Source organism: Cynocephalus volans, chromosome X (assembly GCF_027409185.1).
Source record: "Cynocephalus volans isolate mCynVol1 chromosome X, mCynVol1.pri, whole genome shotgun sequence".
Classification (NCBI taxonomy): Eukaryota; Metazoa; Chordata; class Mammalia; order Dermoptera; family Cynocephalidae; genus Cynocephalus; species Cynocephalus volans.
This window is the reverse complement of record NC_084478.1, coordinates 150399202-150471290: the sequence shown is the minus strand read 5'-3', so window position 1 is coordinate 150471290 and position 72089 is coordinate 150399202. Positions and strand designations below refer to the sequence as shown.

The 72089-nt window shown below is 42.5% G+C and overlaps 2 protein-coding genes and 1 pseudogene across 4 annotated transcripts; 2 read left to right on the top strand and 1 right to left on the bottom strand.

The window, feature by feature from the left end:
- The first annotated feature begins 16149 nt into the window (after positions 1-16149).
- LOC134367148 (emerin-like) lies at positions 16150-18469 on the top strand. Of its 3 annotated transcripts, XM_063083788.1 has the most exons (6): positions 16150-16309; positions 16467-16571; positions 16743-16823; positions 17041-17174; positions 17658-17707; positions 17789-18469. In XM_063083788.1, exons 1-6 carry the CDS (start codon positions 16231-16233, stop codon positions 18084-18086), a joined length of 747 nt encoding a protein of 248 aa, XP_062939858.1. In that variant the 5' UTR covers positions 16150-16230; the 3' UTR covers positions 18087-18469. The 3 variants fall into 3 exon arrangements, with proteins under 3 accessions (XP_062939858.1, XP_062939861.1, XP_062939859.1); XM_063083791.1 differs by lacking the exon at positions 16467-16571 and having other exon boundaries at positions 16763-16823; XM_063083789.1 differs by lacking the exon at positions 16467-16571.
- Positions 18470-31325: 12856 nt separating this feature from the next.
- On the bottom strand, positions 31326-31673 carry LOC134367390 (diphosphoinositol polyphosphate phosphohydrolase NUDT4B-like). The gene has a single exon (XM_063084131.1). It carries the CDS (start codon positions 31671-31673, stop codon positions 31326-31328), a length of 348 nt encoding a protein of 115 aa, XP_062940201.1.
- Positions 31674-34341: 2668 nt separating this feature from the next.
- On the top strand, positions 34342-34876 carry LOC134366745 (UPF0524 protein C3orf70-like; annotated as a pseudogene).
- The last annotated feature ends 37213 nt before the right edge of the window (positions 34877-72089 follow it).

Genomic DNA, 72089 nt, shown 5'->3' with positions numbered 1-72089 from the left:
ATCTTGTTGCTACTCATCCCACTCTTCAACATAGGTATACGGAAAACTTCCCTGAACTCCTATCACGTGAAGCCCTGTGGAGAAGACCTTTGCATGCTGTGCGTAGTGTAAGGGAGCTTCACTGACAACACTCAAATGGGGATTTGAGACTCAAGTGACTGAAAAGTCTATGGCACAATTCTCGTGATGTCTGTAACTTTGCTTTCAAATAATTCAGCATAGACTGAGTGTTAGTACATTATAATGAATCTAAGTGCAGCTGGCATTCTGATTAGAGACGTACCTGGAATGGCTGTCCTGGCGTTTCTGTGATTACCTTATCCCAATCCACTCACAGTCACTCTACTACTCAGCAGTGTGAATGTCAAAAATGGTTGTTCTACTGGAGAGCTTAGTGACTTGCTAGATCTCATGAAGAAAGTTAGAAATGGGTAATTTTGTAATATGTTGATTGGTAAAATTATTTTGTAGACATCCCCCACACTTATATGTACAAGGATATAAGAATCAGCATAGTTCTGCTGCATTTATCCTTAGGAATGTCACCTTAGGCTAAGATGATTCTTGTCTAATGTTCTTGTATGTCTGCCTCGAGTGTTTAGAGCATCTGGGAAAAGGAAAGTAAAAGGAAGGAAGGAAAGAAAGATAGAGAGAAGAAAGAACTTCTTTTGAGCTCAGTATAGGTTGTATAAATTGCTTTTGTGCTTGCTTGCTTAATAAATGGTTAGATAGTAAATACCTGTATGTGTGGCAGAATGTTGTCTGAGGGCTCCTTTCTTATACCCAGGTACCCAGGCTGTGGGGGGAGTGTTAATCTTCATTCAAGTCAAACTTCTTTGGCAGCTGTTGTCATCTTTCCAAAAGAACTCAAGTGTTGTGTATACGAAAATAACTTAGGCCCATTTGTAATATCTCACCATCCTGTGATACAAAATACAAGCAATACTAACATGTAAAATAGGTGTAAGGAAGTTCAACTACTTTAAAGTTTATACCATGATATCGATTAGGTGATTTTGAAAATGTTAAACATATGATTTTTTTTTTCTCAATTTTTGGCAGCCCTGATTTGCTAAATCCTTATCCAAGGTTTAGTTTACCAATTATTATGAACCCAATGTTTATGTTAACCCCAAATTCATATGTTGAAATCTAATCCCCAATGTGATGGTATTGGCTGTGGGTCACAATGACCTAATTAGGTTGTAAGGGTAGAGCCCGGGATGAGACCCCTTTTAAAAAGAGGCCAGAGAGCTAGCTTGCTCTCTTTCTACCACATAAGGATATCAAAAAGAAGTCAGCAGTCTGCAGCCTAGAAGAGGGTCTTCCCCAAATCTTGATTCTGCTAGCAATCAGATTGGAACATCCATTCTCCAGAACCATTGAGAAATAAATTTATGTTGTATAGAAGCCACCCTGTCTACAGTAGTTTGTTACAGCAGCTGAACTGTCTAAGATACATATTGTACAGCCTAGCAAAGCCTGTGATTATGCTGCTGTCACTTTAGGCTTCTGGGGAAGAAAAAGCCACTTAGGTATTTTGCGCCTGGTTACTTGTGTTATCTCTATCCATGCAACATGCATCTGATGATAAGAGAGTGGTTCAAGGATAGGGAGAGAAAGCAACTGAAAGTCCAAGGAAGGTAAGAACAAAGAGCCCTGAAGAGACTTATGAAAAACTGACAAGAGTTGTGGGTGAACTGCTGAAAGGCATCGCTGCCCGGTGCCCTAAAGACAGCTGACAATTGACATGATATTTTTCCTGTTCCTTTTACACAGTGGGAAAACCATGGCTTTGCTTTATTTATGAGGCAACTGAATACTTGTACTTTAAAATGAGTTTTCAGACCTGTTTGTTATTTGATTAAAGAAAAGCAATCTTGATTGAAACTGGCCTTTCTGGGAAATTAGGCTATTCTCTCTCTCTCCTGATTTCATGCAGGTCAGATAGATAACTCAGTTTTGGTTTGTTGACATAGAACCTCAGCATGAGTTACTCCATTTTTATTTTTAATCTCGTCTGTTGGGGCCTAGTGAAAGAGCCTAGTCCAAAACAATGGGCTCCTATAATCTTTATTTTAGACATAGAACGGTAATGGTTTTAATTGTTGTACCTCCTCTCCCTGTGTGACAGATACGAAGAAAAGAATTACATGAATACTCAAGCACTATGTATGCATTGAGGTCTGGATGGATTGCACTTCAGTAATTTCTCTATTAGGAGGAGCAAAACTGAATGTGGCCTCCACTTCCAAACTTAGCCTCTCTCTTTTATTGTAAAGACGAGGAAGTTTTACAAGAAAATTCAGTTGATTTAAGCATACGAAGACACAAGGATATTTGCAGAATTATGGCTAACATGTGGCAGACTAGTAATATCATTGAAGTAAGCAAGGTGACATTCCATAATGCAATTTGAAAAAGATTAAGGTGATCCAAAAACCAAAACTTGATCTTAGCAAACATTCTCTCACCACAGCAGCTTCCCAGTATCCTTACATATCAATTAGTAACTTGTCTGGCCTTGAGCCAGCAACCTTGCTGTGTTTCGATTCTTTCTCTTACAAGAGAATCTAGATTGGGGAAAGTTTCCTGTTTTTTGCAAGGTTAACATTTTTATATGTACTTTTAAGAAGTTAGACTATACCTGAAACTGCAGGGTTTTGGAAAACCAGGCCCTGTGAAATAAATGTGCTTTATGTATACTCCACATTTAATTCATTCACAAGTAAAAAAAGTCTGAAGGGCTGAGAAAATGGGGGTCTTGAAAACCGATGAAGACATTGCTTTTCAAGAAAAGGTAACCTGAAGTAACCTGATATTAATCAGTTAGTTATTTCTCTATTGTCCTGTTTCCCTGTTCTTGCTTTGCAAGGAAAGTAACCTGGAAATAATCAATCCACTTTCTGTTCTTTGTTTCTGCTTTCTTCAGCCCTTCTCTATCTCAAAAACTAACTTCCTCTCTTGGATCATTGGAAAACTTATTCTATGTAACGAACTGAAATGTTGTCCAATTCTGGAATCACAAATAAAAAAATTATGATCTTTAAACTAAATTATTGTAAGTTTGTCTCTTGACACATGATATCCATGAATTTGCAGAAATAAAGAAATATATCGCAAATTTTTTATTAGTTATGAATATTCATGACATACAAAGGTGATTATCATTGCTTGTGCCCAAGATGTGAATGCCAGATTCATACTGGCAGCATGCCCATTACCACAAATTGCAATTGTACCTTATGTCCCCTACCCAGTTATCCCAAACCTCCCTCCCCATCCACTTTTTGCCCACTCCACTTTGTATACCTAGGTATGCTCTCTCTCTCTGCAAGTCCAACACACCACTGTGGTCTTTCTATGTTTCCTTCTTTCTCTCTTAGCTCCCACTTAGTATATTAAAAAGAAAAGACATCTAATTAAACTTTAATTGTAATTTTAATTTGATCTCTGAGCCCTCCCCCAGCCTGAACAGAAGGCAGGAATGTGACCATGACCAGGGGCCCAGGCAGAAATCACAGTAAGCCCTCCCCCTGCACAAGTGAAGACAATAGTGCCCTACAAATAGAACACTTCATGCAGGTGGTCGACCACAGCCACCAGCACAGCTTCTGCCACCATAAGGATAGCTCACTGCCGTAGTAGCAGCTATGACTGCAGTGCAGTTGGCCTGCCACATGTTAAACTGTAATGACCACAAGGAGAGTCAATGGAGGAGCCTGGAAAGGAAATAGTAACAGAGAACTTCCCAGGTGTAGGGTGGGATCCAGACCTTCAGATCCAGGAAACTCAAAGGTCCCGAAACAGATTCAACCCAAAAGATCCCCCCCAGGACATATTATAGTTAAAGTCCCAAAGCTCAAAGACAAAGAGAATTCTACAAGCAGCAAGAGAAAAGCGTCAGGTCACTTATAGGGGAACACCCATCAAACTAACAGCAGACTTCTCAACCAAAACCCTATAGGCCAGAAGAAAGTGGAATGAATATAAGGATACATCATACCAAAACTTGTGGGATACTGCAAAAGTTGTACTAAGAGGCAAATTTATTGCAGTTAATGCTTATATCAAAAAATGGACAGACTTCAAATAAACGAACTAACACTGTGCCTCAAAGAACTTGAAAAACAACAACAATCCAAAGCTAAAGGCAGTGGATGGAAAGAAATAATTAAGATCAGAGCAGAACTAATAAAATAGAGACCCCAAAACAATAGAAAAGATCAACAAAACTAAACGTTGGTTTTTTGAGAAGATAAACAAAATAGACTCACCATTATCTAAATTAACAAAAAAAGGAGAGAGAAGACCCAAATAACAAAAATTAGAAATGAAAAGTGAGACACTACAACTGATACAACAGAAATATAAAGATTCATTAGAGACTATTATAAACAACAGTATGGCAACAAATTTGAAAATCTGGTAAATCTGGATAAGTTTCTAGACACACAGAAATTACCAAGACTGAACCAAGAAGAGATAGAAAACCTGAACAGACCAATAACAAGCAAGGAAATTGAAGTGGTAATTAGCAATCTTCCAACCAAAAAATGTCTGGGTCAAGATGGCTTTACAGCTGAATTTTATCAAACTTTTAAAGAGGAGTTAATACCAATTCTCATGAAACTATTCCAAACAATTGAAACAAAGGCTACTCTCCCAAACTCATTCTATGAGGCCAACATAACTCTGATACCAAAACCAGATAAAAACAGAACAAAAAAAGAAAATTACAGGCCAATATCCTTGATGAACGTAGATGCTAAAATCCTCAACAAAATATTAGCAATTAGAATACAACAACATATTAAAAAGTTATACACTATGATCAAGTGGTATTCATCCCAGGGATGCAAGGATGGTTCAACATATGAAAGTCAATAAATGTGATATATCACGTCAACAAACTTAAGGACAAAGACCATATGATTATCTCAATAAATGCCAAAAATGCATTTGACAAAATTCAACATTCCTTCATGATAAAGACTCTCAACAAATTAGGTATAGAAGGAAAATATCTTAACACAATAAAAGCCATTTATGACAAGCCCGCCGCCAGTATTATTCTGAATGTGGAAAAATTGAAGGCCTTCTCCTTAAGGACAGGAACAAGATAAGGATGTCCACTCTCACCACTTCTATTCAACACAGTACTGGAGGTACTAGCTAGAGTAATCAGGCAAGAGAAAAAAGTAAAGGGAATCCAGATTGAAAAAATATGAAGTCAAACTTTCCCTATTTACAGATGACATGATACTATATATAGAAAAACATAAAGACTCTATCAAAAAACTCTTAAAGTTGGTTTAATAACTTCAGTAACGTTGCAAGATACAAAGTAAATGCCCAGAAATCAGTAGCATTTATATACTCAAATAATGAATTAATAGAGAAATAAAGTAAGACCATTTACAATTGTCACCAAAAAAATATGATATCTAGGGATCAATGTAACCAAAGAGGTGAAAGACCTTGACAATGAGAATTACAAAGCACTTCTGAAAGTGATTAAAGAAGACACAAAAAGATGGAAAGATATTCCATGCTCTTGGACTGGAAGAATTAACATTGTGAAAATGTCTATACTACCCAAAGTGATCTACAGATTCAATGCAATCCCTATCAAAATACCAATGAAATTCTTCACAGAAATGGAAAAACACAATCTTAACTTTCATATTGAAAAACAAAAGACCCCAAATAGCAAAAGGAATCCTGAGCAAACAAACAAACAAACAAACAGCAACAAAAAAACAAAGCTGGAGTCATAATTCTGCCTGACTTCAAATTATACTACAAAGCTGTTGTAACTGAAACAGTATGGTACTGGAATAAAAATAGACATTCAGACCAGTTGAGTAGAATAGAGAACCCAGAAATCACTCCTCAGGCTTATAGCCATCTGATATTAGACATAGGCAACAAAAATCTACATTTGGGAAAAGACTGCCTCTTTAACAAGTGGTGCTGGGTAAGCTGGATATCCACATTCAGAAGAATGAAAATACAAATGAATCTCTCACCATACACTAAAATCAACTCAAAATGGATTAAAGACCTAGGTTTAAGACCTGAAACTGTAAATTTACTAAGGGAAAATATAGGTGAAACACTTCAGCAGGTAGGTCTGGGCACAGGCTTTATGAACACAAGCCTGAAAGCACAAGCAACAAAAGAAAAATAAACAAATGGGACTATATCAAACTAAAAAGTTTCTACACAGCAAAAGAAACAATCAACAGAATAAAAAGAAAACCTGCAGAATGGGAGAAAAGCTCTCTTCTCTCTCTCTGCTCCACCATTTCATAGTGATACCCTGTGTGACTGTTGCCACCACCAAGATCCTTACCAGATGTGCTCCTGGACTTTGGACTTCCTAGCCTCCGACACTAGGGTGATGAGTCTGGCGTGATGGATAATCTTCTAGAAGCCCTGCAGTCAGGTGCAGCATTCCGAGACCGCAGAAAGTGGATTCCAAGGAATCCAGGGAACACGGCGCCAGGGCTGCTGTGGATGCAGACAGGATCCCGGAGGCTGGGGCCGCGCTGAAGGTGGCAAGCGGCCCTATTCAGGATTCAAGGTTTCAGGCCGGCATAAAAGAAGATTCCTGGGACCGCGCGAGCCCCGCCATGGGACAGACTGAACAGCCCGAGGCAGCAGCGGCCGAGAATGGGGAAGACGACAAACCAGAGGCAGAGAGTGAGCGCCCGACCTGGCACAGCCCTGTGAGTGACCCCTGGCCCAGCCCTGTTCGGGGGGCTGATGCCCACCCGGCTCCCGCCTGCATCACCAGTTCATTCACTGCCCCGGGGCTGCCTCCACTTTCCCAGGTGCTGGCAGCTCCGCCTGGCTCGGCCCCTCACTGAGCCTTCCCACTTGCTTGCCCCAGTGCAGGGCTTTCCGGAGCATGCAGGCCGGCCTCCCCTCCCACTCCCTCTGCATTTCGCTGGCAGGGCTGGTGGTGTGGGGCATCCCTGGCCAGTGTCGTGTGGGCAAGGAAGTACGGGTGGGCTGACTGTCACTCCACCACACCCTAGACTCCAGCCCCCGGTAGACTTCCTGTTACTGGGAGGCAGATACCATCTCTGCGGCCACCAGTTCAGAAAAACGCCTAACCAATTTCTGGTTGGGAATAGTGGGGTAGGAGAGTTCCCAGGTCCGCTTGAACCTGCCGGAGAGCTGGCTGCAAGTGGGCGCTAGATTCGGTCCATGCCGGGGGGATACAAAGGTGAACAAGTCCCGAGAAAGAACTACACTGTGCTACAAAGGCACCCAGAGCGACCAGTCGTCTGTGCCTATCAGAAACCTGGTAGACTTCCTGGGTGAGGCAGTGCCAAGCAGGGTCTTGAAGGCCCAGCTGATAAACGAGGGTTGCAGAAGACACATCCCAGCACAGCACAGTGCGCACAGAGTCGGGAGACGTGCGACCAGGGAGGTGGAGACTCAACAGAAACCAAACACCCTGTGGGGTCACCACTGCACAATCCAACAGCCTGGGCCAGAGCACACGGAAGAGGGAGAAGTCCTGCACAGGAAGTGAAAGCTCAACAGAGATCACACACCCTGTGGTACGTGATCCACCAGCCCAGCAGAGTCCAAGCTGACCAGAAAGGTGGCTCCCTGGAGAGGCCCAAGACCCGAGGCAACCACACACACAAGGCACTAGAGGCCAACTGAGCAGTCATGGAGGAAGCCATACGAAATTGGCAACCATAGCAACATCTTAGTTAGTCATTAGTCTCAAACCAGTGGACTTTGACACCCCCTGCCACAATGAATAAACATCAAAAAAAAGATACCAGACATACAAAAAATCAAGAAAGTACACCACCAAAAGTTAATAAATCTCAAACTCTAGATCCTATAGAACAAAAAGCCCTTGAAATGACTGACAAGGAATTTCGAGTGATAATTCTAAGGAAACTGAATGAGATACAAGAAAACTCAGCTAGACATCATGATGAAACGAGGAAAAGTATACAGGATCTGAAAGAGGAAATGTACAAGGAAATCAATGTCCTGAAAGAAAATGTAGCAGAATTGGCTGAACTGAAGAAGTTATTCAATGAAATAAAAAACACAACGGAGAGTTTAACCAGCAGGCTTGTCGAAGTTGAAGAGAGAAACTCTGAACTTGAAGATGGGCTGTTTGAAATAACACAAGCAGACAAAAGGAAAGAAAAAAGAATCAAGGACATTGAAGAAAATCTGAGAGAGATATCAGACAACCTTAAGCGCTCAAATATCCGAGTCATGGGTATTCCAGAAGGGGAGGAAATTGGAGATTCCATTGAAAACATATTCAACAAAATAGTGGCAGAAAACTTCCCAGGTATAGGAAAAATCACAGATCTTCAGATCCAGGAAGCTCAACGATCTCCAAACGTATTCAACCCAAAAAGGCCTTCTCCAAGACATGTTATAGTCAAATTGGCAAAACTCAGAGACAAAGAGAGAATCTTAAAAGCTGCAAGAGAGAAGCATCAAATCACCTATAAGGGAGCCCCAATCAGGTTAACATCAGACTTTTCATCACAAACCCTAAAAGCTAGAAAGGAATGGGATGTTATATTCAAAATACTAAAAAACAAAGATTGCCAGCCAAGAATACTCTACCCTGCAAGGCTATCCTTCCGAAATGAAGGGCAAATAGTATATTTCTCAGACAAACAAAAACTGCGGGAGTTCACTACCACAAGACCACCCTTACAAGAAATCCTCAAGGGAGTACTGGGTTTGGTTCCTGAAAAATAACTACCACTGCCATAAAAACTCAAGAAAAATCAATACCCACTAGGATAATAAAAATGGCATTCATGAAGAGAAAACAAGCAAACAAAAACACTATCTACAACCTAAAGAACCAACAAACACAGAAACCAAACAGTAAATCAGAAAGCAAGGAACAAAAGACACCTAAGACAACCAAACAACCAATAAAATGCTAGGAATATATCAACACCTTTCAATAACAACTCTTAATGTAAAAGGCTTAAATTCCCCAATCAAAAGACACAGACTGGCTGATTAGATTAAAAAGGAGGACACAGTTATATGCTGCCTACAAGAGACCCACCTCACCCATAATGATTCACACAGACTAAGAGTGAAAGGATGGAAAAAGATTTACCATGCAAACAGAAAAGAAAAACGAGCTGGAGTAGCTATTCTTATATCTGACAAAATAGACTTTAAACTAAAAACCATAAGAAGAGACAATGAGGGACACTACTTAATGATAAAAGGACTGATCCATCAAGAAGACATAACAATCATAAATATGTACACACCCAATGTTGGAGCAGCCAGATTCATAAAACAAACTCTATTAGACCTAAAGAAGGAAATAGACACTAATACCATAATAGCAGGGGACCTGAACACCCCACTGTCAATATTAGACAGATCATCTAGGCAAAGAATCAGTAGAGAAACACAAGATCTAAACAAGACTCTAGACCAATTGGAATTGGCAGATATCTACAGAACATTCCATCCAACAACCTCAGAATATTCATTCTTCTCATCAGCACATGGATCATTCTCCAGGATAGATCACATATTAGGTCACAAATCAAGTCTCAATAAATTCAAAAAAATTGGAATTATCCCATGTATCTTCTCAGACCACAATGGATTAAAACTAGAAATTAATAACAAATGAAACTCTGGAAACTATACAAACACATGGAAACTAAACAGCATTCTACTTAATGACATATGAGTCCAAGAAGAAATCAAGCAGGAAATCAAAAAATTTATTGAAACTAATGAAAACAATGATACATCATACCAAAACCAGTGGGATACTGCAAAAGCCGTACTGAGGGGGAAATTTATTGCATTAAATGCTCAGTTCAGAAGAATAGAAAGATGGCAAGTGAACAACCTAACACTTCACCTTAAAGAACTAGAAAAACAAGAACAATCCAAACCTAAAGTTAGCAGACAGAAAGAAATCATTAAGATCCGAGCAGAACTGAATGAATTTGAAAACCAAAAAACAATTCAAAAGATCAATGAATCAAAAAGTTGGTTTTTTGAAAAGATAAATAAAATTGACAAACCATTAGCATGGCTAACAAAAAAAAAGAAGAGAGAAGACTCAAATAACAAAAATTAGAAATGAAAAAGGCGATATTACAACTGATTCATCTTAAATACAAGGAATCATTCGAGACTACTGTAAACAACTATACGCCAACATATTTGAAAATCTGGAGGAAATGGATAAATTTCTGGACACACACAAGCTCCCAAAACTGAACCATGAAGACGTAGAAAATTTGAACAGACCAATAACAATAAAGGAGATTGAAGCTGTTATCAGAAGGCTCCCAACAAAGAAAAGCCCAGGACCAGATGGATTCACAGCAGAATTTTACCAAACATTCAAAGAGGAATTGACACTGATTCTTTACAAACTATTCCAAAAGATTGAAACGGACGCAAATCTCCCAAACTCATTCTATGAAGCAAACATCATCCTGATACCAAAACCAGGTAAAGATATAACCAAAAAAGAAAACTACAGGCCGATATCCTTGATGAATATAGATTCAAAAATCCTCACTAAAATACTAGCAAACAAAATACAGCAACACATACGTAAAATTATCGTCGCGATCAAGTGGGATTCATCCCACGGATGCAAGGTTGGTTCAACATACGCAAATCAACAAATGTGATACACCATATTAATAAACTCAAACACAAGGACCATATGATCATCTCTATAGATGCTGAAAAAGCATTTGATAAAGTTCAGCACTCATTCATGACAAAGACCCTCTATACGTTAGGTATAGAGGGAAAGTATCTCAACATAATTAAAGCCATATATGCCAAACCCACTGCCAATATCATCCTGAATGGGGAAAAGCTGAAAGCTTTTCCTTTAAGAACAGGAACTAGACAAGGATGCCCACTCTCACCACTCCTATTCAACATAGTGTTGGAAGTACTAGCCAGAGCAATCAGAGAAGAAGGAAATAAAGGGCATCCAGATTGGAAAAGATGAAGTCAAACTGTACCTGTTTGCAGATGACATGATCCTATATATCGAGCAGCCTAGAACCCCTACAAAAAAACTGTTGGAATTGATAAATTATTTCAGCACAGTAGCAGGATACAAAATCAACACACAAAAATCAGTAGCATTTCTTTTGTCCAATAGTGAACATGCAGAACGAGAAATCAAGAAAGCCTGCCCATTTACAATAGCCACCAAAAAAATAAAATACTTAGGAATTGAGTTAACCAAGGAGGTGAAAAATCTCTATAATGAGAACTACAAACCATTGCTGAGAGAAATTAGAGAGGATACAAGAAGATGGAAAGATATCCCATGCTCTTGGATTGGAAGAATCAACATAGTGAAAATGTCCATACTACCCAAAGTAATATACAAATTCAATGCAATCCCCATCAAAATTCCAAAGACATTTTTCTCAGAAATGGAAAAAACTATCCAGACATTTATATGGAACAATAAAAGACCACACATAGCCAAAGCAATGCTGAGCAAAAAAAATAAAGCTGGAGGCATAACACTACCTGACTTTAAGCTATACTACAAAGCAATAATAACGAAAACAGTATGGTACTGGCATAAAAACAGACACACTGACCAAAGGAATAGAATAGAGAATCCAGAAATCAACCCACACACTTACTGCCATCTGATCTTTGACAAAGGCACCAAGCCTATTCACTGGGGAAGGGACTGCGTCTTCAGCAAATGGTGCTGGGATAACTGGAAATCCATATGCAGGAGAATGAAACTAGATCCATACCTCTCACCGTATACTAAAATCAACTCAGAATGGATTAAGGATTTAAATATACACCCTGAAACAATAAAACTTCTTAATGAATTCATAGGAGAAACACTTCAGGAAATAGGACTGGACACAGACTTCATGAATACCACCCCAAAAGCACGGGCCACCAAAGGAAAAATAAACAAATGGGATTATATCAAACTAAAAAGCTTCTGCACAGCAAAAGAAACAATTAACAGAGTTAAAAGACAACCAACAGAGTGGGAGAAAATATTTGCAAAATATACATCTGACAAAGGATTAATATCCAGAATATATAAGGAACTCAAACAACTTTTCAAGAAAAAAACAAGCAACCCAATTAAAAAATGGGCAAAAGAGGTAAGTAGGCATTTCTCTAAGGAAGATATACAAATGGCCAACAGACATATGAAAAAATGCTCAACATCACTCAGCATCCAGGAAATGCAAATCAAAACCACATTGAGATACCACCTAACCCCAGTTAGGATGGCTAAAATCGACATTCTATATATTACACTTCTTCATCTGTCAGTAGGTACTTAGGTTGTTTTCATGTCTTGGCTATTGTGGATAATGCTGCAATGAACATGGGAGTTCAGATATCTCTTAGGGATAGTAATTTTATTTCCTTTGGATATATACCAACAAATAAGATTGCTGGATCACATGGTAGCATATTTAGTCACCTAATTTTCGGGGGTGGCGAGAATACACAATGGTGCCAAGAACACACAACAGGGAAAGGATAGACTCTTCAATAAATAGTGTTGGCAAAACTGGATATCCACCCTCAAGAGAATGAAATTGGACCCTTATCTTACACCATACACAACAACCAATTCAAAACAAATTAAAGACTTAAAGATAAGACCTGAAACGAAAAGAAAACATAGATGGAAACTTCCTTGATATTGTTCTGGGCAATGATTTTTTGGATCTGGCACCAAAAGTGAAACTGACACTCAAATAGAAAGAGAGTAGATTTTATAACTTAGCTTAAGCTTAGATGTTAAATTAGGCAGGAGTTAAGAGGTTTTTGTTGTTGCTGACTTTGCTTGCCACGTAGCCTGAAATTAATGATTAAATAAAAGACATTGACCTAGGAGTCTCCAGATGCTCTTCCTCCTTTTTGTCCCCTAAAGATAACGTGACTTATGTACAGGTTACAAGCTGTTTGTCTTAAGATGTCTTGCAGAACCTAGAAGCAGATCCCAGCAGCCTCAGCTGGCTCAAACTGGATGAAGCCAAAGACCCCTACACTGGCCCTGTGTAACTGTCCAATGACTGACCTATTGACATCAGAAGGCCTAAAACTCCACCTGCTCATCATGCTAATGCTGCCATTTTTTGAACATGCATCCCATGAAAAAGCATGATGAGCCTACTGTGCATGCCCAAGAGACTTTCCAGATTCCTCTTTCTTTGTTCTTTGCCTCCATTAATCACCTTTCTATTTTTTTACTTCTCCTCTACCAATCATATTTCCCCATGGCTGTGACTTTCCTGCAAACTTTGCCTTAAATATACCTCACTCCACGCCATCAGGAAGATGGATTTGACATATATAAATATCTTACCTTCTCACTTGGTCAGCCTTGTGAATAAAGCATTTCTCTACTACAAAGGCCCATACTTCAGTGATTGGCTTTCTCTGCATGTGGGCAACAAATTCCATTTGGTTTGTTAACAAAAAAGCACAGGCAACAAAAGTAAAAAATTAATAAATGGGACTACATCAAACCAAAAAACTTTCTGCAAAGAAAACAATCAACAAAGTGCAAAGGCAGTCTACAGAATGCGAGAAAATATTTATAAACCACATATCCAATAAGGGATCAATATCCAAAATATATAAGGAACTCATACAACTCAATAGAAAAAATAAACCACTCAATTTAAAAATGGGCAAAAGAGCTCAATAGACATTTCTCAAAAGAAGACATACAAATCGCCAACAGTTTTGTGAAAAGATGTTCAAAATCACTAATCATCACAGTAATGCAAATCAAAACCACAATGAGATATGATCTCATACCTGTTAAATCATCAAAGAGACAGAAAATAACACATGCTGGCAATCTCCTACATTGTTGGTGGGAATGTAAATTGGTACAACCATTAGAGGTTCCCCATAGAACTAAAAAGAGAATTCCCTTATGATTCACAATCCAACTTCTGCGTATATATCCAAAGGGATTTATTTTTATCTGGCAGTTAATGATTCTGCATCTCTGATAATGTGATGACTGTCCCTTGGACCCCTATCTTCACCTGACGGTTCATGCTGGTAATGAGTGAGTCTGGTGGGATTCCCCTTTACCATCAGCCAATGTGCAAGGGGTCGACTTAGGGGAATCCCCAACCTATGTGGGTCTGAGTGCTCACCACTATAGGATTGCCAATCACACCTGCCAGACAGAACTCAAAGGAAAGACTTTATATTTTGGAAGATGTTGACCAGGAGACAGAGGGTGAAGTCCCCAGTCAACTGTATAAATTAAATATTCCTAAAACTCCCGGAAATTTAAAAACTAACCAAAATGCTTTAAAAATTCAACTTCACGTAACTTAGGTAAATGTTTGGCAAAAAAACAAAAAAAAGAAAAAAAAATAGTTTAATATTGTTGGTTTAATAAAAGCAGTCATGACCCTGAGTTATCAGCATTAAGCATAATACAACTATACATATTTATTTTACCTGGTATGTGGGTATGTTCCTCCAAAACTTAGAATGGACTTACTAGAAAAATGAGCTAACGTAATATTTATTAAACATTTAAGATAATAAAAAATATACATATAAATTTGAGTTTAATCACATTGATTCATTATTCTGACAACCTTTATTTCAAAAATACTTATATTTTTCAACCCACAATGTAGGGAAGGAAAAATAATTTGTTTTATAAGATGTCTGGATAAAAATAATTTCCAATTTCATGGGGTTAACTTAAAACCTTAGACTAGGGTAAATTAAGTAGGAGATATTCATTAAATAGCTAGATCATTTATAAGTGAGATAAAACACTGAAACAATAAACAATAAATGTAAGTTTATATACTTTTTCTTATTATTTATATATGGTACAGAAAAGCTAAAAATATTACAGTTCGTTAATAAATATGTTCTTTCTTGACACACTGTGAAATTTTATTGTAAGGAAGTATATACCTGTAAACAATTGTGGGATATATATTCCCAATACTTGCCAGTCTGCCACAAAATGCTGGCTCATGACGGATGGTTTATAATGATCCACTTTCTTGTTTTCTCTGTAAAATAATAGTGACTAATATTTTAAAATTATAATCAGTACTCGTAAGTGAAATAAATACAGGTAGAGTATACTTTATCCGAAATGCTTGTGAGCAAAAGTGTAGCAGATTTTGGAATTTTTCAGATTTTGGACTATTTGCAGAATACATACTGGTTGAGCATCCGCCATCTGGAAATCTGAAATCTGAAGTGCTCCAATGAGTATTTCCTTTAAGCAGCAGGTTGGTGCTCAAAAAGTTTCAGATTTTGGAGCATTTTGGATTTCAGATTTTAGAATTGGGTGATGCTTAACCTGTAGACACAATAATGGCAAAGGGAAACAACTTTGCATGCACTGCATGCAAGATAAGTTTTTCTTAAGGAAAAAGAAAGTAATTTTATCCTCAGGTAAAATGAGTGGTTGTTCCTAAATGAGATGAATGGACACAGCAAGTTGCAAAACATTAATTAGAAAGGAATTTTATTACTCATGGTCAAGGCTGGGTAAAATGTGATGGGTTTGTTTATAAGATTATTTAAAAAAAACTGCTTGAGTATTAAAATTTGGTTTTCTCTCTGTTAAAATGACAAAATCGTCATGGATTACTGTTCTGCTCTTCATAATAGGTGGTAAAAGATGTTCCTTTGCCTTCTGAGTAGCAAGGAGGGGGCGGAGCCCAAGAGACTCAGGACCCCGAACTGCCCCAAGCGCGCCCATCCCGCCCCTTCCCCTGTCCTGGCCAGTGTCTGCCGGCTCGGCTCGAGCAGGTCCTGTCCCTCTCTTTGGTCCAGCCTAAACGCCCCAGCAGGTGACGTCGCCGCACGCCATGCCCGCCCCTCTCCCACGGCCACACTGGTCTGCGCCGCTTTGGCTCGTGCAGACCACGCCCCTCACCGCCCGGCACCCTCTCCCGCCCTTGGGGACTTTGGGCTCTCTAGCCCCGCCTCCCGACGCGCATCACAGCCCCGCCCACTCCCACGACTGTAACGCACGCGTGACGCCGGCGTGACGCCAGCGCGGTTGCTCCCCAGGCGCTCGCGCTGCTCCCGCCCTGCTGCTAGGCGGCCGTTGATAAGCTTGTGTAGACAGGCCCGGGCCGCCTGTAGGCCTTCGCCTCCCGCAGGCCTTCGCCTCCCGCCTCCCGGGCTGCACCCGTCATGGACGACAATGGGGTTGTGTCGGACCCCGAGCTGGCCGCCCTTCTGTGCTATTTCATCCAGCACGGGATCGTCTTGGGTACGCGGCGGCCGGCGGCGGTCGGGTCACCTCCCGGGACCTGCTCCCCGCGTTTCGTCCCACTCCTTCCTCCGCACCCGTTCCCCGTGTCCCCAGTGCGCTCTCCCCCAGGTTTCCTTCCCATACCCCTGACCGCCCTGCGCCCGTGTCTGGCCAGGCTCCACTGACAATCTCTTGGAAGAGGAAATCTTCAAGTACATGACCCAGAGGCGTAGGAGGCTTTTGCCCTCTAACTCGTCTGCCTCCTCCTATGGGTTCTCCAGTGAGACCCAGCCCCAGAGGCCCGCCTGGCCACCCATGGGATGGGAAAGGGGCATGGGCGACGGGGAGGATGGGTCGGGAGTGTGTGGCAAGGGCGTTGGCTGATTGGGGCGCTGGGGAGAAGGGAGGAAAGCCTGAGGGGCACGTGGACTGTTCCTCCTACCCCATTCAGACTTGGATTCGACTCTCAAGGGCTTGTCGGAAATGGACAATCTGCCCGAGAAAGAGGACACCTTACTTGTCCAGAGCATCGGTAAGGCAGGGATGGGGTGGGCACCCTTATACCTTCATCCCACTCCGTCGGGGACCACAGTCTCAGGGAGAACCTGATTCCCCAATCCCCACCACCTCTCAGCAGCCCTGGAAGGGAGAAACTTTGTCATAGGCCCATAATGGGATTCAGATTAGGTCCATTGGGCCAAGCAGGGGACAGTGATGCTTCCCCTGCTAACGATGCCCCGCTTCCTAAGGTTGTAATGAGGAATACTATGAGGAGAGTTACCTGAACGCCAGGACTTCCAGGGAGGCTGATTCTGTGGGTACGTCCAAGGGATTCCACCAGCAGGGGACTTCGCTCTCAGTTGCTGACACCTTCCACCACCAGGTGAGCTAGCTGTCAGGCATCCTGTACTTTGATCCGACCTGAGTGGACCATAGCTGGGTTTGGGCAAATACAGTGCAGGAGGCGGGGCACTGAGTGCACCCTTCATTCTCCGGGGAGAGTTAGGCTCAGCAGACAACTGTTTGGTCAGGGCCCTACTTTGGGGAGTCGTGAGAACTATTTGACGAGAGTGCATGGGACGGCACATGGCCTGGACCCTGGTTTGAGATCTAGGCTCGTGCTCTTTCTGAAAATCCTTAGGGTAGAAAGGAGGGTGCTGGTGTACAGGCAGTCAGGACAGTCACTGAGCAAGTGGGAAGGCCCCGCAAACAAAAGGCCGGGAACCCAGGAGGTTCTGGAAGGGGCAGGTCCCTGGCCTTTAAGCAATGGTCTGAATGGGCTGGCCAAGGAAGTTTGGACTGAGGGATATGATAGGGCCATGGTGATCCCACCAATCGGTTCCCTCACCCTGACTTCCTTCTGCAGATTCGAGATGACAGTCTTTTGTCTTCTTCTGAAGAGGACAGCAAGGATAGGTGAGTAATGGAGAGGCACAGGGATGGGGCTGGTTCAGGGCCCAGGCTCTCCTGGCCCACTTGCTCCCCTGTTTTCCTCAGGGAACACCCCGTGTATGGCTTGGACAGTTCCTACCAGAGCGTCGCACACTACCGCCACGTTTCCAGCATCTCCAAGAGCTCCCAGGACCTGTCCTATTATCCTACATCCTCATCCTCCTCCTCTTTATCTTCATCTTCATGTTCCTGTCCTTCATGTCTCACCCAATACACCATCCAGCCAGGAAAGCAGGCCCTTAGGGTCCCGCTCTGGGGCCAGCTGCTGCTTTTCCTGCTGTTAGTTGCCTTGCTGCTCTTTGTTTACTACTACTGGAAGTTTAGAGAGGGCAAAGCATTCTGAATAGAGCCCTGAGGGTTTTTGGCTTCAGAGCCAGCTCTTCTCAGAAGTCCTGGCTGACTACTTCAGCAGTGTTTGATATGGGAGGGGGTGGGGGTTTTCTTTGTGTTCTAGCTTCTGGGGGCTGGGCCTAGCCCAAGGCAGTGTTTGTTCTCCCTGCCTTGTCCTGCCAGGGAGGCAGCAGACTCAGGCCCTCCAGTGTATGGTGTTCCTGTGCTTGCCTTCCTCTGGAGCCTCCTGGCCCTGGTTGCCTGTGACCCTTAAGTCCTGGGATGGAAAGACCTGACTCCCAAGGAGAATGGGGTTGTTGTCATGCATGCCTCTTGTTCATTGACACCTTGTTGGCCAAATGCCACCCTGACTTTGTTTTCGTGGACACACAATAAAAAGACCATTTATTTGTAATGTATTGGCTCTTCGTGTTGGGGGAGGGGTTGGGCTCCAATGGCATGGGGCTTCTGGTCTTGGATCTCAAGGATCACTATCTGGCTTTGCATTTCTGTTTTGGTCTTGGGTTAGGGAACAAATGCTACCCATAGATATGTTTGTGTTTTGTTTTGGGGTTTTATTCCTTAACTCATTCCCCAAAGCATTTACAATGTGCATAGTTTACATGCAAACACTATGCCATTTATATAAGGGACTTGAGCATCAGTGGATTTTGGTATGGGGGTGGGGTGTGGTGGGGTGGGCATGGGAGTTGTCCTGGAATCCTGGAACCAATCCCCCAATATACTGAGGGATGCCTACTTATAAAAATAACTATAGTACAATAAAGTGTGTGGAGAGATTTCAGTTGGAAGTGCAGCATACCGGTATCTGTGGTGTTTTAACCGGGAAAAGCCAAAGGCAACCTCAGCATCCACGGGCACATAGCTGGTGGAGCATTCCTGAGCTCCTGGAATTGCTGCTTATTTAATGACACGGGAAAAATCTTAAGACTCTGAAGTTCTCCAAACGGTCCATGACTCCATTGACTACACACACACACACACACACACACACACACACACACACACACACACACACACACACACACACACACACACACACACACGCATGCTTCTGCTCCCCCATACACACACCATGCCCTTCTTTCCCTGTTTATCCAGTTAGATGTACCATCCAGCCCTATAAACACTCCTTTGCCTCTCTCTCCCTCCAGTGCCCTTGTGTGTTTACATCCTCATGACTCCCTGAACCCCGTAGGACCAGCCTGCTTCCCAGCTGTGCTTGAAGTGCTGAATGTTGTTGGGGCCATCTCTCCCTAGCGCTGGCTGGGTGAAATTTGATGGTTAGTTCCCTGGTATTATACTCCTCCCTCTCTCCAAAAGTACTCTTTCACCCCTTCTTCTCTCCTCAAACTTCCAACATCCCTGCTGATGACTTTGCTCCATTGTTCACTGAGAAAAGAGGTGCAACTGGCTGAGAATCACGTCATCCTCCCACCATCAAACCTACTCACTGTGTTTGTGTCCCTATTCTCTGCTCTGGCCTGGTGGCAGTGGATGAACTGTCTCTGCCCCTACAAGGCCAACTCGTGTGCTTGTCCCATCTTCCATCCCTTATCTCACATCTTTAGAAGTCCCTTTTTTCCTCACATCCCCTTCTAGTGACAACCTTGGTTCCTGTACCCCTTTACTATGTGTATGTATTTCAAAACATAATGTTGTGCACCTTAACTTTATACCATGAATAAACTCATAAACTCACTGCTAAAGTCATCTACACAGCCTTTCCCTGCTCTGCCTAATCCATCCTCTCCACAGGGACCATTTGAACGCCTGGGAATGTGGAGGGGATGAAGATGCATTAGGGCCAGAAAAGGCACATGGGGTCACATGGGACACATGATGACATCCTTAGGCTCACAGAGTCCTGGCCTTCAGAGTAGGGAGGAAGCGGAAATATTTTTCATTATAAAGATGGGGAAACTGACACCCAAAAAGGAAATGGACTTGCCCTATATCCCACACTGATGGGGCTGCATAGCCAGGAATGAAACACGTTCACTTCCCTATTTCTCAACGATGCCTTCAATTATTACAGTGAATTATTTTGTGATCTCTATGTTTTGGTCCCAAAAGTAATAACATGAGATATTATATGCAAAAAGTTCAAGCTGTCTGGATTTACATGGAGTAAAATATAAAAGCGTGCCCTCTTGCAGGCCCACACAGGGCATTTCTCTTCCCAGTGCTACCCACTGTCAATGATGTCAGTGTCAAGCCACACTGCACCAAACCACCTCTCAAGAGTTTGCTGCACTTTCAGAAACTCTCATTTGCCCTGGGGGTGAACTTGCCTTGGTCTACTCAGCAGCAAACATCAGGGAACATAAGATCCACTTGGGGAATTTACGAAAAACCACCAAATTACATACTTTAAGAGCCAGGGTTTTATGTGATGTGAGATTTATCTTGGACAAAGGTCACAACAGGATTTGGGGGATGTCACGGAGGACCAAGGTATTGAATCAGAGGTGGAAGAGTCCACATTTTACTCCACATACATCTCAACAACTTGGACTCTTTTACATGTAATTTATCATGTTATTACTTGTGGGATAAAAACATGTATCTTGCCCCGAGAGCATTTCCCCCCCCCTTCCAGCAATGGAGGACAAAGCACAGGCACAGAAGCCTTAGTGACACCGCGGCTCCTTGGCCTCCCCACAGCACCAACTCCACACACAGAACTTTTGTCATGAACAGCCTGGGCCGCCCCTCTCAGGCAGAGGGTTCGCTCCATCAGACCCGCCACGCCTTCACTGCTCCTGGAAGGGGTCATTGGGGCACTTTTGTCTTGAGTCACCTAAGTAGGTCCCAGCAAGACTCCTCAGTTTAGATGTGCCCCTCCCTCCAGGCCCTATGATCTCTCCCACCTCCTAAATTGCACCTCATTCCTATGGTGGTCTAAGCTCGGAGCCTGGGACTAATTCCTCACACCTCCTTCTCTTCCTCAGTTCCTACATCTACTCTGTCACCAAGGTCTGTCCATTCATCTTCAACTGATCCTTCAAGTCCTCCTACTTCTCTTCATCTCTGTGGTCACACCCCAAGTCCAAGCTGCCACCATCTCTAGCCTAAACAACAGGCTGCACTGGCCACCCACCTGATCCTCCTATGGCCTCTTATTGCCTCTGTCCTTTCTCTCAAAAGCAGCCGAAGAGATCCTTTAAAAAGTAAGTCTTATCCGATCACTTCCATCTCTGAATACAGGCCAGGCAGTGGCTTCCCATCACCCTTGGACATAAACCCCGACTCCTTCCCGTGGCCTCCAAGCCCTGCCACACTGAGCCCAGTGCCCATGTGACCTCCCCTGTGCCAATCTTCCGACTCACTCGGCTCAAGCCACGCTCTTCCCCATTCTTGGGACACACCAAGTTCTAGTGTGTCTTCCCTCTGTTGAGAATATTCCTCTTCAGGCGGCCGATGCCTTCCCATCTCGCAGGTCTCCATTTTGATGCCACTGCCTCAGCGGATGTGGTAGGAAGGAGTATTTGGTCTCCCTCTCCTGCTGGCCCTTGTCACGGTTCACTGTAGGAAGAATATACTTCCACACCCCACTGCCTTTGGGCTTTGGCCCGTGACTTGCCAACGTGATAGATATGAGTGGGCGTGAGGTGCACCATGTCCAGTGAGAGGCTTTGATGTGCTTCCGTGGTTTGACCTTCCACTTCTGCCCCTGCCCTGGCCCATTGGGAGTCACGGCCTCACTCACGTAACCACTGCTGCTTCTATTGGGCACCCAGAATGAGGAGACACGTGGAGCAGACCTGAAGCCATCTCCACCATCGCACACACAGCCACAAATGACCCGAAGGCCATGAGTGAGAAATGTTGATGTGAACCACTGAGGCCCGGGGCTGTTTGTTTGGCAGCACTATTAATGACACCTGCCCTTAGCATTGATTTAGGAATTTTACTAATGTATATGTATAATGAATTATTTGTGGTTTATGTATTTTACATCTATTTCTAAAGGTAAATTGTCTAGAGTGCTTTGCTTTCTACGTATAATTTTCAGTGGTATGTGGAAGTTTCAATGCACATGCATCTAAAAACTTGAATCGATAATTCTCATTCATTTCCGTTTATAATGTGCATTTTTATATTTAACAATACAGTCTTCATTTTATTTAATAGCTATGAAATTTTTTGTGAATATATTTAGAGCAACTTAATGAATTGTCTTCTTTTGTCGAGTTAGGGAAATTGCTTTCACGAACCATTCAAAATAAAATCGTCCCACTGGGAGAAGAGCCAGGGTCCTGGGGCCTGGGGTCTGCCTGCTCTTTCTCGCCCTCCCATCAACTTCTACCCACTTATTCCTCGGGGCTGTCCGACTGCCTTTGGGCCCCAACCAGCCATTGCCCCATGTCATGTTGCCCAGCTCCATGCATCCCAGGGGCCACCATGGCCCATCATGGCCCCTGCCCCGCACATCCCCGAATGTTAACCTGGCTCCTGTGGCCCCTCATCCCCACCTCCATCCCAGCCCTGTCTGGCCCAGCCGTCAATTGCCCACAGCAGAGGAGAGACTCAGCTGCAACATCCAGAGAACTTTATTGACCAGAAATATCTGCTGAACCACTGAGGAGAAGGGGACATCACAGAGAGAAAATCCTAACGGGCACAAGAGGTCATGTGTCCCAGGGTGGAGACGTGCCTCATGGCTTTGCACAGACACGAAGGAGGTGGGGGTGGGGAATGGGAGCGCCTGATTGACACGGGAGTCACCTCAGGGCCAACACAGATAAGGGTGGGCTTCACAGAAGATGGAACAGCCTGACCCATGACTGGGAATGGGGGACCCCTCTTGGGAGTCCCCAGCAGCTCCATCCTTGAAATGGCCTCTTTCCCCCTAATGTCTCCCAGTCTAGTGCAGGTGGCAGCCATCTTCAGGTCCCTCATCCAGGCCTTGGCCGGACACTCAGACCTTCCCCCTTCTCCGAGACAAGACTGGAGTCTTTGGGGTCCTTGCCTGACTGTGTATGGAGAGGCATTCTACTGGGAGTGGGGTGCTCAATTTGCCCCCTTCCCCGTGCCCTTGGTAGCCTGATGGGCTCTTGACATTGCTTTCTTTGCCCTGAGGGCAGCATGTGTGTCATAACTCCCCAGAGATATCCATCTGTCTGGCCCATGTCAGTCTTCCATAGTTCCTTTGCCTTTCCTTTGCTGCCTGGTCAGAGATCAGTACCACCTGGGCCAGAAACAGAGCTCCAGTCCCTGTGGGTCTCACCACCCAGCACCCAGCATCCGGCCCCTCACGGGAGTCCAGGACCATGTGGACAGCCTCTCCAAAAGCCAGATGGCAAGCAGGCTCCCATGGGGTCGCGCCTCTGGGTGGTGTTGCCAGGCCCCCTTCTCTTTCCTTGCCTGGCATCCTCTCTGGAGACTTGCTTTACCCACTCAAGCGTTACTGGACCAGGAGGAGACAGTGGGGACGTTTTTAGTACCTGATTGTGATTGCCTTTGAACTTGACTGGTTTTAAAGGTGGGAGCAGACGCACGGGAAACATGAATTCTAATTGGATGAGGCCTACCCACGTCATGGAGGGCTGTTTGGTTACTCAGAGTTCACTAATTTGAATGTTAATCTCATCCAAAAACATCCTCCAAGTTGACACACAAAGTTAATCATCACACCTACCAAGCACTAAAGTGAGTAGTTTTGAAATATTTCCTCGGGTAGTGTAATATGTGAATACATTTTTCTCTGTGTCTTCATAAAAATGTTTACTGTAAAGGAAGACGCTTTCTGCCTTCATCACATCATTTTGTTATCCTTGGATATTTTGAGGGAAAAGTATAGATTTTCTGAGTTATGAGCATTAATCAATGGACTGGAGAGTTCTTTGTTTTGAATAGAATGAGGCCCGTTTGGAATCCAGACAGAGCAATAAGAGCCTCATTGTTCTCTTTATTTAAAACCCTCAGGAAGATCTCACCTGACATTTTAGGCTCATGGTCTGCAATGATTCACATAAATCCTATTTAGCTCTTTATTAGCCTTTTTTTTTTTTTTTAATTCCCCGATTGGGATGCTGATTTCAAGAACAGCTGCGGACCTATTTGAGTCAGCCATCTGCACTGTCAGACAATTCCCAGGATGGGTTTTTGCTGAGATTAGCCCAACACATCCAGAACGACTGGACCTGGACCTGCTTCGTCCTTGCTGTGGGGCTGGTGTCCCTGACAGTGTTTTTTAGCCACAGCCTTTCCCACACAGGCTTGTGGCTTTGTTTCTCTGCAAGGGTCATACGTGTGCTGGTGAGGCCTTTTCTCCCTTATATTTTCAAGTGATAATTTTTAGAACCTCATCATATGCATAGAAATCTTATTTGGCCTTGAAAATCTGCATTATCATATTACCAAATCTCAATGATGTGTCAGCATGCTAAAACCATCAAGGTGTCTTCTGTAATCATAAATTTCCACACGCACAATGTGCCTGTCATAATGTTGAATGTCTTAGGGTTGTTTTATATTCTGCTCCAATTTTGTCTGAAACTTCACATGCAAATCAGGATTTCTTTTTTCGATGGTTGATTCTCCTTTTATGTTCCACGTGCTTTATAGGAATGGATGTTTCCTCTCCTTTGTTCTACTCAAAGGCAGTTTTATTCCAGGCTCTAGGGAAAACAGCTGTACCATCCTTGGCCAGCCATGATGCTCTGCCCTCTTTTATAAAATTACTGAATGTGACTCTGATCTACCTGCTGAAGTTTTTCACTCTGTAATTAAGATTAATGTATGTTCATCTATTAGGAAGACTGGATTCAGAATTTGATTCCCCAGCCTGTGCTTTCGGGGAAAGCACTTTTTGGTCAATGGATTTGTATGTCATTCCTTTGGGGAAAAATATTCAAGGGTATTTAGTAAGCTCTGTTTTTCTTAGTTTTGACGTTATTAGTATAGGAATATTTAAGTACCAAAGGCAATGTTCTTTTAGAAAATAGATGTTAGAGTGCCTTCTTCTAAAATTCTGCTCCATTAATGTTAAACTTAATTGTTGAAATTTATTTATCAATTTGGCCAAATTGAGACATCTAAAGGATTATTAGCATTTAAACACATAAAATTTATTATCTATTAGTATAGGTTCCAAACATGTATATTACTTAATTTGTTAATGCTTAGGTTTTCTCAGTAGATAACCAGAAAGTGACTACTTACAAGAAATACCACCACTTGACCTTGGTCATTGAATCTGTTTCAGTCCAGTCAGGGGAGAGAAACCACACAGTAGATTAAATGAGAAGGAAGTTTAATATAAAGTATTATTAAATTCAAAGAAATAAGTGACTACAAGTTATAAGGAAATTCTGTGTGGTTCTCTAGGGCCCTGGGAGAATACCCAGGGAAGGATGAACTTGGAAGGAGATCCCCTCCCCTAGTCTGAGGTTCAGACTTTGTTGGAGAACGTATAGTTCAGCCCACAGGATAGCAGAGAAATTTGCTGGTTTTCCCAGGCTATACTGGTCTGCACTTGCTTGGCAAGCAGGAAGCAGCTCTCTGGAGTATAGGCAGGACACACAGGCAATTGGCAACCAATGGTGTGGTTGTGTAGAGGGAGCAGAGGCTTGGTTTGGGCAGGAGACTTTTGGAATGCTAGTATCCATGTGGAGAGGGCCATGAGAAGGTTATCACTAGGGCAGGCCAAGAGTGCAAGCTTAGCAAGGAACTGCATGTTGTGGGTGCATGGCTTACACAGCAGCCGTCAGGAGGTGAGCCCCTTTCTCCTGCAGTGTCCTTCCAGCATCCTCAACTGAGAAAGTGTCATATCATGCTCACTATAAAGAAATATGCTTAATGTAATTCTGTCCATTATAGCAGAGCAAACATGGAAGGGAAAGTTTGGAGGTGAGAGGCAATTAAATGACAGCTAACACGGTCGTAGTCTCATAGTACTGTGAACCGTCTTCCTCCTTATTATTTATTATCAGTTGAGGAGTGACTCCCTCCATAGATTTTACAACCCAATTATTGCTGTGAAGAGGTGATCCAAGAACAAAACTCCAAATTGAGTTTTGGTGCCATCATCTGAACCTTCTCTTCTCCATTCAGGAGTACATACATGGATAGTGAAGTGAAGATGCTATTTAGCTGGAAATGCCAAATTTGTTACTTCTTACCCCTATTCATTGGATTTCCCCAGTGGCACTGATTCTGGAACTGGCTAGCCTAACTAGACATGAAAGGCAATTATTAAATCTGATTAAAGGGCTGGCCGGTTAGCTCAGTTTGTTAGAGCCCAGCCTTAGAGCCCCAGGGTCACAGGTTCAGATTCCCGTACCCGCCAGCTGCCAAAAACCAAATAAAACTGATAAAAGAAAAACATACATATATTGTATTGGGAACTATAATTCATGTATTTAAATGTTAATAATTTGAATTTAAATTACTTCTCATTGATATTTAGAATGTGTTTCATTGTTATTGTGGCTGATTATTATAAAATAAGTACCAGAATGCTATATTGGTTTGTATAATTTTGAAAATAAAGTTGTTCTTGAATAACGAACAGACATGATCCTGAAAAAATAACTTTTAAAAAGGTTCCATTTAAAAAAAATTCAGTAAGCATTTACTGAGTCCCTACTGAGCCCCTGCACTAAGCATAGATACTTCAGATTCTCCAAGATCTTATTTTTCTTAAATCAGGTTGACTAGTTAGCACCCCTGGGAATTTCTGAACATTTCATTGCCAGGTCAATAAATACATGTGACAGATGTCTTATGCTGTTTCCCTTAGTTTTAGTGTGTCAGCAATATCTGTCCATTGAATTAATGGCTGCTAATAACTTGTTTGGTATCTGTAGAACTATACATCTGTGTGCCGGTAGAATGGCAGAAAACTACGGCGGAGCCATCATGTTCCAGGATCTCTACTTTTGCTGCCCCCATAGGGACTTCCTTGTTCTCAGAATGTACTTTTTCAAAATGCAGTTTTAGAAGTCTTTTGTCCAGTCTGTTGCTCACGCACTGGTGATTTTTGTGGAGAAAGGCAATAGGTTGAGATGGTCTCATAAAATGCCCATGAAGTCAAAGCTTGTTATAAAAATATCAAAGATAGTGATAAAGACTTTCATTTTTATCATTGTTATTAACAGCGGTCTTTACAATAAAAAGGAGGTGGTACTCATGGAGCTTTCCTCACCTTGTATTGACGGTAGCGTCTACAGTCAGCCATTTTTCTATTTATTCCTCTTCCCGCCATCACACTTCTCTCGGTTTTCCTGCACTGCACGTTGCAAACACTTACTACATATTGGTTGAGTCTCTCTGCTCCGTCTGCAGCCATCCTTTTTTCTGAACATATGGTTTTCTGGCTTCATCCCATTCCCAGTGACCCATCTTTGGGAGATGGCTCTCTCTTTTGTAACCAATTATTGTATTCAATTAGCTCTGCAAAATAGCTCCAGGTGGATAAATAGGACTTCCCAGCTTAAGTGGAAAGAGGCAGACATACTTGCAATAGGAAACCCTTATTTGGCCCCCTGAAAGGAACTGGAAGTCTAAGAGTTCTCATTCTCTGTTTTTGTTTTTCCAGAATGGCCCATTTTACCCAAACTTAACTATCAGGATGTTTCTGAACCCTTAGAAGGGGCCTCCATCAACTGGGATTGCCTGTGTCTACAGGTTCAAGGTGTTCGGTTGTGCCAGTTCATTCCGCAGAGTGGCTCTTATTGTATCTGACCTCCCATGGGAAGGGAAGAAAGTAGGTGATGAGGCTCGTCACAGGAGAGCCCTCTGTCCCAGTCAGGCTGGTCACCTCACCATCCCTCAAACAGCCACACTTCTTCTACCTCTGTGCTTTTGCACAAGGCACACCACTTTACATTCTTTTGTTCAGGTCATAGTTCTTCTTCAGTTTCCTTTCCGTGTTTTCTGTGGGACCTTTTCTAACCCTTCCAGTCCTCACTTTCCTTGCAACTCTTACACTATGTATATAGTCTCTACCTGCAACTTAATACTTACCTTTCCCTTGTGGTGCTTATGGATGTTTGTATGATCCAGACTACATTGTAGGTGGGATGCATTTTACACTACTCTTTCCCCCCAGTTGTTCACTGGCAGTCATTTGTTAAAATACACAGGAGTTTGTTGCATGTATCTATCCCTTAAACCAGAACATTTAGCTTAAGGTCGGACTAAACACGGTTAAAAAAAAAAAAAGTATACATCTTTCATTATCTCTCTTTTCAGATTGGCTGCTGTGAATTCATAAGTGTGGCCAAGAGCTTTTTAACATTTGATTGACGGCACTTATTGAAATACTGTTTTTAAAGCAGGTCTTACTGTACTAGCTGCCCATACTTCAAGGTATTAACATGTGGCCGGGAAGAGTGTGGATTAAAATCTATTGGTAAAGGGCTTCTGTCTATGCCCATAGAGTGAGAGAAGCAGGTAGGAATGGGAGTAGAAAAGCAGATCGAATCGTGTCCCTTCTCTCCTTAAAATGGAGTGATGGCTTTCTACTGTATAAGATCCCCAGTCCTCAACATGCGTGGTCTGGCCCCCACAACCCTCATCTCATCCCCTTCTCCTCCTAGCTCGGCACACTCCAGCCACTGTAGCTCTTCTGCCCTTCTTTGCCTGATTAACTCCCACTGAGTCCTGAGGTGATACGTACTTTATATTGTCTCTTTCTCAGAGATGTCTTCCCTGACCCCCCAGTCCAAATCAAACATCCCCAATATATAATTTCTCATCACTGACATTGCTTTTTCTTCCTATTGCTTTTTGCCTTTCACTTTTTTCCCCATTTATTTTCATTTTTATTTGATGTTTATATATATATATATAAAGGTCAAGATTCTTACACCAGTTATTTCAAATGAGACCATACAAAGCAATTCAGTCTGTACAATAATCCTTTCTTCCCTTTGGTTCTGCTGCCTTATACAAGAGTGTGACTGCCAGAAAATTGGATGACATGTGGCCAGTTAGAAATGTCATCTGTTTACCAAAACAACAGAAAAACCCCAAACAACAACACGCAGGACAGTTTCTACTTTTGTAAGTCAATGTATAATAAGTATTTTGTTTTTTATTTAGGAGGCATATGGAACTGAAAACTTTAGTTGCCCGATTTTATTAAACTAACCCACAAAAAAGCACAAATAACAGTCCCGACACTCCGCAGACTTTGGAGGGTTGAGATTGTAGACACTGTTATCTTTAGTAGATTCAAAGACTTAGCCTGAAAACGTTGGCTTTTTCTCTTAATAGAAATAAATCTTCTTAGGGGTTTTCCTCTAGTTTTGCTAGAGTGGCTTCCAGAAGAATAGGGAAGAACACTTCATGTGAAATTTAAAGTGTTAAAACTGTAAAGTATTCTCTTGCATTATATGAACATTTGCTAGTTGCATAGACTAAAGACAGTTGGTTTGCTAAATGGCACTGAAAAACATCCTGACCCAAGTGGCACTACTTAGTCCAAATGTTTCTGACCGAAGAAAACTATACAATATTAATAGGCTAACTGTATGAGATGGTTGACATTAATACTGTACATATTTTACATGTCAAATACATAGTCCAAGAGTTCATAAAACAACGTCATGCATTATTACCTCTAAGAATGTCATGTACAAGATATACCTCCCCAAGTACTTGTGACAGCATTTCAGGTAGAAGCAGTCTTATATGCAAAAACAATCCAGTTTCTCTGCTATGCTAAGTATATAATTTAAAGAAACTTCAGAGATTACTGAGAAAAAAAAATCTTAGTCAACTGAAGGCTAAAGTGTCAATTTGTGGGATTTAAAATGTTTCCTTTTTAAAAAATACCGGAATACATAACCTTTGTACAAAGAAAAATATAAAATTTCTGGACGATCATGATTGATCACACTACTACACAATTGAGAATGAAATGTCATTGGTTAAAAGTTTTTCTACTTTACTCATTCCTTTGACAGCATTAATTTGTGAACTAACGTTTACATTTAGTTCAGCTGCATTTATGGCACAAGATCTCATTTTCAAAATGGCACCAATTTTCCTAAAGTGTAACAGCATTCTATTTTTAGCAGCAATTCTATTTTTAAAGGTTAACAATTTGTAGAACAAATATTTTAACTATACTTATTTTCTACTTTATACCCACCAGTTACAATATTCACAAAAGGCTAAAGTCTACTTTAAAAATGACCTTCCACTCTCCCCTTCCCCACATTTTAGTCAAAGGTTTTTCCTTCCACCTCATTTCTGACCTGGTTGGGGACGTACAGGAGTTTCAGACAAGGTGCCTATGTGTTTTAGGTGGGATTCTTGATTTTAAGTGAGTATAAAGACAAGTACAAGATGAAATATTTCTTAGTTCAGGTATGTCCTACTACCCCAAAAGTTAGTTAGTTACATGACAAATAGTACCTACGGACAACCTAGAAAGGAAGAGACATTCTACACTAGGCTAAAAATCTTAAGTCTGAACAGCAAGAAGGCCGTTTTACACAACGGTGATGCAGTCATCACTGACTGGCATTTAAGGTTAGACTCTAATTTTGTGGTTACTGATAAACACAAAAGTTTACCTGAAGAGGTGTCATTAAATTTAAAAAAAGAACTGAAAGTGTTTTAAGAGCAATTTACACTGAGGAAAATATGCTTCCATGATATTCTGCGTAAAGAGAGATTATCAGTAAAGGGAATTGACAACTGAGCCTGCTGAATAAAATTCCATGAATATAGTTTTCATGATAAGATGTATTTCCCCCTAAAAATCATCAACTCTATAGAGGTACACTTCATGTTAAACTATTATTCTCTAGGGAAAATATCCATATCAAACAGTTAGTGACATAATACGAGTTGAGAAAAACAATTTAGGGGGAAAATTTACCCACAGGTAATCTGATCTGACAAAACAAACCAGACTGATGTCAAATGGAGAAAAAACTGAGAAAACGTTGCAAAAAAACTGATAACCACAAATATATGGTTGGGGGTGGGGAACAGTTAAGCCATCTAAAACATCATTCCACATGGCTTTGGCTTATTAAAATATTTTACACTTTTCTTTAAAAAAAAAAAAAAAGATTTGAAAGCATCTGAAAAACATGCAAATTGTTTGAAAACCCTGCATGGAAAATTCAGACAGTTTGCAAGCCTCATTCAGATGTTTACCAAGGAAAGTACGCCTCTCCCCATGAGACTGCATATGGTGGGAAAGGTCTTTATAATTCTCTCTGTGTTATACTAGATGGCAACCCAGAGGTCCGTGCAGCAGTTACAAACAAGGTGTATTATCTGGAAGGGACGGGACTGTGGTATTTGCTTTGGTTGGGGAACCACCCAGCTTCGGTTTTTCCAGATATTCTGCACGCACAGGTTTATGACACTGGAGAACTTGGATTGCATCTTCTACTTTGAACCACTCTCTCTCCCTGCCTTCATTAACAGGATCTTCCCAATCTTCTCCTAGCTCAGTGACTGTAAGAACATGAACATATGTTCTGTGCTTTCGGTCTTGGTTCTGCTGCACGGTGCCCAGGAGTCTGCCTAATCTTCCTTTCACTCCAGCCTCCTCACCAACTTCGCCCAGGGCAGCGCCGCCAGGCCCCTCCTCGGGCTGCATTCCTCCTCCTGGGACAACCCACTGGTCGGGGCACCGACTGCTGCTCACCAGCAGCGCCTCGTCCTCCTGCTCGCTCCGGAAGCACAGGCGCGCCGCCCGCTTCTTGAAGCCCTCGCGGTCATAGGTCCGCGTCTGCTTGGGCTTGAGCTTGAGCTTGGGCTTGAGCTTCATCACAGAGGCCGGCGCTTGCTGCCGCTGCCGCCAGGAGAAGAGCGAGGCTCTGGAGCTGCGGCTCGCGCCACCGGGAGGCAGTTTCGAGAACCGGCGCCGCCGACTCGGCAGCCTTGGAATGGTTTGTAGTTGTGCATCTATTTGTGTGATGATTTGTTTAAAGTCCGTCTCCCCTTGTAGAGTGTAAGCTCCACAAGGGCGGGAACGTGGTCTGTTTTGCTTGCTCTTTTAACCCCACGTCCCTAGCTCCGTGCTTGGCACGTAATGGAGGCTCAATAAATACTAGTTTGAGAAACGGAATGAAAGCAGATGTGACAGCCGACTTTAGGGTTTGCAAGGTCGCGGGTGAAGTTAGGGGGGCAGAGGACTGTGGTCACAGAGACCTTTATGGGAGGAGCTGAATCAGGAAGCCGGTGCATTCAGGGCGTGTCAGAGAGTCAGAAATAGTAGGTCCCTGGCTCTGCAGGGCTGGACAAATGGTGACTCTAAAGAGGCTCTAGAGCGTAATAGCCTGGAATACACTGTAATAGCTTCTTAACTCCCATTTCTTCTCTTTCCAGTCCATCAGCACACATTTACCAAACCAAGTTCTCTAAAGTCCGTCCTTTATTGTTATTTCTTGCCTCCTCAGTGATCTTCAGCAGTTCGCCATTGTCATCAAATCCTGAACGCCTTGGTCCTATATTCGAAGCCCCAGCCAGTCTCAGTCTCCTTCATATACTTTATCTTCTTTTGCTCTCTTGGTCAACTCTCTGAGCCCCAAATGCAGAACTGACACATTCTGGCTCTGAAACTGGTCTAGAGTAGTTCTGCTTGCTGCCATACAGGACCGTTATCTTTTAATAGCCATGTAAAATCCTCCAGTGAGTGAGGCCTGGAATCCTATTCCAATGCCTGATTAATATCCTTGTATGTATTCCTGTTCTCTCACTCAACTCTCGCTTTATTTTGTTTTAGTTTGTTTTTTTATCTTCTTTTTATCTGATTTAGTAGTATAAACATAGTAGATGTTAGATAAATATTTGTTAAATGAGTAAATCATGCATGTGGTGGACTGTCTCACTAGGAATTTGCTGTGCATTAATATATTCACAGCAATAAAGAAGTAATATAATTTTAAAATGAGGAAACTAGTATTTTGAATAGATTTCTCGTTGGCAACTTCAATAAACTGCAAAGTGTGTGAACTTTAGTGTTCTCATAGGTCAAAGTACAAAAACATTGGTATATTGACTGCCAGTGGGGCCCAAAATATTGGTTACAATAAATACGATGTCCTTTTGCTTTGAGTTTGTGATATGCTACTCAACTCACTGAATAATGCACATTGAAGAAATTGCTAAATAAAAATATTTAACATTACTTTAAAAGTACTGAATGCTCTTAGGAATGAAATAAACAGAATTGTGATACACTTCATAAAATAAAAGAACTGAACTGCTCGTACAGTTTACCTCAGACTACTCTTTTCTATTTTCAGTAGATTTACCTTTTAAATTAAATTATATTTTGCTTAGGCTAATATTACAATTACTTTGCATTCCCGGAGCACATGTGTCAAGGGGGACATGCATTTAACAGCAAAAACTATCTGCAAAAGCAAAAGGCTCTTTTTCCTCCCGAAAGGATCTTTTATAAGAATAAAAATGCACAACTGATCAAAAGTAATAGTTTAAGGGCTGGCCAGTTATCTCATTTGGTTAGAGCATGATGTTGATAACACCAAAGTCAAAGGTTCGAATGTCAAAAAAAAAAAAAAAAGTTTAACAGGGTGCAAACAGTAGCTCAACAGAGCATATAAATTTATTTAGTTTATTTTCTACGCTTGTTTGAGCTTTCTGTTTTTGTTTTTTCTTCACTTTGTGCTTTACAACCAAAAGAAAGAAACTCCTTCAAGGAGATATATCCTCTAAGTAATTACTGTGTGCTATAAATTGGAATATTAGCTGAAGTTAATGGCAGAGAATGACAGTGTAAACTAACAGAGCATTATCTAAACCTTATGAATGATATAATGGGTGTTCTCCTGAAGAAAGACACAAGATGTCTCAAGGCCTGGGTTCTAGAACTGACTACTATCTTATGAGCTTGAGAATATAATAACTCAATATTACTAGCATATATATTGTTATAAATGGTACTGATTCTTTATGTCCCTTGTCCATTCTCTTCTCATCCCACTCTCCCACCCCCCTCCCCACTCTAATTACCCTAGATTTCTTCTCTCCTTCTGAAAGAGTAATGGTTACTCTGCTGGTTTGTTGCCTAGATGATCAGACTAAAGCTGAGAGGTGTGTTCAGGTCCCCCAATATTATCGTAGAGCCGATGCTTCTTCTGTCACTCTGGAATGGGCTTTGTGGAGAGGGGCATCCTCTTCTTTTTGGTCACTGCTGGTGACTCTCCTTCTGTCAATGCACTCCAGTGCCTGGCGGACCATCTGCATGGTGGTTGTGGTGTCTAGCTGCTTCCACGGCAGCTGTGGATATTGTGGGGCCTATGACCCCTGTGGAAGAGATTCCGAGCACTGAGATTCCTGCCAGGGCTCAGGAAACCACAAACACCCTTCAGATCTCAGTCTCACTCACTGAATGCTTTTTGAAATCTGCATCTGTCTTCCAGCCTCCCCTTCCCCCTGACTCACCAAGGTACTGTATGATTTCAGACTCTTTATTGACAACTATCAGGTTAAGTGTATTAATGGGAAGATGTGTTAGGTGCAGAAGCGACCGACATCATATTCCCACAAAATGAGTCCCGAGGAGGTCTCTGCACATGATGTCTTAGTTTCAAAAGGGAGCAACACACCAAAAATAGATCACTGCTGTTCTCGCTCAAGTTCTGAGGACTCTGGGATCAATGCGATTGGGGCTCACTATCTGGAATTGTGTGATGAGGACACAGAAGTAGGAGCAGAACTGAGTTCAGAAGAAGATTACAGTCCAGAGAGCAGGTGGGAACCGACGAGTGCACCCTTCTCTCCCCTTCTCAGTCTGATCTAGAAGCGACTGCAGCGATAGAAACCACCCTGTGAGAGTCCAGGCGGGAAGCTGCGGCCTCTGAGCCACGTTGAGCTTTTGTACTTTTGTCTGATGGATCCTTTTTCTCAAGGCTGTTGATATTCTCTACCCTTGTCTGACAGCAATAGCAGTTCAGTGGTCTGCAGATTAGCTTCACTCTTCAATTAGTCTTATAACTAAGACATTCTTTTTATTATAAATGGTTTTCTTTTGTATTTTGACTTACTTTCTATGCTGCATCTGGTGTCCTGAATTGTGACCCAGCCTTAATTTCACTGATGATCACAGAATTTCATGAATCAGATTGAGGAACTACCCAGAATGAAGGAGACAGTATTTTCTAAACAGCCAGTACTTCACAAAAAGACTCTTGGCATTCCCTCTGGCACGCTCACAGGCACCCCTATCCTGCTAGTCCCACGTGGGAAGCGCTCACTTGAGGGGGACAGAGTGTGCACTGGTGGATGCCATTCCTTCCCTTTCCCCTTCTCCCTACCGTGTGTACTGGGTCTGGCCCAGAGCTGCCTCTGTTTACTTCTGGGAGGTCACTGGAGGCCAGCTCAGCCCCTGGTTATGCCTAGTGTCTGCACAACCCTCCAATGACTGAGGCTTACTAGACCTTCACATAGGAGCAATTTCATGCTTAATTCCGCTTTAGGTGACACCTACACTCTGGAGGGTGCTGTGGAGATACAGAATGAATAAGACCTGATCCCCACCATGAAGGGGACCACAGTCCAATAGAGAATATGACACGTACAGCTAATGGCACCCAGATGCTCTGGGAACCCAGGTGAAGGACAGATGTACTTGGCTTGGACTAGCTGGGGAAGGTGTTGCAGATCTGAGCTGGCCTCTTGGGTGGGTTCCCCAACATTTCCTTGCTTTTCTTAATTGCTCTTCAAATCTGGGGAAAACTTTTAGGAAGCTATATAGGTATTCTATTTAGGAGGCTGCCACAGCTGACATCTTAAGAAAAAAATTGATTAATAGTCCTAGTTAGCATGGAAATGCTAAAGGCAGAAGTCCTTTAGGGATTAGGAATGAATCTAATAGGTTTGATTAATTCTGCTTCATTTGGTTGTATGAAGCATTAGAATGGGTTAGGTGAGAAATGGATTAGAACTCAGTATGATGCATGGATTTATTATGCAAATGCAGAATCAGTTGAGAGAGTTCACTGCTAAGTCAGGAGAAGTATTTTGTGTAATATTCATTCACTTTACTACACTAATATTCACGGTCTGTTGTATATGTTCTCTTCTCTCACATGCACAAAATAGTGAATAATTCTTATTTAGCTCTCTTCAGAATTCTCTTAATCTCCACTTACACCAGCTATTCTTGTGTGAGCTGGTTATCTGCCATTTCTCCAAATCTTCTGTGAGGCACATGGTTAAGAGTCCAGGAGATTTTAAATATGGCCTAATGAAATGAACACTATCGAAGTTGGAGATAGAGAAATACTTCTCATACCCTGACTATCCATGAGTGGGCTCTTGTGCTGTGTCAGCAGTATGTCTCATGTCTTCTATGTCACATTAGTTAGTATTTTAAGACATGAGAAGAAGCCTGCTGTGTTCTTCCCTGAAGCTTCCAGATGGATGTTGGGACACAGTGGGCATCTCTGAACAAGTCACTAAGAGGTCAGTGTAAGATTAGTGGGCCCAACTAGAATTTACTGGGGTCCCTTCAGACTACTGAGAGTCTAAAAGGGGTCAGTTCTAACCGTGAAGGATTTGTTCTCCCCCCATAATCAACATATCCAAGGATCACAGGGAGGCCATGAATTCCTAGAGCTGCCCTGTGTCCCCTGAATCAAGTAGGAAGTCACCCATGTTATGCCTCAACCCAGCCACTCAGAGTAGGACTAATGGGGTCATAGAAAGGTCAAGGGGCAAGGATGAAGGGAGGGAGTTGATTGGAAATCACTGTTCACGGGGAAGTGAAGGTGGGTTATGGAGGAGTTGAAGGATGATGGGCCAACTCATTCTTCTAGAGAGAGAAGAGGCCAGGTTCGGTAAGCCATGAGGTTCTCATCTTTGCTGGGGGCTGGGATGTGGCCCCAAGACCATTAGGACCAAATCCTGACCTTTGAGATGGGTATAGTGCAGAGTTCTGAGGGAACAGATGTCAGGAACTGAGGGTGGGGGTGGGGGTATTGGCTTCTCTCAGTTATGTACAAGTGCCTAAGTGTGCAGCTGAGGGCCCCTCAGTGCCGCAGGCCAGTCAGGCCAGGCCCAACTCAGACCCAACCAGCAGCCTAACAGCAGATCCCGCCAGGCTCTGGAGCCTGCTACCCCCTGGCTGGGGTTCGAGGCAGGTGGCAGGGCCTTGCACTTAGAGCTAAGCTCAGGAAAAGACTTTGGGGTGGTAGTATGTGTGAACCATCTCCTATCTTGCCTATCCCACTGCCCTCTGAAGCTGTAGAAATTCGTTTGTTCGGGCAGGCAGGCATGCATTTAAAAGTTACTTATTATACCTGCCTCCTGACCCTGCAAGATCATTCTTAAGTTCATACCAAGCAGAAATACATACATTATGTTCACCAAAAGACAAGAACAAGAATGGGAATAGGCCAGTACTGAAAGCAACCCAAGTGCCCATTAATACTTGAATGGATAAAATATGGTGTATTCATATAATGAAATACTACTCAACTATGAAAATAAATAATATGGACAAATCTCAGAAACCTAACGTACAATGAAAGTAGCTATTTCTAGAACAGAACATGGTATATAATTCCATTTATATGAAGCTCAAAACAGGCAAAATTACCTCTGCTGTTAGAAGTCAGGATAGTGGTTAACTTGGGGGGTGGTGGTGTGATGAATGGAGAATTCAGGGGATACCTGGGGTGCTGGTCATTTCTATTTGCTTGACATGGGTGCTGGCCATACAGGTGTGTGCACGTTGCAAGTGAATCCAGCTGTCGTACACATATGGTTTGGGGACATATCTGTTCCATGAAAACTTTACTTGAAAAAGATAGTGACTTGGATAGTGACACATATTCTGTTTCAAGCAGTGCCTGGCATATACTTGGCACTCAGTAAATCACTATTGACTGTGCCAGGGAGGACACAGGAGTGAACCACACACAGTGCTGCCCTCAGGAGGGATGCAGACAGACAGGGCAACAGGCTTCTCTGCTTGTGTGGCAAGTGCTCCCGGGAGCATGTAGATGGGGTGAGTCAAAGTGCCATTTTCCTCAGGGAGTTGGGAGAAGCTTCACAGAGGATCCCGGAAGCACCAAGATGGCCAAGGAGGCCCCTGGGGGGAGGGGGCTGCTAGGATGGATCCTCAGAATACCTGGGGCCGCCCACTGGGGCTCAGCCGTGCTCACACACCTCTGGGGCCTGGAGTCCGGAAGACACCATCCCAGGAGCCCTTTCCATCTCTGGGCATGGCGCAGATGTCTGATTCTGCACGTGCATCTTTGGAAAGCCATTTTCAGCAGGCAGAGAGTGGAAACACACTGCATCTGAAAGCATTTCGAAAACGGAATTAGTTATTCACCGAGGCATTCATCATTGATGAGTCTGCCTTCCTCTTCCAGACCCCTTCTCTTCCCCTCACCAGGGTAGGCTGTGGTTGGTAATACCTGACTTTTGTCAAGCATGTGCACACATCATTGGTCCCTTTGCTGTGGGTGGAACAGATCGCTTTTGTCATCTTCCCAGAGGGGCCACCAGCCTTCCTCGGCTCACGCAGGGACCTGTGGTGGGCTGTGACTGGAACCCAGGCTCCTGACGTCCCAGCCGTCCGCTCTGCCTCTCCTGGAGAGCTAGGTGAGTCTCCGTCCTCTGATGGCAGGAGGGAGGGGCAGGTGCAGGGGCTCCGGGGGCCTCCCGGGCTCTGCCTTCTCCACACATGGGCTGGGCCGTGAAGGTCAAGCTTGCCCCGCCCTTTCCCACAAAAATCCCCCGAGGAGTCCTCTAGGATAAAGCAGGACAACAACGAATCAGAGTAAAGTTAGTGCAGCAACTTCTGAGGTCCCTAAAGTCAGGATTGACTCTTGGAACACGAGGGGCCTGGCACCTGCAGACGACTCCCCACGCTGGGCTCAGCTCGGGCTGTTTCCCTGTCCACATCCTCACGTGGGAGGACAGACTCCCTTCCTCCATGAAGCCTTTCCCGCTGATCATGACGTCCCTGTCCTGAACCAGCACGCCAGCCCCCCATGCTTCCTTCCTCCTTGCCTTCCCCACGCCCAACCAGACAGTGAGCAGGACACTCTTCCCTGGGCACAGGGCTCTTGCCTGGGAACGCAGCTGTCCCAGGTGGCTGCAGAGCTCCCTCCTGGACGCTGGATGCTTCCTGTCCTCCCACTCCCTGGAGCGCCTCCCCCACTAAGTCACAGCCCAGTGTCAAGGCTGGTGCCTGGATCTGGGTGGGGGAAGCTGGCACCCACTGAGTTCTGTGGTTCCGTGGATTCTAGAATTTACTGACTCCAACATTTTATTTATTTACTTATTTTTAAAGAAAATGTAATTATTAATTATTATTATTAATTATTAATATCATTTTTTACATTCTAGGATGTTGCTGCAGAGCAGTTGGGAGGAGGAGGAGAGGAAAAAGGGGAAGGAAATGGCATGGAAGAGGGAGGAAGGAGGAGGGGTGGGGTTGGGGTCTGTTGCACCTCCCTCATTCCCACAGGGGACACCAGGGGACTTCCAGTGGCTTGGTCACTGCAGGGCTGGGTGCAGATGTCAGGGGGTTGTGGCAAAAGCCCTCACCCCCACCGTCCCAGCTTGGGAACGCGGGGCCCTTCTTGTGGTGGCCTGGTTGTCGCTGGGCTGGTAGCACGACTGACTCGAACATTTTAAACTGCCGCACTCAATTTCTGCAGGGATCTGCTCTGATTTCTGCGGAATGGAAGAAACGGAGGTTTTTGCTTTCTTCTCTATTCCTTTGATGGGAAATGAAATGAAAAATTATATCTGAAACAAGGTGGATGAGTCCAAATTAAAAAGAAAAAGGAAAAGTTTCTCACGGGTTAGGGTCCCTCCCACCCACTCACCTGGCAAACCCTACAAGTCACAATGTTTTCCCACTCTTGTGTGATGTCTGTGCAGTTTTTAACCTCTCTCCGCTCCATGAGAGGAGAGACCGTGTCTGACTTGCTCACTGTTTATTCCCATGGCAGCGGCAGTGTCTGGCATATTCTTGGCACTCGAGAAACAACGACTGACTGACAGACAAGCAACGGATACGCGCCAGGACTCAACATTCATTATCTCTGAGGACTCAACATTCATTATCTCTGATTCCCACTGTAACCTGCAGTGGAGAGCACTGTCCACCCTGACACACACTTTTTTTCTTTCTTGAACAGAGGAGGAGACTGACACCGGTCATTTGCTCAAGGATCGTCTCCCCTCCCACTGAGGATGTGACTACACCTTGTATAACCACAGATATTAGTTTTTTTCAGGATCCCACACCCCTTCAGGGGCTGGGAAGGCAGCTGCTTGAGAAAAATATGTGTAAGACACACACGGGCCCGGGGAAAAGCAATCTGGGGACCAAGATGGGTGTCGTCCCAACCTGGCCAGAACCCACCCTGGAAGGTGACTTCGTCTGCCAGAAACAGCCTCTTCCCCACCTGCTGGCCCTTCTCTGATTTCCCCCAGATGTATTACAGGTTGGTCTCCTCAAAATGTGCTCTGGCAGGCTCCCCTCACAGGTGCTCCATGCCTTGGCCCAAGGAAAGCTGATCTTCTCACTTCGGTAGCCGTAGATGTGCCCTGCTTGGCCTTACTGCCGGAGTGAGCTGAGACAACATGGGCAGCTGCTCCTTGTGGATGTAGGGAGGCTGGCAGGTAGCTTTTTAATACCCTCAACACAGCCATTCTGTGGGAATAGATGCCTTTCCAATGAAGCTTTTACTCTTCATTCCCAGGTGAACTTGGGAGTCAGGTACTCCAAGCTCCAAATACAACTCATTAGCTGGGAGTTCAATAGAACTAATTCCTTCTGAGTAAAATGGGGAAAACAGCAGCTCCCTCCCCCACTGAGGATACTGCGGGAGAATGAAGTACCTGCAGATGGTGGTGCTGAGGGCTGGTGGCTGCTATTATCCCCCATTTTATGTTATACAAAGGGTTTTTAGGCCATGCCAGGTTTTGCCCTCATTTACCCATAGGTAGGCAGAGTGGGGAATGTTAGGGAACCTGGAGAACTGATGACAGCAGGGGTTCTCAACCTGGTTGTGCTCCAGAACCCTTACCCCAGGCCTTGCATGGAAATCCATCCACTGAAACAGGATGGGTCCTGGATGGAGCACATGCCTGGGCCAACTGCGGTGAGCAAACTACCTCACCACTGTACCTCCTAGAAGCCCTTGGACAGAGAGCCCCATAAGCCAGAAGCTCTGACAGAACTCTGAGTCCTAGAGGAAACCCACAATCTCGTACCCTCCTCCCCAGAAGGAAGCCAGGCTGGGAGGAGCTTTCTGAGGCCCCTTCCCCACCTCCCCTTACCCTCACTGGCTCAGTTCTTGATTACCATTAGGATAATTAGACCACAGCACGGAGAAAAGGATACTTGGATCTACCTCATGCTGGGCCTTTAATAAATTCCACTCTAGTTAAACATGAGCACATACCTAAGAAACACGTGTCTTAGTCCATTTTGTGCTGCTATAACAAAATACATGAATTTGGGTAATTTATAAAGAACAAATTTAATTTCTCTCTGTTCTGGAGGCTGAGAGGTCTGAGGTCAAGGCAGCAGCAGGTAAGGGTTGCTGTCTGCTTCCAAGGACACCTTGTTGCTGTTCCCTCACGTGGAAGGCGAGGGGCAAGTGCAGCCTCTTTTATAAGGGCTTTACTCTCATTCGTGAGGGAAGAGTCCTCACGGCCTACCCACCTCTTCTTACAGGCTCCATCTTTAAATGCCATCACACTGGCCATGTTTCAACACCTGGAGGGTAGACGTCCATAATATAACAACCTTAAAACGTGGGCTAGTTTATTTATACCTCTGGAGGAAAGTGGTGCTCCTGTTGAAGAGGATATCACCAGAGTTTTATACATATGCATAAACCTCCCTCTGGATAATGAAATGTAAAAAGAAAATGGAAAACAGAGGCTACGACAAATAATGCCTGGTAACAGTGGGCCTGTATGATAAAAGGTCCGTGCCCAGACTCTAAACGTGCCCAAAGGAAATGACCCAACTTACATAGAGGGAAGCTCAGCACATCCCCACATGAGCAAGTGCACAACCGAAAGCAGTAAAGGGACCACTGAGCCATCTTTTTATAATAATTAAACTTTAAAAATAAAAACAAGTGTTGGCAAAGCTATGGGGGAGTTTTCTGCTAAATGTGTATCCCTCTATGGTAAGCACCTAAGGAGACAGGGGCTGTGTGTCTGTCACGTTTGTGTCCATGGCAGCCAGCACAATGTCTGGCCCAGGGCGATGACTGAGTATGACGGGGGCAGGTAGGGGAGTGTAGAGGGCAGGGGGGAATTCAGCTGAAGCTGGGAGCTTAACCATTCTCAGGTGTGACGTGGACAGTGTCCATTCAAATACTAAGTGTTTACCAGCTCAAAGGAGAAACAAAGCTGTGATGGACACTGCTGTTTCCTGGCCAACCTGAATGCCCCCCACGCCCACATCAGTGCCCAAATTCCTGCTTAGGGGATCATCTCCTCCTCTTCCCAGGGGATGGTCATGGGAGAAGGAGAAAGTTCAGACCAGGTACCTGCCCTCCCCAAATGGTAGCTGAAGGGTCTCTGGAAACTCCCTTCCCCAGATCCTCCTTCTTATCACTGTCACAGCCAATCGATGGGCATGTGGCCTGGAAACACAGATGGAACTCAGCACTGGGGCTGGAGTGAGGCACTTGGAGCTGCCTGTTCCAACGTCCTGAGCTCCCCATACCCTCGGTAAGCTCCCAAGGAGATACGCAGAACCAGTTGCAGTTGCTGAATCTAAAGATATTTCCAGAGAAATCTTTTCCCTCAAGGAACTGCTTTGAGGTGGGACCTGATGTCACTACAAGGTAAAACATATGCTGAGTGCCCCAAGAGGGGACAGGGTCAGGCTTCCAGATGGAAGGGACTGGGGCTCGGCTCAGGCCTGCCCCATCCCTGGTGCTCAGTGCTGCCCAGCTCTCAAGAGTTGGTTTCTCACAAGAGGACTCTTCACATCCAATCTAGATATATTCTTAGGAAGGCATGACATGAACATACAGAAGCTGCAGTTTATTCAGTTGTGCAGTGACTTGAATGACAGACAAGTAAAGGAACTTTTGAGGACTGATAAAACACGGAAGGGGCTGAGAAGGACTGCTGGATGTTTATTGGTCCTGATTTGTGCAGGGGCTCTGATACTCAGCAAACTGACGTGGTTCTTTTAATTTTTTTTTAATTGATGAGTAAAGATTGTATATATTTATGGTGTGTATCATGATATTTGGGTATGTGTATATGCTGTGGAATAGGTAAATCAAGCTATGTAACATATGCATTGCCTGATATACTTATTTTCTTTGTGGTGAGAACACTTAAAATCTACTCTCAGCAATTTTCAAATATACAATACATTGTTTCTAACTGTGATCACCACGATGCACAATAGATCTCTTGGACTTATTCCTAACTAGAATTTTGTGTCCTTTACCAACATCTTCCCAATACCCTCCTCCCCCAGCTTCTGGGAACCCCCATTTTCATCTGTTTCTGTAAATTCAACTTTTTTATACTCCACATATGAGGGTATTTCAAAAAGTTCGTGGAAAAATAGAATTTTAAAAAAAAGACTCTTTCCGTGAACTTTTTGAAAACCCCTCACATAAGTAAGATCATGGAGCATTTTTCCTTCTGTGACTGGTTTATTTCACTTAATGTCCTCCAGGTTCATCAATATTGTCCCAAATGACAGGGTTTTCTTTCTTAAGGCTAAATAGTATTTCACTGTGTATATGTACCACTTTTTCTTTATCCATTTCCACTGATGGACACTTAGCTTGACTGTGAATAATGCTGCAATGAACATGGGAGTGGAGATATCTCTTGACATACTGAGTTTATTTCCTTTGGATATATACCTAGTAGTGGTATGGCTGGGTCCATGGTCGTTCTATTTTTAATTTTTTGAAGAACTTCCATACCGTTTTCCATAATGCCTGTACCAATTTACATTCCTGCCAATAGTACAATGGTTCCCTTTTCTCCACATCCTCGCCAACACTTACCTCTCGTCTTTTTGATAAGAGCCATTATAACAGGTCTGAGGGGATATATAACTACAGTTTTAATTTGCATTTACCTTATGATTAGTGATACTGAACATATTTTTCATATACCTGTTGGCCATTTATATGTCTTTTTTGAGAAATGTCAATTCAGGTCCTTTGCCCAATTTTAAATCGAGTTATTTGTTTCCTTGCTTTTAAGTTGTTTGAGTTTCTTATGTATGTTGGATATTAGCCCCTTATCAGATGTATTGTTTGCTAATATATGCTCTCATTCTCTAAGTTGTCTCTTCACTCTGTTATTTCCTTTTCCATACAGAAGCTTTTTAGTTTGATGTAACCCCTTTTGTCTATTTTTGCTTTTGTGGCCTATGCTTTGGGGGTCATTCAAAAAATCTTTGCCCAGACTAATATCACAAATTTTTCCATTATGTTTTCTTCCAATAGTTTCACAGTTTTGGGTCTTAAGTATTTAATCCATTTTGAATAACTTTTAGTATATGGTGTGAGATGAGGGTCTAATTTCGTTCTTCTGCATGAGGATATTCAGTTTTCCCAGCACCATTTATTGAAAGACTGCCCTTTCCCTATTGTGTGTTCTTGGCATCACTGCTGAAAATCAATTGACTGCAAATGTGTCAATTGCATGGATATATTTCTGGGATCTCTACTCTGGTCCATTGGTCTATGTCTATATTTATGGCAGCACCATGCTGTTTTGATTAGTACAGCTTTGTAATGAATTTTCAAATCAGGTAGTGTGATGCCTTGAGCTTTGTTCTTTTTACTCAAGATGGCTTTGGCTATTGTAGTGGATTGAATTATGTGCCCACAAAGCTCCCTGAAACTTAACTTGTGTCTCCCATATTTTAGTATTAGAAACAGCCCCGACTGTAACTGTTAAGCCATTGGGAAATCCTATTATGGTAATTGAAAGGTGGAGCCTTGAAGAGGTGATTGGCTTGAAACACCATGCTGTAGTGAATGGATTAAAAATGGTGGTCAGGGGCATAGTTCTGAGGGCTTTAAAAGAAGAGAGTCTTTCTCTCTGTCTCTCTCTCTGCTTCCACCATTTTGCAATGTAAGACCCCTGGGTCACTGTTGCCACCACCAGATTGACTTTGGACTTCTCAGCCTCAGAAACCGTATGCCAAATAAACCTCTGTTCTTTACAAATTACCCAGTTTCAGGTATTCTGTTATGGCAACACAAAACGGACTAATAAAGCTATTAGGAGTCTTTTGGGGTTCCATGTGAATTTTAGGATTGTTTTTCCTATTTCTGTGAAAAATATCATTGGAATTTTGATAGGGATTGCACTAAAACTGTAGATTGCTTTAAGCAGTTACAGTCATTTTCACAATATTAATTCTTCCAATCCATGGGCATGAGATATCTTTCCATTTCTTTCTGTCATCTTCGATTTCTTTCATCAGTGTTTTATAGTATACAGATCTTTCACCTCTTTGGTTAAATTCATTAATAAATATTTTATCTTTTTGTAGCTATTGTAATTGGGATTATTTTCTTGATTTCTTTTTTACATAGTTTGTTGTTAGTATAAAGAAACACTGCTGAGTTTTGTATGTTGATTTATATCTTGCAAGTTTACTGAACTTGTTTATTAGTTCTAACAGTTCTTTGGTGGAGTCTTTAGGGTTTTTTTATACAAAAGATCATGTTATCTGTAAACACTGACAAATTTAATCTTTTCCTTTTCTAGCTGCATGCCTTCTATTTCTTTCTCTTGCCTAATAGCTCTGGCTAGGACTCTTAGTACTAAGTTGAATAGAAGTGACAAGAAAGGGCATCTTTGTCTTGTTTCTGATCTTAGAGGAAAAGCTTTCAACTTTTCACAATTGAGTATAATGTTAACTATGGGCTTGTCATAAGTGGCCTTATTGTGTTAAGGTACATTCTTCTATACCTAATTAGTTGAGAGATTTTATTGTGAAAGGATGTTGAAATTTGTCAAATGCCTTTTCTGCATCTATTGAGATGTGCATATGGATTTTGTCCTTCACTCTGTTAATTTGGTGGATCACATTTATTGATCTGTGTTGTACCATCCTTTCATCCCTTGGACTAATCCCACATGATCATGGTGAATGATCCTTTTATGGTGCTCCTGGATTTGCTTTGCTAGTATTTTGTTGAGGATTTTTGTGTATATGTTCATCAGGGATATTTGCCTTTAATTTCCTTTTCTTGTAGTATCCTTCTCTGGTTTGGTATCAGAGTAATGATGACCTCTTAAAATCAGTTTGGCAGACTTTCCTCCTTTTCAGTTTTATGGAAGAGTTTTAAAGGGATTGGTATTAGCTCTTTAAATTTTGGTAGAATTCAGCAGTGAAACCATCTGGTTCTGGGCTTTCCTTGATGGGAGACTTTTTTTTTTCTGATTCAATCTCCTTGTTATTGGTCTGTTCAAATTTTCCATTTCTTCATGACTTTGCCTTGGTAAGTTGTATGTGTCTATGAATTTATCCATTTGCTCTACGTTACCTGATTTGTTGGTGTATACTTATCCATAACAGTTTCTTATATTTCCTTTTATTACTGTGGTATCAGTTGTAATGTCTCCTCTTTCATTTCTGATTTTATTTATTTTTGAGTCTTCTCTTTCATTCTCAGTGTAGCTAAGGTTTATTGAATTTATTTACCATTTCAAAAAGCAACCTTAATTTTCTGATCTTTTCTATTGTTTTTCTAATCTGCATTTCATTTACTTCTCTGTACTGTTTTCTTCCTTCTACTAATTTTATGATTAGTTTGTTCTTTTTGTAGTTTCTTTAAGTGTAACATTAGGTTGTTTATTTGGAATTTTTCTTTTTTGATGCAGCAATTTATCACTATGAATTTCACTCTTAGAACTGCTTTTGCTTCATACCATAAGTTTTGGTATGTTGTGTTTCCATTTTTATTTGTCTCAAGATATTTTTAGTTTCTTCTTTGACCCATTGGTTGTTTAGAAGCATGTTGCTTAATTTCCACAGATTTGTGAATTTCCCAAAATTTCTTCTATTATTGATTTTTAGTTTCATGAAACCTTTGTGGTCAGATAATTCATAGATTTTCAATCTTAAATTTACTAAGACTTGTTTTGTGACCTATATATGATCTATCCTGGAGAATATTCCATGTGCACTTGTGACAAATGTGTATTCTGCTACTGTTGAATGGAATGGTCTGTAAATGTCTATTAGGTCCATTTGATCTGAAGTGTAGTTTATGTCCAATGTTTCCTTATTGGTTTTCTTTTTGCATGATCTGTCCATTGTTGCAAGTTGTATATAAAGTGTCCTACTATTATTGTGTTGCAATCTCTCTTTATTTTCAGATTTATTAATATTTGCTTTAAAATTTTAGGTGTTCCAATGGAAGGTCTATATAAATCTACAATGGTTATATCTTCTTGATGAATTGATACCTTTCTTATTATATAATGACCTTCTTTGTCTCATTTTATAGTTTTTGACTTGAAGTCCATTTTATGTGATGTAAGTATAGCTACTCCTACTATTTTGGTTTCCATTTGCAAAGAACATCTCTTTCCATCCTTTCACTTTCAATCTATGTATGTCCTTAAAGGTGAAGTGAGTCCCTTGAATATAGTTGGATCTTGCTTTTTAATCGAATCATTAACTCTATAGTCTTTTTATGGTTTAATCCATTTATATTCAAGGTAATTATTGACAGGAAAGGACTTACTGTAGCCATTTTGCTAATTTTTTTCTGATTGTTTTGTAGATCTTTTGTTCCTTTCTTCCTCTCTTGCTGTCCTCCTTTATGATTAGATGGTCTCTAGTGGTTTGCTTTGATTCCTTAGTTTTTATATTTTGTGTATCTACTATATAGGTTTTTGCTTTATGGTTACCATGAGGCTTACATAAAACATCTTATAATGATAAAGGCTACTTGAAGCTCATGACAACTTTACATTGATCACATAAAATACCTACACGCTCACTCAACACCTCCCAAACACATTTTATATTTTTGACATCACAATTTATATCATTTTATTTTGTACATCCTTCTGCCTTAGTTCTTTAGACTACAGAATGAAGAAGAGCAACCACCAAGTTTTGCTTTTAGAATATCAAGTTCCTGTGACCTTAATTTTAAGTTCATTGAGAATCTTCTGATATATAACTTGGGGAGGTAGCATCACTGGCTGTGAAATCACAGTTCCGAGTTCAAATTCCTACTCTGCTACTTCTTTAATGTGTCACCTTCGTTAAAGTCCTTATGATCTCTGAGCCTCAGCTTTCTCTTCCATAAACTGGGTTGAGACTCTCTCATAAATTTGCAATGCACATCCTGGTGGTGATGACCACTTGATGCTCAATCTCTTCCCTCGACCATATCTCCTCACCCTTCATTGGGAGGCAGTACCCCATGTAACCCAGGTCTTGGGAAGTGTTATATAATAAAAGGTAAGCTAACATTTCTGGGGCATTTGCTATGTGCCTGCACAGCACCTAATGTTTATATGTACCATCTCATTTTGTCTTCATAATAGCTCTATTTATAAAGAAACTGAGGCTTAGAGAGATTAAGTGATTTGCTTAAAACCACAGCTAGTACATGGCAGAAGTAAGATCTGTTTTCTCTTAAGAAAGTCAATATATTTGTATCTAATTAATACACCTATTTCCTGTGCATTTGGTTAGCTTAAGTCCATGATAGCCTGATCATTTGTGAGTAAATTGACAAAACGGAGCATCTAAGTATGTGAGGTGGAAACCTAGGTCTCTGGGTGTGGTGACCTCCTGTGGTTGTTGGTTCAATGATATGCAAAGTCCCAGGGCCAATAAAGTAAAAGTAATACTCTCTTGGCAGTCTAGGCCCTTTCTAATAGCACTTGGGTGTTTGGGCTGCTCAATGTAGCCTGCAATGGAGTTGCTTATTTGAATAAAGCAGGGCTGCCACAGTCAGGTTCCCTGACTTTGAGCTAATAAAACTGAATTATGGCAATAGGGCTCTAAATGTCCTCCAGGACTTGACAGATTGAGAGCTAGACAGCCAGCCAGTAGGCCTGCAGAACTTAAACACAGAAGCATTTATTGTTAAAAGTTAACATAAACACTTCAAAAGGGAGTTGCTCCAGTGCTGGTAGGTTCTTTGCTCCCTCCAATGCAAGTTTCAGTTGTAATGCAGCCTGGCCATTCACTTTGAAGTTGAAATTCCTCCATGCTGCTCACCATGTGGAGGAGACGGTGCATGACAGACTCTTCAATGCCATCGGCATGAGCTCCATCTACTCTCTGGGTTTCAGGGGTAACAAGGAAAAGTTCCAATAGGCAAAATGTATTTCCTAAAAAGCTGGATGGAGGTATGCAGCGTTCCTTTGCTTAACAAGCAAAACAAAATCAACCAGTCTGGTGAACTGATGCTGTGATGATGCTGTGGAAGAGACAGGGAGTCTCCATTGGGAATGGTGGGTGTGGAAGTGCTGGGCACAGAAGTCCAACCTGGATACTCTGCTTAGAATTGTGGGAGGCAGTGGAGGCCAAGCTACTGAGAGAAAAGGGGCCTATCCCCAGTTTCCTTGGGATCATCCCTGGGTTGCCAGTGTCAGGCTTCGGGAAGCTTCAGTCCTCAGTCACAGGCGGGGGAATGAGCTGCACCTGGAAGTTCTCATTCTGGAAGATGCTGTTGAAAGCAGGGTCACTCTGGAAGCCACTGAAAGGCCTGTAGTTTTCACTGCTGCGATTCTGAGAGAGTTCTGTAAGGAGAGCCAACTGCAGAGGAGGGGACACATATCAGTCAAGGCTTGTGGGGGGCAGAGAATCTTTGTGTGTGGGCATGGGAGGAAGGTGTGGGACAGTGGTGGAGAGGATCCTGAATTCCCCTGCCTCAGATACAGGAGAGACAACATTGTGGGAAGAGTAAAGAAACTGGGTATGGATCCTAGGTCTGTATCTCACAAACTAGTGCAGGCTGAGCACCTAATCCAAAAAATTGATACCCCGAATGCTCCCAAATTAGAACTTTTTGAGCACTGACATGACACTCAAAGGAATGCTCATCACAGCATTTCAGATTTCTGGATTAGCATTGCTCATCTAGTGCTATTGTGCAAACATTCCAAATTCCAAAAAATATTAAAATCCAAAGCACGTCTGGTCCCAAGCATTTTGGCTAAGAAATATTCAAACTTTAGTGATTTGGGGCAGCTTCACTTCATTTTTTAGGGCCTAATATTCCTCATTTTATAATGATGAGACTGTACTTGTTTGCTCCCAAGGGCACACAGACTGTGCTCTCTGTGACACTGGACAGCTGACACAGACCTGCCCTGCACCCTGAGTTTCCTTCTACAGTTGCTATGTATGACCCTGTTGCTGCCTTTGTCTCCCTGTGGACACGCCTTGAGCTGAGGTTCTCCATTCTCAGCTCAACTTATTCCACACTTTCCCTCTTGGTGAGTTCTCCCTGCGGTGAATGAGCCTGAATTATGACCACTGGCTCTGACCTCTCTCTTTTGTAACCTGGATAGCTCCAAGTGGATGTCTAGCTACAGATTCAAACTTAGGGGCTGCAGAGTGGAACTCACAGACTCTACCTTCTCCCCACATGAGTCCCTCCTCATCCCATCTTCCCTGTTCCCACCAGCAACACCAGCAATACCCTCATTCTGTGAGTGGCTCAGTTCTGGAAGACCTGGAAGGAGGAGAAAATGGTAGGAGGAAGTGTTACTGCGTGTCATTGGGAAGCCAGGCTCTGCCAAGCAGAGGGGCCATCCCTCTGACTTAGAGAGGCATTCTGCAAAAGTAGGGAACCTGACGGCCTGACCTTGAGACGCCCTTGACAGTCAGAGAAGAGATGAATTCCATCCCAGGGTCCTTAGACTTCTTGCCCAATAAGCATCTTTGCCTGCTGCTTCCCCAGGTGTTAACAGAGGGAATCACCTGGACCCACCCACAGAGCTAACTTGAGGGACAACTCAGAGCCAAGATAAAATGCTCCCTTTTTACAGTACATGGAACTTGGGGGATGGAGCCCTTGTGTCTGACCACAAATATTCTGAGGAAAGCTGCTTAGGCTTGAGTCTAGGCTAGTGAAAGCCTGGCACATGGGGACTACTTGGAGAGGGGGCTTCTGTGATGAGTGACCCATCAAACTCCTCAGGGCAACCCTGCCTGTGGTCGGCTCCTCAGAAGTCCAAGGGGACTTCTAATAACCTCAGGTAACTATATTGAGTGTCTTTTCCGAGCCAGGCACTATGCTAGGTGCTTTACATGTGTGTTATTTCTAATCTTTCAACATAACCCTCTGGGGTAAAAAACCCAGAGCCCCAAGAAATTGAGTAACTTGTTCTAGGTCATCCAGCAGTGAGTGGTAGTGTGGAATTCAAACTCGGGTCCATGGTGATTTCTGCTCAGCCAAGCAGACTACAGTCCTGCCTTCCCTGGAGATAACTTGTCCATCACCTGTTCCCTCCTCACCTGCCCTGCCAGGCACCCTCTCTTCTAGCTGTTCTCTGACTTCTGGCAAGGGGCTCTCCCCTCACACATGCCATAAGGACACAAGGCTCACATGCGTCCATCTGTCACTTCTATTGAAAACTCACTACCAGTGGCTATGGTAATGGGGAGATATCCGAATGCCCCTACGTTCTATGTCCCAGGTCCTGGCTCACAGACATGTCTTTGGTCTAATTCACAATCCAGTGACTCCGAGGCTCTGACTGCAAATTACTGAGCTGTCCCTTGCTGTGCTCTAGCCCCACCGTGTGCCACTCCCTTTCCCATGACCCCTCAGCCGCCCACCAGCCTGTGGAGTCCTCTGTGAGGACCATTATCTACAATGCTTTGAGGAGAACAGGCAACAGATGCTAAACTCCAAGTGCTTTCACATTCTGACACTGTGAGGCAGAGAGATCGACCACACAAACAATTATCTCTCAAGAAAAGGATAAGTTTGTGTTCTACTTCTGTAACTCAGTGATCTTGAAATCAGTGAGCCCTGAATAGTGGCTCAACAGTCTGAAGCAGAAGACCTTCCTTGGAAGGCCCAAAAACCAACTCCTGGGGCAGAGCTTGGCTGAGGCTGAGAAGGGGTGGAGGTGCTGACAGTTTAATAAAGATACTGGACCACATTCAGGGGACCCCTGGAGAAATTTCCTGGAGTAAGAACTCTGCCCATACCAACTGTCAAAGAGGGAACACCATTTGTCCTCTGGGTTGTCAAACAACCTGGCAGGTGACTGCCTAAGAATGGGCAGTGGGAGAAGGGAGACCAGGCATAGGAGCAGAGCACGGAAGTAGTTTCTGCAAGCTCAAAATAAGGTCACGGGACAAGTTGGGCCTGGCTGGAATTCAGCTATGAGTTGGGGAGTAGAGGAGGTGGTGGCAGAGTTTGAACTCCACCCTTCATGTTGGGGAGATCCAGAATGCGTTTTAAGTAAGGGGAAACAGCACACATGGGGTTTGGGAAGAGTACCCTGGCATCAGCATAGAGAAGGGACAGGAAAGTTTCTAACCAATCAGAGCAACTGCAGTGGCCTCTGTCAGTGACAAGGAGGCCTGGCCCACAGTAGTGACAGTTTGGAGGGAAAGAGGAGAAAGAGAGAAGCTGCCTGCAGATATCTCCAGTGGGTAGATGGAGGGTGAGGGATGAGCCCAGGGGGCTTCCAGTCCCTCTTCTGGTTGACGGGATGAGAGAAGGTGCCATTCCCAACCTAATTCAATCAATGCAGATGCCCAGGAGGGTCTGGAGCTTAGGACAGATTTGGCAGTCGTCAGTATAAACCAAGGCCTCTTGGATGAGGGATTACTTTCTGGCTTGCTTACTCTGGAGGTCGGTCGAATACAGAAGCCCTCTGTGTCCTCACAGCCCATGGTAGGTAAGGGACACACATCTCTCCAAATCTGCCCTCTTTGCCAAGTTCTGAGTGCTCCCTCGAGTCAGGGCCATTTGTCCATATGGCTACAGCAGGGATGACAGAGCACCGTCCAGGCTAAGGAAGAGGCTAGAGGGGGAATTTGAGGACACTGCCTTTCCAAAACAGTAATGTACAAATAGGGAAATAAAAATATAAACAACCACACAGACGTTACCCTGGAACTTCCTCGGTACAGATGGCAAAGCTGATCAAATGATTGGACTTGCTGTGGATCCAGAACAGGTTCTGAGGTTGCCTGAGAAACCAAAAACGATAACATTAGTAACATTAGATGCTGGGTCCCTGGGCAGTCTCTGAACTCGCACCGCAGCGACGGTGAAGCAGGACACGGCGCTTTGTTCTCCTGAAGAAAATCCATGCTACCAGCACTTAGTGAGAGACATCCTACTGAGTCTTTATTAGAAATGGGTGTGTTCCTATGAAGTCCTTCCTAGGTGCTGCCCCCACGTTGACCTGTCTATGGACCTTTTTCCCACTGTGCCTAGTAGATGCTCACCTGACTTAAAATTCTTCCTGGAATAAGATAGAGTATTTTTAAAACAGAAGCAATCAGGGGATAACTTACCAGTATATATCTGACAAAGGAATAATATCCAGAATGTACAAGGAACTCAAACAACTTTACAAGAAAAAAACAAACAACCCAATTAAAAAATGGGCAAAAGAGCTAAATAGGCATTTCTCAATGGAAGATATACAAATGGCCAACAGACATATGAAAAAATGCTCAACATCACTCAGCATCCGGGAAATGCAAATCAAAACCACATTGAGATACCATCTAACCCCAGTTAGGATGGCTAAAATCCAAAAGACTGTGAACGATAAATGCTGGCGAGGTTGCGGAGAAAAAGGAACTCTCATACATTGTTGGTGGGACTGCAAAATGGTGCAGCCTCTATGGAAAATGGTATGGAGGTTCCTCAAACAATTGCAGATAGATCTACCATACGACCCAGCTATCCCACTGCTGGGAATATACCCAGAGGAATGGAAATCATCAAGTCGAAGGTATACCTGTTCCCCAATGTTCATCGCAGCACTCTTTACAATAGCCAAGAGTTGGAACCAGCCAAAATGTCCATCATCGGATGAGTGGATACAGAAAATGTGGTACATCTACACAATGGAATACTACTCAGCTATAAAAACGAATGAAATACTGCCATTTGCAACAACATGGATGGACCTTGAGAGAATTATATTAAGTGAAACAAGTCAGACACAGAAAGAGAAATACCACATGTTCTCACTTATTGGTTGGAGCTAAAAATAAATAAACAAATCCCCAAAAATCGGTGGGGGGAGGAGGGAAGAAGACATAACAATTACAATTCCTTGAAGTTGATATGACAAGCAAACAGAAAGGAGGGAGGGGGGAGAGGGAGGAGGTAGGGAGGTCTCGGTAACTGGCCACAATAATCAACCACATTGTATATTGACAAAATAAAATAAAATTCGGAAGAAAAATATATTTCTTAATTAGAATCAAAGAATTAAAATAACATATATTTTATATACTGTAGCCACAGCCTCTAGAGGTGAGTAAGAATCAGAGGTCCAATTAGAACAAATTCTAAAAGTCCAAAACAAACTTATATTGCCCTTTCCTTCTTGCTTTTTACTTCATTTAGTTAATTGTAACTCTCTCTTACTTATTAAAATTCTCATTTCCCTTCTGGGAGACAAAAATGTGGCTAAAACTCCTATCGTTGTTGTATTGTTTTTTTAATGCTGACTGTAAAATTATGTAGAATGTTCTCAGAGTTAGGCTATGAAGCACCAGAAATTGAATAAATGAAATAAGAATGAATCATTTAAAAATTCTAACAGGAATTTATTCTTTGAGTGAACTAAACAAATTCTTTGGAACCAAAACAAACAAACAAACAAACAAACAAACAAACAAAACAAACAAAAAAAAGTGTTTCACCTTCTCCAGTGTTGATAAGCAAAACTTGAGAGGTTGTTGAGGTATAATAACCACAGCCTGCATATTTTCCAGGGCAATCCTTGTTTGAAATATGCTCTTACGTTATCTACATAAACCATCAAAATGTCCCTGAAATTATATTCTGGGGTCCAAATTACATTCTTACACAAAGTGAGACATGGAAGTCTCTGCTCTGGCCCCTCTCCAGAACGTCTCCTCTGAGTTCCCTAACTCTGTCAACAGAAAACATTCTCCCTTCTGTGCTTCTACCTGATCCAGGCATAACTGTATCGTTCACTCACTGTGGTGTAACTATCTGTTTATGTGCCTCACCTGTTAGACTATGAACTCCCTGAAGATCAGAACTGGATCTTACTCATCCTTCTATTCCCAGTGCTCTGTGGCCAGAAAATGGTCAACAAACATTTGCTAAGTATTTTGGATTGAATTGTGTCCCCCCAAAAGTTTCAAGTGTTGGAGGCTTGATCCCCACTGTGACAGTGTTAACAAGGTTGGAAATCCTATTATGATAATTGAAAGGAAGGGCCTTGAAGAGGTGATTGAATTGATGGTTTAATGGTGGTCATGAGTGTGGTTCTGAGGGCTTTAAAAGGAGAGGGTGTGAGGGGTTCTCTCTCTCTTTCTCTGTGTCTCTCTCTCTCTGCTCTACCACTTTCTGCCATATGAGATCCCTGTAAAACCACCACCAAAGAAGACCCTCACCAGATGTGTTCCCTGGACTTGGGACTTCCTAGCCTCTGAAACTGAAAGCAATAAATTCCATTTTCTTAATAAATTACCCAGTTCCAAGTATTTTGTTATAAGCAGTAGAAATGGACTAAAATAGAAAACTGGTACCAGAGAAGTGGGGTGTGGCATACAACAAATACTTGAAAATGTGGAAGTGGTGTTGGAACTGGATGTTGAGGAGAGGCTAGAAGAATTTGAAGGAGGAGGCTAGAAAAAGCCTAATTGCTGGTGGTAGTTTAAAAGACAACAAAACCAGGGAAACTTTGGGACTTCTTAAAGACTGGTTAAATGGGGGTGAGCAGAATGCTGATAGAAATATGGACAGTAAAGGCCATACTGAGGGGATTGCAGATGTAAATGAGAAGGTATTTATTGGAAACTGGGGCAAAGATCACCCTTGCTATGAACTGGCAAAGAACTTGGCTGCATTCTGTTCATGGTCAAAAGTTTTATGGAATGAGGAACTTAAAGATGCCAAAGCAAGGTATTTGGCAGAAGAAATTTCTAAGCAGCAAAGCATTCAGTAAGGCACACTGGCTACTTGCAACAGCCTAGGCTGAGTTATGGCAGCAAAGGCATGAGGTAAAGCCGGAATTTAAAAGTAAAGCAGAGTAAAGATTTGAAAAATTTGCATCCTGGCCATGTGGTAGAGAAGCAGAGATCAATTTCAGAAGAAAAATGCAATGGCTAAGAAGATCTTAGTACAAAAGAAAGGGATTATCAAGAGAAGAGGGAAAAGGCCCTGAAGGTATTGCAGAAACCTCTGGGGCCAACTCTTCCATTTCAGGCCCAAAGGCCTAGGGAGACAGAATGGTTGTGGGGAAGATGCCTGAGTTGGCCCCTCTATGTGCTTGCTCTCCAGGGCCAGCTTGGGATGCTGCTCTCTACACCAGCATCCCAGCCATGGCTCAACTGGCCCCAGATGTGGCTGGACCCACAGCTTTGGAAAATACTTTGGAAGCCTTGGTGGCATCCACTTGTTGTTAGGTCTGCAGGCATGCAGAATGGCAGGGCTGTGAAGGTTTGGGTGCCTCCCCCCGGATTTCAAAGGATGGATGGAAAAAACTGGGGGCCCAGGAAGATATCTGTTGAAGGGGTGGATTCACCACAGTAGTCTTTGCTAGAGCAATGCCAAGAGGAAATGTGGGGTAGGAATTGCAGCAGAAAACCCCCATCAAGGCAATGACTAGTGGAGTTGTGGGAGCGAAACCACCAGGGAGACCCCAGAATTGTAGAGCTACCAGCATGCAACACTAGCATGGGAGGGCTGAAGCATGGACTAAGACCAGGAAAGCCACAGGACCAGAGCTGAGGACTTGGGGGCCCAAACCCCACACCAGAGCACAGGAGAAATTCAACATGGAGTCAAGGCACATGATTCACCAGCTTTTAGATTTAATGTCTGCCTGCTGGGTTTTGGACTTGTTTAGGACTTATTACCCCTTTCTTTTGGCCCATTTACCCCGTTTTGAATGTGAATATGTACCCTATATTTGTCGCTCCATTGTATTTTGGAAGTAGATAAGTTGTTTCGATTTCAAAGATGGGACCTGGAGACTTTGGGCTTTGGAGTTGAAACAAGTTAAGACTTTGGGGATGGAATGAATGTATTTGTATGTGAAAAGGACATGAGTGTTGGGGGCCCATGAGTGGAATATCATGGATTGGATTGTGTCTCTCCAAAAGTTTAATGTGTTGGAGGCTTGATCCACACTGTGATAGTGTTAAGAGGGTGGAAATCCAATTATGCTAATTGAAAGGTGGGGCCTTGAAGAGGTGATTGAGTTGATGATTTAATGGTGGTTGTAGGTATGGTTCTGAGGGCTTTAAAAGGTGAGGGCATGAAGAACTCTCTCTCTCTGCTCTTCCATTTCTGCCATGTGAGACCCCTGGGACACTGTTGCCACCACCAAGACCTTCACCAGGTGTGTTCCCTGGACTTTGGACTTCCCAGCCTCCGAAACTGTAAACAATAAATTTTGTTTGCTAACAAATCACCCAGTTCCAGGTGTTTTGTTATAAGCAACAAAAACAGGCTACTACGCTAAGTAATTCGGTACCCTGGTTTCTTTTGAACTGTTGAGTTTAGGTGTAACAGCAGGCAGCAACTTGCTCTCCTGGCCTAGTGTGAAATCACTGGCATTTGTCTTCCTATTTTCAAGAATTCAAACTCTGTAAAGATTCTTTGTGATCTCTGGCATGTTTGTCATATACCTCAGTGAAAATATCAATTTCATTTTACTTAATCCATTTTTGAGGAAAATTATTTTTGAAATGTCATAAAACCTAAGTACCAATTCCTTTCAGAAATCAGTAAAATTTACCAGATGAGTGGGCCTTCAGGTTAAAAGAGTCTTTCTGTTGGCACCTGAGCATGTTGCAGGGCAGAGGCCTTCTTTAGGCTGCCTGAGGCCTGCTGGGAGGGGCAGGGCCCGCTTCCCATTGGCCACTGACACTGCAGAGGTTGGTGGGTAAGAGCCTGTGCTCTGGCTAAGCGCAAACCATAGCTTCAACAATTGCTAGCAGCCCAATATTAGGCAAGTTACCTATTCTCTCTGAGCTGGGTGGTTTTGGGTAACATGGGGATAAAGAGAGCAGCTACACCACACAAAGTGGCTGAGAAGATTAAGGAAGATAAAGTATGCAGAGCACGCAGTGGATGCCCAGGATGCCGTAAGTTCTCACTGCGTGCTATTAACCGGAGGGCACAAGAGGGCCTACAGGTACTGCACACAGAACCAGCCTCCAAGAAATATAATTACATGGTCCGGGTCCTAATGTGGTCGCAGAAACAGAGAGAAGGAGGTACGACAGCACAGTGCACAGGCAAAACCGGGTGATGGAAGAGGTTGGGGAGGCTGCAGAAGGTAGGTATGGGAGAGTGAGATGGAAGACTGCATGCAATTGAGGGCTCCCTGAGGACACGACCTGTCTGTCCTGCTCACCAGTGCCCAGCACTGTGGCACACACAGAGGGGCTGTGAAATAATTACGTGCTGATCAAACGGCTGCAGGGATGGGAAGGGCTAGCAAGAAGGCTTTCTCCTTCTTACATATTCACTGGAGTTTTCATAGATCCTCTGCAACTCAATAAGAGGAACACAGGGCAGGGCTTCTGACAGACTTGGGCTCAATCCGGATTCTGCCCACAACTAGCTGAGTGGCTCTAGGCAAGTTATTTAGCTTCTTTCAATCTTAGTTTCTTTATCTGTAAAGCTCTACTTTGCAGAAATTGTTGTGAGAATTAGAGATAATGTAGAGGCCTGGTGCCTATTTGATGTTCAATAAATGGCAGCAGTTACTGCAATTGTGTTATTTGTACTCCGAGAGAAGTGCCCTGTACAAAGAACAATGGGCTGAGAATCAGGCAACCTGAGTTCTAATCCAGTCAGCAGCTCCCTGTACAACCTGCGCAGGTCGCATCTCTCCTCTGAGTCTGTGTTCCAGTTCAGCAAAGGGTAATGCCACCTTGGCCACCACTCTACTATCCAGGGAAGATGTTAAGAGCCATGAAATAATAGGCAATTAGGGTATGAAAGTTTCAAGTAAAATCGTCATTTTTACTAAAACTAGTCATGGCTTTTATTGCATAATCAGAAGCAAACTAGGCCTACCGATGAGGGGCACTGTCACAGACTCATGACGGCCCTGAGTTGTCATGAAATAATAGATTCAGTGTACAGGTGCCATGCAGAGAAATTGATCTGCCACATCAGTGCACAAAATAAAAGCGGGAGCCACAAAATGTGAACATAATCTCAGTTTGGCAAATCCATAAACATAAAACACCTTTCCCAGTATTCCCAGATCATCTAGCCCCAAAGCATAGAATTGATTAGGACTGATTTTCCAACTGAAAGAGAAGGAAAAACGCATTTGATGCTATCTCCAAAAGCAAATTTCTTTCTTCCTGTGTAATGAAGTCCAGGGATAAGAGCTGAAAATTAAACTGCAGCTGAACATTAGGGGGAGAAACTGTCACAGCCCTGGAAATGTCCTTGTAACACTCAGCATTAAAGTAAACCCAGTGGAAAATGAGGTCCTGATGATCTACACGAGCCCCAGGGAGAGGAACGTTGGGCTAACACAGTGCTCCAGTACATTTCAAAGCTCAGTAACTCACAGATGTGGTGGAAGTGAAAGCTGTAATTACATCCGCTAGAAGGAAGAAAACAATCCAGGGCTTTCAGGAACCCCAGGCCTTTTAACTAGCACATTAGGCTTCTATACAGAAACCACCATGATCCACTGCCACCCTGAAGGCCCGCTCCCAATAATAGGGATTATACTAATACTAGGGATTCTAGATATGAAGCCTTCAGAAGGCTGATCTGTGCTTGTTCATTTCTTATTCTGTACAATAAATAAGGTCCTGAAATCAAAATCCTAACATTTCCTCTCCTAATGGTCTTCGCACACTAACACAGCAGATGGCTAAATCTAGTTTGTGAGAGACATGGGACTCTTTGTATAATTCTGCAGCACGCTCATCTGTCTTTTGTGTATTGGGAGCCTTCTATGGGCATTTCTGTAATTTGCTGCTAGACATGGAGGTAGAGGTGGAGTGGTATGAGTGGCACCGGCACCATTTTTCCCACTGTCTTCCTGCCTTCCCTTGACCTCACTTTCAAATCTTTCCCTATGCCTCTTATAGGTCTTAGCCAGACTGTTGCCACCACCTAAGCTTTTTCAATCCAGTGGTCTGTAATATTTAAAGCTTTTGCCTAAAACGAAACCTTGGCTTCAGATATAAGAACAAAGCCATACCTCCTTCCCCTCTGCAAGTGGAAAACACCTTTCCTGAAATTCCCACCCACAACACAGTTTGTCCTCAGGCTGAACCTGACCTCTCATACCCTCACATTTCCTCATGCCTCAAAAATCTCAAAAGCCCACAGCTAATAATGAATTAGGTAATAAAATAATAAAACAGACAGACAAGTTGCTAAGCTGCCTGGAGGGGGGAGGAACAAATCTGGCAGGACATCTCTGAAGGAGATTTCATTTACAGTAGAAATCAAGGCTCTAGAATGACCAGCTCTAAGGGAAGTGAGTGCTTGAGGTTGGGGACAGATACTGTGAAAGGCTACTTGAAAGACAGCCATAAAAACACACCACCTTCAATACCACAATTAAAATGAAACAACACAGTGACCTTTTCATAGCAGTAGGGGGAAAATGCTGGTTTAAGTCTTCAAAGATGTGAAAAGAAGGAAAAAAACCACTACCACCACCACCACTGCACCAGCTCACATTTAATGCGCATGTAATTACCATGTGCCAGTGTCCCTTACAAGCACTTTGCTTGTATTATCTCATTTAATCATCACAACAACCCTGTAAAGTAGGCGCTTTTGTTATCGTTGTTTTACAGTTGAAAAAACTAAGGTCCTGGGATTCAGTGATGTGCCAGAGGTCACTGTGGTTGGTGATAGAATCCAGATCTGAACGGGGAGCCCAGTTCCAGAGATTTCTTTCACCTGCCATGCTCTTGGTTTCAGTCTGAAGAAGCCTAACAGAAAGTCATTTTCAAGGGACCTGAAAGGTTGTGTCACAAGCAGAGTAGGACCTGTCAGGGGTCCATATGCCTAAACCATGCTCTTGAAACACTCATAGCCTCTGACCTCCTTCTGGGATCTTTTATGATTCTGCTTTCTTTAACTTTAAAACCCATGCCATCAGGCCTGTGAAGTATAAACAGAAGGCTCAGGAGAGAGAGTGAGCGGCAGCAGATGGAAATAAACTACAGCTAGTAGTGTCCGAGTCAAAAATGACTGGAAGGCTGGACCAAAGCCCATTGAGCGCCAACTCCACTAAGAACTAAGCTAAGTGCTGCAGTGAGAGAACTCACCTATGATGTAAAGACAATTTTGTGTACCCACCAGGAGCTCTTGAATGCTTCTGCCATCACAGAAAAAACTCTGAACTTGGCTCTGACACTAAATAGTTGTATTGATATCCTTGATGTCAGTCATCTTATCCATAAAACAAAGAAATTATCTGCATAGCCTGCCTCACATGTCTCTAGTGAAAGGAGCTAGCTACATTTGTGTTGAATGCATACATTAGCCCGATGAAGTATAATTTATTGTCTTTAATTTACGTGTGAAGAAACTGAGGTTCAGATATGTTAAAATGCAGTTTATAAGTGACAGGGTGGTTCCTTTTAATAGGATTGACCCTAAAGCCCAAGGTACCATTTTTGTAACAAGCATAAGGTGCTATAAATGTGTAAGGCATTATGAGCTTCCCATGGACAATATGAGCTGCTTAGTCTCTTGGGAGGCTGCTATTACATCTGCCTGAGCACCCTACCTACCAAGACTCTTTGTGCTGCCATCCGTTAAGGGTCACACCACATAAATGCTATGTCATCTCATAAGGGAACACAGGTCTTTTTTCTTGTTTGGTTTTGTGCATCCATTTTGTTTCTTCACAAAAAGAAATGTCCCCAAATTAGTTTAAAGTCTCTGAATCCCATACACTATACCTGCACACACTTGGCTCTTGACTCCCTGCCTAACCTGCTTTGAAAGGCAACAGCCTGGGGAAAATCTGGTGGCAAAAGCTGATGATCTCATAATGCTTTAAAATATGGATTTTTAAAAAAACTGATTAGGCAACTTCAGAGTTTAGTTTGAGTTTTCAGATAACTAATGTAGTTCCTTGGAAAAATTAATTAAAACCTGCCTATCATCTGGACAGGGATTATTATTATTAGAAGTGGTTGGCCATTTTAGTGTAACTGCTTCACAGGCATGGGAAGCACAAATTCCCAAAAGGATTAAAAAATATTTGCTGGATGTTGCCACCCCTGACGTACGGGAGGCATTATTTAGGGTCATCATTTTCCAGAGATGTCAGGATAGAGATGAGGAGCATTATAAACAGAAATGAACATGATAGTACTGGGAGATGAGATGGATGACTGTGAGCCTGTGACCCCGATCTTGTTCCTTCCTGAGGGTATTGTCCTATGCGAAGTTGGAGTCTTGCCACATGGTATACTGTGGCCATTTCATAATTGCCTTGTCTTTCTGTCAGGAAAAGAAGACCTAAGGAAAACCCCAAAAGATTTACTTTTATGGGAAGCAGAGTTACAAAGAAAGCTTCTGAGTGAGGTGGCATTTTCTACTGCTAGTCAGAAACACTTTGTCTTATCATTGGCCAAGTGTTTGGCCTTATTAAAAAAAATCAGAACAGCAGCTTTCATTTCATATATGTAATTAAGGCTTACCACCCTTTGATTGTCTAACTTATTATTGCATACTTAGGAAGAAAGTCAAACAATTACCTTGATGAATCCTGCTGTGGGGCAGCAACTATGACAAAGCACTCCTCTGAGGAGCAGTGTCTTTAACGATTTTTCTATCAGAGCCATGATTGCTCAAACATTTTCAGTTCTAGTATTCCTGCCCATCTTAACTAGACAGAGCTAATAAAGATGGCCTGATAACCAGAGGAATACAGAATCAACTGGAAGAGCACTTAACCCTGAAATTAGCAAAACTCGATACACGTTAACAATGTAATTACAAACCAAAGGAAAAAGAGCACTGATGTATGTGGTTGTTCTGTAGTTATTTTAGAGAAATTTGCTATCAGAAAGAGAGAAAAACTTTTGGACCATTTTTCTCTGTAGGACCAGATTTGGGAGGAGAAAGGAAGAAAATTAAGTAGAATGAGATATAAACTGAGTGAAATTAATATTTTAAACTATTGTTCTCTGTACCTAAAAACGAAACTAGAGATTTTCAAATACTGCCATTATGTAGTAATAGTACTGGACTAGACTAGCTTTCCCATAAGAAGTAAATATAAAATTGGCCAAAATATATAGAGCACCTGTTTTCAAACTCTGGATGAAAGGCAGAGCAGGATCATGATCTTTGAAAGAAGGCGAGCACACAAAGTGAGTCCATGATTTCCCTGGAATTCTGGAAGCATTATTGGACTTCAGCATGGGGAGGGATAGCCCAAGTAGAGCACAGAAGTCTTAATGAACTGAAGAATTAGACATAGAAGTTTGGGGCTAGGCAGGGGGTAGAATGTGAAGAGGAGAAAGCTGACTTGAGAAGGAGCTCAAGAAATCTATGTAGGGGTCTCCTTACATTTTTTTTTTTTTGTCTTTTTGTGTCCGGCCGCACCGCACTCAGCCAGTGAGCACACCGGCCATCCTTATATAGGATCCGAACTCGCGGCGGGAGCACTGCTGCGCTCCCAGCGCTGCACTCTCCCGAGTGCGCCACGGGGTCGGCCCTCTCCTTACATTTTTTGCCAAATACTCAGCTACACATAGGCAGGTAAGACTCCAGAGGTCTGGCAGAGAACAGCTACTGGGAAGCTATGAGATAGATGGAGATTCTAGAGGTTGTGAAGTGCTGGAAGACATGGGAATGCTAACCAGGCAAAGTAGAAAGACCTTAATAAACACCCTGGTATTAAATGAGATCCCCAAAAGCCATATATTAGGGACACAGATGCTCTAAATCTGCCCTAACAAAGCTTAAAAATAAGCTTCAAGAATATGTAGCTGATTTAACAGTAACTAATAGCCTGTCAAAACAAAACTCAAAAGACTCTAAAGGAAGATAACAAAATCCAGATGCTCACAAACATAGCATCTACAATGTCAAACACACAATCAAAAGTTTCTAGATATGTGGAGCAGAAAAATGTGACCCATAACGAGGAAAAAGTCAATGGAAACATACTCAGAGATGATAGAGATGGTGGAGTTAGCAGACAAGGAAACTAAGCATCTACTTTATAAATTTGTTTAAGGTTTTAAAGGAAAGGATGGAACTAACAAATGAATAAAAGGAAAACCTCAGTAGAGAAACAGAAACTATAAAACAGACCTAAATGATGGGAGGGTAGTAAGTGAACCTATAGCATTGCAAGGTTTCTATATTTTATGTTAAGTAGTACAATATCAACTTGAATTAGACTGTGATATAGTAAAGATGCATTCTGTAATCCCTAGAGCTACCACTAAAAAAAAAAAAAAAGTAAAGACATATAGCTAAAAGAACAATAGAAGAATCAAAATAAATATTCAAAAATATACAAATAACCCCAAAGAACACAGGCAACAGAGGAGCAAAATATGAATTCAAAAGAGAAAAATACCAACATACAAGAGAAGAGAAAGAGAGAATGAATGAAGGCAGCAATATGGGAGACTTAAATGTAATCATTACATCAAATTTAAACAGATTAAACTCTCCATTTGAAAAGCAAAGATTATCAGACTGAATTTTAAAAGCAAGACATAATTATAAGTTGTTTTCAAGAGATCCACTTTAAATACAATGACAAAATAGGTTGGAAACTAAAAGATAGAAAAAGAGATATATCATGAAAACACTGATCATAAGAAAGCTTGATTGGCTATATGAAGAGATAATAGTCTTTGACATATGGAGTATTACTAGAGAGTAAGAGGAACATTTCATAAAGGTAAAAAGGTTAGTAGGCTAGGAAGATATAATAATAATGAATAAATATGTGCCTAATAGCAGATCTCAAAGTACACAAAGAAATGACAGAACTAAGGGAGGAGACAGACAAATTAACAATCACTGTTGAAGATTTATATCACTGTCTCTCAGTAGTTGATAAGTAGACAGAAAAAATTAGTAAGCATACAGATCTGAATGACATTAACAACTGCCTTGACTTCACTGATATTTGTAGGAATTACACACAACAGCTGCAGATTACACTTATTATTCGAGTACACAATTCATGTTCACTTAGGTAGACCATATGATTGGTCATAAAAAAGTCTCAGTGCCAAGCCAGTGAAGGAGCTGGCCGTGTGCCAGCCCCTCTCCTACACCTCCGCCTCTGTTTCCCTCCCCTTCCCCTCTCCCCCTCCCACTGCTCTGCAGCACCTTTGAATGTAAAGAAATACATAATAATAATAATAAATACATTTTTAAAAAGTCTCAGTGACTTTTTGAAGATTGATATCTTACAGGCTATGCTACTGGTCCAAAACAGACTTAAATCAGAAATTCATTACGATGAAATATCTAAGAAGACTCCAATATTTGGAAATTAAACAATACGCTTTTTTTGTGGCTGGCCGATTTGGGGATCTGAACCCTTGACCTTGGTGTTATCAGCACTGTACTGTAACCAAGTGACCTAACTGACCACCCCTAAAATAATTTATTTCTAAATAAATGACAGGTGAAAGAAGAAATAAGGCAAATTAAAAAACATTTCAAGGAGAATGATAGTGAAAATATAACATATCAAAACTTGTGGGATGTAGCTAAAGCAGTGCTTGAACGAAAATTTATAGCTTTAAATTCTTATGCAAGAAGAAAAAGTTCACATCAATGATCTAAGTTTGCACCATGAGAAGCTAGGAAATGAAAAGTGAATTAAACCATAAGTAGAAGGAAGACAAAAACTCACTGGGTGATCTTGACAACAGACTTGATTTGTCCTGTATGAACATGGTATTGGTTATGTTTACAAAAGAGTGAGAAATGTCCTTTGGTTAAAGACAAAGGAAAGGAAGAGTACATGAAGATGAAATTTGTGCTGCTGGTTCATCAAAAGCCTTGACTGTCAACCCCAAACAATTTATAGAGCACTCTGTTACCAACAGGGACCCACTGAAGTTTTCTAAGCACTCGAGTAGGTGGAAGATGAACTGGAGCCACAGAAGCAGAGGCAGCAGGGTCAGTGAGGACAGTAGAAGGACATATCTGCAGGGGAATGACTATTATTGAAATGTGGAGGAGGAGAAGGTTGGCACTGTTGAGGAAGGCCTCTCAGAGCTAAAAGAGAAAGGCAGAGAGAGGCCACTTGAATTAAATAATTTCTTTCTTCCAAAGATCATGAAGAAACCTTCTATCTGTGCAAATTCATTTTCTCTCATACATTGCTGTGAAGTTGCCGGGGACAAGTATGAACTGCTGTTCCATGTTAGTTTCATAAATAAGGGAGCCTTAACTGACTCAGTGAATGAAAGGAAAAGTTAAGTGACTTAACCGCATAGAATGGGGTCTCTCCTTCAAGGATGTGCTATCTGTGGAATAGTATCTATTAAGAATAGATATTTCACTGCAAAGTCCGGGACCCAAAACTTATACTTACCCATGTCATGAAAGAAGGGCTGATATAAATCGTAACTAGTACTCCCCTTGGATATTTGTTGAAAAAAACCCAAACCACGAAATTCCTAACACAGTGACTTTTGTCAAACTGACAGACTGCACTAGGCACCAGCCCACCTTACATCTTCATCTCCTCTTTCTCTCCTTCTACTTTAATCAATGGAGATTTCTCACTGTTTCCTGAACATACCCAATGCAACATTCTGATATCATATGGAGGACGGGCATGAGCTTTCAGGGGGAGCACAATAATTGATTTGGGACAGTGGTTCAGACAGAAGGCTATCCTCTGCAGTAAAAGTGTAACTTATACTGCAGCTCACACTCTGCAATGCTCTGCTGTTTGGATTCCATGACCTTTACAAATAGGTGATAATTTAGCCCAGCACAATTTACAATGGACTACTGAGTTGTTTTAATGCACAATAATCGTCTTCTAGTTGCTCTGCCACACATACTGAAGAGAAAAAGAGAAAAGCCATATACTGAGGGAAGCACCAAAAAGCTTCATCAGGAAACACTGTTGGAGGGGAAAGGCACATTTGAAATTCAATCAATAGTCTCATTGTAGGGTCTAAAATTGCAAGAACATGGTAGACATGATGGCAATACTCGTCTTGATGAGGGAGTTCACTTCCATAAAGAGAGGGTGCAGGGACAGCATAAAGAACAACAACTGACCCTGAGATGGTCTCACTTACGGCATGTCCACAATGGGAGACTCATGTGATCTGAGTGGAAACAATCTTAGTCAACTGCTCATGAAGAGCAGTAACATATTAAGCGGCAGAAAAATCACACTCATCAGCTCTCAACGGCCTTACTATAACATGAATGAAGCTGCCTAGGTGCTGATGATGAGCTAAGGGGCTCTATCCTTGGCTTTGCACAATGTAAATATTTTATCAATCACTTGGATAAAGACAAAAGAGGCCTATGTATGGGACAAAAAACCATGATTCCCAAAGGATATACGCTGAAACAATATTAGCAAAGCCCTGCACGTGGCTCCAGAAACCAGCAGAATGTATATCAATAGCATCCGTGAATAGAATCAGGAGTTTGGCATCATTATGTTCACTGTGAGTCATCCATGAAAAATGGCTGCTAAAGAAGTTAGTATTCCTTTGGTTCCATTTACAGAAACAAAATCTAGAAAAAGGAAGGTGATGATGTCATTTTGTTCTCAAATTACCTCACCTGAAGCACATGGTAGTAGCTGATGAGATGTGGTGTTATGGGGTGGAGAAGAGAGAGGAGACGAACTGTGGACGTTCAAGAGACGACTGGGGACTGGGTATTCATGACTTCAACTACGTGAAGGACTGGAAAGGCTGCTCTACAAAAGAGGGATTAGACGTCGTTTTGGTAGTTCCTACAGAAAGGACTAGGATCAATGGGTAGAGAGGTGTCACCCACCATAAGGAAGAACTATCTTAGTCACAGCTTCCAGAAATGGAACATCCTGTCTCAGGACTTCTTTTTCAAGCAGAAGCAGGACACTGTTGGTAAAAAATGGACGGGGAGAGAGACTGACTGCCAGCGTGCCAGCCTGAGGAGCTCCACTCACCTGTGCTCAAGTGAAACTGGTAAAAATGATTTTTTTTTTTGTCCTTTTTTGTGACCACGCTCAGCCAGTGAGCGAACCGGCCATCCCTATATAGGATCCGAACCCGTGGTGGGAGCGCTGCTGCGCTCCCAGTGCCTCACTCTCCCGAGTGAGCCACGGGGTCGACCCGTAAAAATGATTTTTAAAAAACCCCAACTATTTAAAGACACTGGAAATGGTCCTAAGGGCAAACACCAAAGGAAGAAATGACGATTCCAAAAAATCTATGAAAATTAGGTAAGAAAGGCAAGTCTGTTGTATGTGAACCAAGACTGCTCCCTTTCCGTATCTTCACAGCACAGGGAGGTGCTGACTGCACTCCAGGCTGCTGCAGTCAAGAACAGCAGGCTCCCTCCCTCCCCAGATCCCAGTTGAGGGCTGTCTTCCCAATAGGAGCAGCACTTCAGCATTTCTCTTCCTGCCTTCAGCTATGTGTTGCCTGTGTTGCCGAGTGCAGTGGAGGTGGTAGGGGCTACCTTCTTCTGGCAGACTCCCCTCATGGAACGGAAGCTCACCATGGGGGCTGTGTAGGGAAAATCCTGGGCCTCTGATCGCACACGCCCTGGCTTGGGAGGTGGTGGTTCCATGTCAGGAAAGGCAAGCCAAGAAGACCTCAGGCGGCTGCACCATCCCACCCCCTTCCAACAGTTTAGCTCCTAGAGTGGGGAGTGACATTCAGAGAGAGAAGCTTGCCATTGTTCTTACCCCAGCTCTAGAGCCCTGGCACAGAGATTCTTCCTCGGGAGAGAAGCAGGTACCTGACCTCTTCCCAAAGGAACTGACTTCATTTGCAACTGAGCATGGAGAAGTTCAAACCTAAGTGTGTTCTTAAGAATAGTGGAGGTTGAGGCAAAAGGCAACTGACAGGAAATTCGTGGATTTAACCCAGATACAATCTAGATAGTAGGCTGGCTACTTTGCAGAAGAGAACAACAGGAAAAAAGGAAAAAGTCAACTGGGAGAAGCCCTCCTGAAGTCAACAGCAGACCTCAGAACTATTACTCAAAGGGAGTCACAATTTGACTGGATAAGTTTGCAGAGCAATTTATGTCCCAGGGCATTGTAAAAAACAATAGAGCAATCAGTAGGCCCTTAGTGGAATGAAACAGTTGGGTGTGGTCAGAGAAAAACAGACAGTCTAGTCCATACCACTGTCACCCCAGGGTGACTGTAGGTATAAAGAAGGCTACACCTTCCTGAGGAGCAATGTCAGAGGCTTAACACTGTGGAGAAAAATAGACTTCACTAAACTAATGCATCCAGTCACTAAAAATTAGACAAGCAAATAACAATAAGAAGCCCTGAGGGCAGGGGAACGAGTACATGATATATTATGTACATGTCCAGTTTCCATTAAAAAATTATGGGCCGAGCCCGTGGCGCACTTGGTAGAGTGCTGCGCTGGCAGCGCGGCGACGCTCCCGCCGCGGGTTCGGATCCTATATAGGACTGACCGGTGCACTCACTGGCTGAGTGCCGGTCACGAAAAAACGACAAAAAAAAAAAAAAAAAAAAAAACTATGAGGCATGCAAAGTAATAGGAAAGCATGATCATACCCTAGAAAGAAGGCAGGAAACACAAACTGCTTGTGAAAGTATCCAGATGTCACATTTGACAGAAAAAGATTTCAAAAAGCCATTATAAATATGTTCACAGAACTAAAGGAAAGCATGATTTAGAAACTAAAGGTGGGGAAGAAGACACAACAATCACAATTCCTTGAACTTGTTAAGACAAGTGAGCAGATATGATATTGATGGGTAGGAGGGGGGAGAGAGAGAAGGGTGATGGAGGAATTGGTAAAGGGACATGAAAATCAACTACATTGTATATTGATAAAATAAAATAAAATAAAAAACTAAAGGAAGGTATGATGCGTCAAATAGAGAATATCAGTAAAGGGATACAAACTACAAAAAAGAACCAAATGTACATTCTGGAGTTGGAAACTACAACAACTGAAATTTAAAAAAAAATCATTAGAAGAGTTCAACAGAAGATTTGAACTGGCAGAAGAAAGAATTAGTGAACGTAAAGACAGATCAATAGAGATTATAACAGCTGAAGGACAGAAAAAAAAAAGAATTAAGAAAAATGACCAGAGATACAAGGAAATGCAGGGCCTCATCAGCACAGCAAGATAAGCTAGACGAGGGAGAAAAAGGTGAAGAAAATCTATTTGAAAAAATTATGGCTGAATACTTCTTAAATTTATTCAAAAACAATAACTTACACATTCAGAAGTTCAATGAACCCAAAGTAGGATAAAAACAAAGAGATCCACAAACAGACCCATTGTTAAAAAAAAAGATGAAAATCCAAGACAGTGTGAAAATCTTAAAGCAGCAAGAGAAAAACAAATAGTAACTTACAAGGAACCCCAACAAGATTAACAACAGAAACAATGGAGGCCAGAAGGCAGTGGGATAACATGCAAAATGTTCCAACAAAGATATTGTGAAGGTTAATTTTAAGTGTCAGCTTGATTAGATTGAGGAATGCCAAGAAACCTGGTAAAGCTATCTTGTTGGCTGTGAACCTCAGGGTGTTTCCAGCAGAGATTAGCATGAGAACCTCAGTGGGAAAGACCCACCTTCAATGTGGGCGGGAACCATCCAATCTGCTGGGGGCCCAGAAAGAACAAAAAACAGAGAAAAGGGGTGAATCTTTCTCTCTATCCACTGGAGCAGGGACACACTCTTCTCTCCTTTCCATGGACATCAGAGCTCAAGAACCTTCATCTTTTGGGTTCCAGGACTTACACCAAGGACACCATTGGCTTCCCTGGTTTTGAGACCTTCGGACTTGGACTGAGCCACGCTACCGGCATCCAGTTTGCAGACAGCCTATCGTGGGACTTCTCTTCACAATCGCTTGAGCTAATTGCCCTAATAAATTCCCTTCCATATATTTATAACGTATCCTATTGGTTCTGTCTCTCTGGGGAACGCTGACTACTACAGCTATCTTTCAAAAATGAAGGTAAAATAAAGAATTTCCCAGATAAAGAAAAACTGAGAGAATTTGCTGCAAGCAGACTTGCTTTACAAGAACTACTGATGGAAGTTCTTCAGCATGAAAACAAGTGATTCCAGAGGGTAATGCGAATCCATGTGAAAAAATAAGGAGAACTGCCAAAGATAATTATGTAATTATTAAAGACAGTACGAATTCAGATTTTTCTCCTTTCTTCTCATAACTATATTAAAAAGCAATTGTATAAAATATGTATATAACAGTGTCAGGCCTATAACAATAGAAATGTAATAAATGTATAACATATTTGCACAAAGGAGTTGAATGTAAACAAAGCTTTATTGAGCTAAAGAAATAACTACAGATAGTGAAGTAATAATTACAACAATGTATTGTGGGGTATAACATTAAAAGATATACTACGTATAACAATACTACTACTAAAAGAGGTGAAAGACAATAGAGCTATACAGGAGCAATGTTTCTATATATAACTGGAATTAAGCTAGTTTATATCAGTCGCTGAATCAGGAAAGCTAAAATGCATATGGTAAACCCTAAAGCACCACTAAAAACACAAAACAAAACAAACAAACAATAAACAAACAAAAACTGAAAAATCATTAAAGACCTCATCAAAAAATATATATAGATGACAAATAAGCATATGAAAAAATACTCAACACCCTATAT

What these genes read in the sequence shown, in the direction of transcription:
- LOC134367148 (XM_063083788.1), top strand. Translation starts at nt 16,231, where the DNA reads ATGGACGACAATGGGGTTGTGTCGGACCCCGAGCTGGCCGCCCTTCTG. An exon ending in CCAGCACGGGATCGTCTTGG is followed by an intron (nt 16,310 to 16,466) that starts GTACGCGGCGGC and finishes GTGTCTGGCCAG; the next exon opens with GCTCCACTGACAATCTCTTG. An exon ending in GAAGAGGACAGCAAGGATAG is followed by an intron (nt 17,708 to 17,788) that starts GTGAGTAATGGA and finishes TGTTTTCCTCAG; the next exon opens with GGAACACCCCGTGTATGGCT.
- LOC134367390 (XM_063084131.1), bottom strand. Translation starts at nt 31,673, where the DNA reads ATGCAGCCCGAGGAGGGGCCTGGCGGCGCTGCCCTGGGCGAAGTTGGT.